Source organism: Apium graveolens, chromosome 2, assembly GCF_009905375.1.
Source record: "Apium graveolens cultivar Ventura chromosome 2, ASM990537v1, whole genome shotgun sequence".
Taxonomy (NCBI): Eukaryota; Viridiplantae; Streptophyta; class Magnoliopsida; order Apiales; family Apiaceae; genus Apium; species Apium graveolens.
This window is the reverse complement of record NC_133648.1, coordinates 274,157,109-274,229,197: the sequence shown is the minus strand read 5'-3', so window position 1 is coordinate 274,229,197 and position 72,089 is coordinate 274,157,109. Positions and strand designations below refer to the sequence as shown.

At 36.5% G+C, this 72,089-nt stretch overlaps 1 protein-coding gene across 2 annotated transcripts; it reads right to left on the bottom strand.

Moving 5' to 3' along the window:
• Positions 1-17,729: 17,729 nt before the first annotated feature.
• Positions 17,730-23,868, bottom strand: LOC141708490 (F-box/LRR-repeat protein 17). 2 transcript variants are annotated; one of them, XM_074512145.1, is made up of 11 exons: positions 23,102-23,868; positions 21,941-22,042; positions 21,093-21,237; positions 20,810-20,994; positions 20,490-20,594; positions 20,111-20,208; positions 19,813-20,033; positions 19,658-19,724; positions 19,482-19,567; positions 18,728-18,833; positions 17,730-18,061 (listed from the first exon to the last, which is right to left on the bottom strand). In XM_074512145.1, exons 1-11 carry the CDS (start codon positions 23,680-23,682, stop codon positions 18,051-18,053), a joined length of 1,707 nt encoding a protein of 568 aa, XP_074368246.1. In that variant the 5' UTR covers positions 23,683-23,868; the 3' UTR covers positions 17,730-18,050. The 2 variants fall into 2 exon arrangements, with proteins under 2 accessions (XP_074368246.1, XP_074368245.1); XM_074512144.1 differs by having other exon boundaries at positions 18,735-18,833.
• Positions 23,869-72,089: the final 48,221 nt, after the last annotated feature.

Here is a 72,089-nt window from a genome sequence, read left to right as displayed (position 1 = left end):
CCTTATCATTTTTCTCGGTATTAATCTAATATCTCTTTGTTGGCTCTCTGCCTTCATTCTTCACTTTTTCTCGCACAATATGTTCTTTTCCGATAATTCGGACTGTATTGCAATCTCAAACAGCTTTTCGGTACCGGCTCCGGTTACCTTCACTACTATTTCCAAAATCTCTTATAAACTCTCCCAAAGACATTATTATCTTGAGTCTCTCCTTTTTACTAAGGGCATCAGCCACCACATTGGCTTTCCCCGAATGATAAAGAATCTCCCAATCATTATTCTTGATTAGCTCTAACTGCCTCCTCTGGCATATGTTGAGCTCTTTCTATGTGAAAATGTACTAGAGCACTTATGGCTTAGGTAATTCTCGCACTTCTCTCCATACAAGTAGAGCCTCCAATCTTTAGGGTAAAACTATTGCCACGAGCCTAAGCTCATGGGCGGGGATATCGAATTTTATATTCCCTTAATTGTCTTGACGCGTACGCGATTACCTTACCGTGCTGCATAAGCACGCACCCTAAGCCCTTGTGCGAAGCGTCACTATACTTCACAAAATCTCCTTTTCCATCCGGCAACGCCAGCATAGGGGCCGTCACCAACCTTTGCTTCAGTTCTTGAAAGCTGTTCTCGCATTTCTCTGTCCATTCAAACTTCTCAGTCTTACGAGTAAGCCGCGTTAAAGGGGGCTACTATCTTTACAAACTTGAACGAACCTCCGGTAGTGATCGACCAATCCTACCTCTGGTAGTCGACCTAAGCATGGTCATCAATTCATCAGTGGTCCTTTATTCATTCTTGTCAGGATCCTCCATGGGATCCTCCTCAGCAACTATCCCTTCTAGGACAACATCCTCAATATCAACATCATCCGGTCCTGCGTTAGGACGCTCTATCGGATCCACAATCCGATCTCCAATTAGTAATAAAACATCATCGCGATGTTGCTCCTCAACCTCAGGGTTCGGATTCCCGCTACCATATACGATAACGAACTACGCTTCTATCACGATATTTATAAGGGTTCCCATAAGGGTTTTAACTATCAGTACTACGTTAGGTAGCCCGACTATGAACTTGGCAAGAGTTCTTATCATCTTAGTGAACTTATTATCTTAACGTCACATCATCTCTGAGGTTTATAACGCTTAGCTCTGATACCACTTCTGTAATACCCCCAGATCCGGGGTAGGGGATCCAGGTTGTCATGAGTTCCATTTCCCTTAATAACACCCAATCTTAATACACAATCAACTACTCTGTACTGTGACCCCACAATAAATACACACACCACAAGTTATAGTCTCAGAGATGAATATCCAAAAATAATCACAAGTCGTTTTATTCCACAATTATATGTCAATACACCTTAAAAAGGTTTCTGAATAGATTTACATTTCTTTGCCATTATTACAATTGATAAAGATACATAAGTCTGGTACATTATTAGTTGAAAACTTAGCCTATTGTTAATTTCTACCTCAGCTACAGCGGCCTCAACGCTTCCAGAAAGCTGCGAAACGTTTCCTATCCACTTGCGAATTGGGAGCTTGGTCCTGTTCATCTTATCTATCTGATGTTGTGTGATGAAAGAAGAAAGCAAGGGTGAGCAGCAAGCCCACCAAAATAATATGTATAATGATTAACAATATATGAGCCTACTCATAATACTCATGAAAGTCTTGGTCAAAAGAAATGAACCAAGTTGATATCTTAATGCGATGAAGTCGCAAAATATTCAGTATATATATATATACATATATACTTTTCAAAATATTGGAAGTCCTCTTCCATGCATAATATACACAAAGTCCCAGTGTATAACTGTATAAAAAAATATCGTTGCAAGGTGATCTCATATATCTAACCTTGTCTCAACGTTTTTCTGAAAATCTTTGTCATTCATAAGACAATTATTAATTAGATATAAGTTTAAAAGATGAAGTTACAAGATACCCCAATATACTTATATCTTTCCCAAATACTACTTGAACTACCACCGTTCAAGTTATAATTAGTTTCAAAAGTTCATCACATAGATGAGACTACAAGACAAGATTTGAATAGATTCAATCTTTGAATATCATTATAAATAATGAAGTTACGAGATACTTCATTAAGTCCCGACATATATATACACCTATATATATATATATACATTTCCTGAAAACCTCTGTCATGTAAAGTATGAACAGAATTGCAATATCCAATAAATTTGGAAAGGAAAGAATTTTGGCATAAACCTGATATCTTGCTGATCAGGCAAAGATACCAATAAGTAACCTTTTCTACTAGTAGATGGACGAATTCCCCACTGGTCATCACCCTGGTCTCAATAGGACCTTATGTTGGACTGCCACTCAGCCACTTATGCATTTGATGGACTCCCACTGAGCCACTTACACTATCATGGACGCCCACTGAGCCCATGTTGCTTATGCCGACTCGATAGATGGACTTACTTCCCGAACGTTGGGTAAGTAATCAATTCATTTACCAAAACTGCAACCTTGTTGCGAATATAAAATACACCACAGAGCCGGATCCCTTAGATTTTTGAGCGAGTATTCAAGTCCCCTTAAAATGGAAGATCTTGAATTTGAAAACAAGTTTTGGGATCCGCTCTACCCTTTTTAAATTCATTTTGAAGACTCGAAAACATTTTTAAGAATGTTTGGAGTAATGCTGATTTATGAAATAAATCAGTCCCAATTATGAAAGAAATATCTGAATATTATTATTTAAATAATATTCCCATAAAGAATAATGGAGGTAGAAGTTGGAAAACTTATATTCGAAATGAATAGCAAATAATCAAAGATATACTTATACGAAAGTAATATCTTTATTTGAATAATCAAAAATAAGTTTGATTATCGACACCTTATTCTTTAATAAAATAAAGAATATATTTCAGTAATAAGCGGAGTCATAATACCTCGAATGAATATTATAAATAATATTCAGTAAATAAAATAAAGGAGTCATACATCCTCAAATGAATATTCAAATAATATTCAATAATAAAATAAAGGAGTCATAAGTCCTCGGATGAATATTTGAAATAATATTCAATAATAAAATAAAGGAGTCATAAGTCCTCGGATGAATATATGAATAATATTCATTTAATAAAATAAAGAAGTCATAAACCCTCGAATGAATATTCATAATAATATTCATTAAATAAAATAAAGTTATCGAATAAACCTTATTCGATTAATAGTTTTGAAAACTATAACCATATATATATATATATAAATATATATGTATATATATACATATATACAAAATCTACTCGGGATCCTCGACTCCCGGTTTAGAAAATATTTCCACCTTTTGGGTCCCTATACTAAGGGTATATGCAAGTTACCGCTATCCTCTAGCATAGGTATTATCAACTGAATCAACAGATATATATAGCAAGAATACGAAACAGGCATGCATATATATATATCATAGCAGCATGCTTCAATATATTGCAACATTTGCTAATTAACCAACATGCATCTATCGCAAGATAATGCAAATACATATATATATCACAACAACAGTATAACGGGTAGAAAACTTGCCTGAGCAACTTGGGGTGAAAAAGGCTCGGGACGAGTCTGGTAACCTATAAACAACAAGTAAGTTGGAATTAAACCAAAGTCACTTGTAAATCTATACTCTAACCAACTCAGACTCTAACGCTCGTTTTGTGCTTACTGATTCTCTTAAGTCACTCGAGTACCCTCGGCTCCACCATTTTTTAATAATTTAACCTTTACGAGTTTTAAGGCGATTCCTTCGCGAGTGTCTTACCAACTGCCTAACACACTTACCATAAATGTTTCATACATTAATTAACCCTTTTTGTCCTTTAACCTATGTTTCAAGGTAAGGCGAGGGGAAATGTTTCGTTCGCGAAACGCCGTTACTTAAAACGGTCGTTTCTCCTAAACCGTGCATCGGAATCGAACGAACCACATATCAAAATGAAGCTCGTAACACGAGCTATCTAGACATGGCAATGGTCATAATCTAGCAGGGGGTTCTCGGGTCCTAATGTTATGCACAAAAACAGTCTAAAGAAAATCGGACGTTACGACGGCTATGTTTACGTGATTTCCCAAATTTAAACCATTCAAAACCAACCACAATTCAACCCCAAATCAATCATACAACCAACATCCATCCAAAACACACTCCAACAGCCCCATCAAATCAATGTTACCAATTCATACTTATTTCTCAATTATGAACTAAGAGTTTTACTTAAGTTCATTGACTAATTAACCAAGATTTCCAACTCCAAAAATATCACAAAATCAACCAATCTCTAAACACACAATAATCATGCCTCTCACCAACTAAAATACTCATAACAAGCTTTAACATGATTACACACCCATTACCCTAACCCTTCATCTAAACATTAGGAAATCTAAACAACAAAACTTAAAGCTAAGATCATGAAGAGTTATACCTTCCTTGAAGCTTTTAATCCATGAAAGATCCTTGGAATGCCCATGGAAGCCTTAATCTAACCTCCTACAAGCTTGTTCTTTCAAAGAAATCAAGAACACAAAAATTAATTTCAAGAAAGTACTATTCACCATCTTCTTTCTTGATTTATAGAAAAAGATTGGCCTGGAATTAGAAGCTTAAACTTATAGGAAGTATGTAACTTAACTAGGAGAAGCTAGGATAATTACCTTGCTAAATAGTAAGTGGAGGAGCTTGGACTTTCATTTTTTAAGAAAAGAGGCCGAGAGCTTGAAGAAGAAAATGGGGGTTTTGTGTTTTTTTGATGAAAATGAAATGTTTTGGCTTGGTTGGTTGCTTTTTGTCTTGTTTTTGGTTAATTACTTTTCTAGCCTTGACTTTGTGTGGTTTTAAATCAACCACATCTCCTTCCCCTTATGTCATGCTTATGTCACATTGCTATGTCATCATCCCTTCTAATCTCTTTGATTAGCTTCTAATTGTTTGCCTAATGACCGCTGATCTGTTATACGGTTCGCTTAACTTTCGTTTTCATTTATCGTTTGAGGGATCATACCCGGGATCTTATTACTTAGGTTCCCTTAACCTTTCTCAATACATTATATTCCTTTCTATGATCCTCTATTATAATCCTTTAATTTAAATCCTTTTTATCCTGTTACCTTATACTCAATTCTCTCCGTATCTAGTGTATTTCCGGGAAAAATCAAAGTGTTCGGAATTGGATTCTGACGATCTTTGCATACACTTATATACCATATAGAGTACTAATAAAACCTCAGAATATCCATATCAGAACACCTACATAGCGTGGCATGAAAAATTTTCTCAATCAGCAAAAACACTATTCATAAGGGTTTCAAAAAAAAATCCCAAAAATTGGGGTTATTACATTAGCGAAAGCTCAACAAATTTACTCTCAAGAGCAGATATCTGTTACCTCGAACCAATGATTTGTTTAATTAAATGAACGAAGCAAGGTATTTCTATAAGATTGATTTAAGACTGGGTATATTACCAGGTGAAAATTTAACTTATGGACATATCAAAGATAATTTTCAGAACTCAGTACTGTTGTTACAAAATTCTAGAAATGTTAGTTGGATGAACTGATATACCAGTGATATTTAAATTTGACAAGTAGAATCTTGAAGAAGGAATCTGGATAAGACGTACTTGTGTTACTTAAGAAGAACCATACAACCTATACAATGATAGCTGAAGAGTCAAAGAAGGAAGAAGCGATATAAAAAGTTTACCAGGTGAAAACTTTAATGGCAGGAAGTATAATTCTTAGTATAGACAGTCAGTAAGGAGGAGACAAAAAGAGGATTCAGCTGAAGAGTTTAAAGATAGTATGAATGAAGAAAGACCAGAGGTACCAATAAAAGTAAGAAGTTTTATCGTGGACCAGTTATTATCAGAGATTGTGCAAGATTCTTGAAAGTTGCAATATTTTGGATGAGGTTAACCAGGAAAAGCAAGGAAGATATATGAAATGGAGAAGGATGAAGAAAATTTTGTGGAGTTAAATGAAAGAATGATTACAACACCTATTTTATCACTTTAAAAGAATCAGGGAGATTTGATAGTTTATAGTGATACTTCTCGTAAGGGAATAGGATGTGTGTTGATGCAAAGTAATACCGTTATTGCATATGCATCCAGACAACCGAAACCTTATGACCAGAAGTACCCTACTCATAACTGGGAATTAAAAGCAACCATAATATTTGTTTTGAAAGATTGGGAAATATTATAAGTATAGAGAAAGATGAAGATATATACGGACCATAAGAATTTGAAGCATGAACTCCCGAGGAAAAGCAAATGTAGTGGCAAGAGATGGGTAAGAAAGAGGGAGAATGAACATAGCGACTATACCTGTGGAATTATCTATGGAATTCTAGCAGTTGGAATTGGAGGTCAGAGTTCATGATCTAAAAAGGAGTAAGAATGTATAAGTATAACTTTTCAATCAGAATTGTTAGAAAAGATAAAGAAGTGTCAGGAAGAGATAATGGATCAGGATATAAATCATTCAGTAGGTGAAAAAAATTGTGCACGCGAAAAGGATGATCAAGGTATTCTGAGGCTTTCTTCTAGAATTTGGATTCCATCAGTGACGGAATTGAAGGATGAAATTTTACATGCAGTTCATAATTCGAGGTATTTAATTCATTCAGGGAGTACCAAAATGTATAGAGATTTAAAGGAAATTATAGGTGGTTAGATATGAAGCGGGAAATTGCGGAATGAATTAGCAGATATTATATATGTCAACAGAGTTAAAGTAGAGCATCAGAGATCAAGTGGATTGCTACAGTCATTAGAGGTTCCAGAGTGGAAGTGGGAGCATATCACCATGAATTTCATAGTTGGGGTTACCAATCACAAAAGTTAATCATGATACCATTTGGATTATAATGGATAGATTTGTCGAGTCAGCTCATTTTCTGTCTATAAATAGGAGATTTTCACCGAACAAATCAGTACTCAAAAGAAATCGTAGTTCGTCATGGAGTTCCTGTGTCCATCGTATCCGGTCAAGATCCAAGATTTAATTCAAGATTATGGGAGAGTTTTCAAGGATGTTTGGGAACGAGACAGAATATGAGTACGGCTTACCAACCGGCCGTACCAACCGCAGACGGACGACCAGAGTGAAAGAACGATCCAGATAATCGAGGACATGTTGCACGTGTGTACTATTGATGTTAGAAGAAGTTGGGATGAGCATTTACCTCTGGTAGAATTTGCTTACAGCAGCAATTATCCCGCCAGTGTTGGGATGCCACTCCATGAAGCCCTTTAAGGACGCAAATACGGATCTCCAGTGTATTGGGATGAAGTTAGAGAACGCAAAGTACTTGGACCTAAATTAGTGCAGCAGACAAAGGAAGCTATTAAAGTTATCTAGAAAAGATTGATAGCAGCACAAGATAGTCAAAGGAAATATGCAGATTAATCAAGAAAAGATATGGAATTCAAAGAAGGGGATTTGATATTACTAAAAGTATCATCGTGGAAGGGATTAACGAGGTTTGGAAAGAAAGGAAAACCAAGCCCAAGATATGACGGACCTTTTGACATTTTAAAGCTCGTTGGTAAAGTAGTTTACGAGTTGTCATTACCTCCGCACATGGAGCAAATTCACAATGTTTTTTACGTACTTGATGCTTAAGAGGTATAATCCAGACTCCAAGCATGCAATAAAGTAGGAGCCAATAAAGCTCCAGGCAGATTTGTCATATGTAAAGAGTCCAATAGAGATTCTAGAGGAAAGAGAGAAAGTATTGAGGAATAAAGTAATAAAGTTAGTAAGAGTATTGTGAAAAACCCAAAGGTTGAAGAGTCAACCTGGGAGTTAGAAAAAGATATGAAAGAAAGGTACCCTCATTTATTTTCTTAGGAGATTCTGAGGACAGAATCCTTTTAAGGGGGGAAGGATGTAATATCTGGGATATATCGTGTAATTATTTTTTCTATTAAATATTTATTATATGTGTTCAGTATCTATTCTGTGAATTATTTGTTAAGTGTTAAATGTGTTTGGATGTTTAAAAATATTATTAATTGAGCATTTTAATTTTTATATGTCCAAAATAAAATATAGATAATTGTCATATCTTCCTATTTATTTTTATGTTGATTTATGAATTTATAGGAATTATATGAATGTTATAAAATCTTTTTCCGGGTATTTAAAATCTATTTTATAAAAACGGGAACCAACCACCGTTATCCGTTTTTACGTTTTTAGAACCCGAAACTCTTCCGAGAACTCTTTCCTAACCTAATTGCAATATTCCGAGCATTTTCCATGTTTCGACTTTTTTGATCCGGCGTACGGTTTGTCCTGTGCGGGTCCCGGCGCAACATTTTCGATACAATATTCGTTTCGGTAAATCAATAAAACTCGTATTTTGATAAACGGAAGTTTTTTTATTAAACTATCACAATTATCACTTGGTAATACGTGTAACCAGGCGCTGAGACCAAGACCGCAGTACAAATTGTACTGATTTGGATAATTATCTCGAAAATCGGTACCGTTTGGATCAGCTTTTATAAATAAACGTACCGTTTTATATCCGGAATGATCCAACGGGATACTAATTTTCCGTAATTATAAATAGCCTCTACCGTATTTTATTTTATACCAGAAATCATTTGCAAACAGTATTTACAGAGTTTTTACAGAGAAAATACTATAATTATATTATGTTCTTCATAATCAAACACAAATTCGGAGGCGTTATCGATATTCGATTTTGGCATACATATACTCAAAACGAAGCCACTGAAATCTAGAATCCAAATCTTCCATCAATTTCAACCCAGAAACATCAGGTGATTTTCTATTTAATTATTTATATTCGAATTTCTTGGTATTTAAACTATGAATTTTTGTACGGATGGTTGTTTGAATGATTTGTTGATTGTATGTTGGAGAGCTTGTTTTCCTGATCATTTTGGTATATTATACTTTGAATTTGGAGTTCAATAACATGTTCAAATTAGGGTTTGATTCTCGAATTGTATAATTAGGGTTTATATTCGTTTGAATGTTCTTGATTAAAATTGGGGGTTTCTTATTTAGGGATTATCAGAAGTTCTAAAGGGGTGGGTTTTGTTCCCCTTAAAATTTGCAATCTAATCATATATAGCATGTTATCAGACGATTTCTAGATTGAACGGAGTTGTTGTGTGAAGTTCTCGCCGGAGTTCTTCGTGTTTTGGCCGGAAAATTGATTAAATGATTGTTGTGGACAGATTGTCGAATGGTTAGGCTTCTGGAAGTGCTTAGACTGATTTTGCATTGAAAAATAGATCAAACGAGGTTGTTTTCGACCCCGATTGAGGTCACCGGAATCCGTAAAGGGTCACCGGATTCTGGGTTCGTCCGGCGGTTCATCCCGACCCGGCGACCCGGTTCCTGACCCGTTTCTTTTTATTAAAAACCCGGTTTTGATCCAGATTATCCCTAAATCAAAGTTGTTTTTGGCGTTTTTACAAGTTAGTACCTGAAGTTTCCAGAATTTTACAAATTCTGGATTCCTGTTTTGAATTCTTTTAATATTTGGATTTCTTTTTATAAATTATTTTCAAAATTGTTTTTAATTTCAGAAAAATCCGAAAATGATTATTTTAATTTCAAAAATCATTATTTTAATTCCAAAAAAATTATTTTTAATTCAAAAATAAATCTGAATTAATTATTTAATTAATTTTAGTTAATTTTTAATTGATTAATTAGTCAATTAATTCAAAAATTATTTGATAATTGATTTAATTAATTATTAATTGATTTTAATTAATTATTTAATTAGATTTAATTATTTAAAAATGATTTAAAAATTCTGAAAAATAGTTTCGAGCTTTAAAATATTATTGTAAAGTATTTTTAAGGCTCGAAAATTATTATAAAATTGTTTCAAAGCCAGATGTGGCCTACCGAACCTTGTTTATTACTCTGAAATTTATCCAACGACCCGTTTTAATCCCGAAAAATGTTTTAAAAATCATTTTTATTACCTAAAAGCCTGTTTATGACCTAAGACTTCTTTATAAGTGATATATCATTGATTATATGACGTGCTATGTGTTATATGTGACTTATTGGTTAATTATCAGTCTATATATTCGGTGATTACTTGTTTATAACATAACTTTCAATCCGTTAATCGGATTTGGGTGAAACGAAGGGTAGATAGAAGTGTATGTCGAATAGAATCGTATGAGTTAAATATTGATAGATATTTATAATGTCTAGCAGAATAAGCAAGGCGTAAGAAAGGGAAGCAGGTGATCAGAAAATAGAATTGTCATGTAGAAAATACAGCAAGTAATCAGAGAATAGAAGCGAGGCATAAGAAAAGCAGTCGAGTGATTGTTGAATGGAGTCAGTAGATAAGTACCAGTGAAGTTGAAATCGATTATGATAAGGCAAGTACTTTTAAACCTTTCTTGAGATATATTGCAAATATTTCTAAATTCTCTTGTGATATATTGTTAATACTCAAAATAGCTCTGTTTTATATTGGAAATATTTTGAATCCTTCAACCTTGAACCTGAGCCACATCATTTGATCTTGAGCTGTAAGCCTTATTCTTTGTGAACCGTTTCTTGTTGATTTACCAAATATTAAACCACATAAATACGATACTACTCCACAAATATATAACCATCACATACCAAACACTGGAACAAAATTGTTTTAAACATACGGAAACTTTTATACTTAACCATACCTTGTGACATCAAAGTATTAAAACCCTGTAAAAACATTATTCATCTAATACCCGATTGTCCTGCAGGCTGGAGGCCACTTCTTTCATGTACTTTGACATACCCTTTCAGTAACCATGAATTTTTACCATGCTTTTATACAAAAATTTTATTGTTATTGATTATGATCAGGTTTTATTGAATTCTGTTGTTTTTCATATTGAACTGCTTTAGAATTGGATAGTTTTCTTTGTGTAGACCAGATTCGTGGTCAGACCATATCAATGGTCAAGTTAGGCCAATGTGTGCCTTGGATCCAGTAGTTAGAGCAATGCTGTGTGCTATGCTCGGGGTTAGTGCATGACTGATCAGCAGCCTAACCTTGGTTTTAAAGACTTAAAATGAATATCCAATTCTATTAGTTGTTTAACAAGAAACTTGATTCCTTTGAATCATCTCGTTTATTATTATTTAACCTCAGTTATTGATAATATGACTTGCTGAGCTAGTTAGCTCACTCTTGCGAATCTTTTTATGTATTCAACAGTTAAGAAGGATACGGTTGATAGCAAGGTTTCCCAGTTCAATGTTCGAGCTAGGATTCCAGATTATGATTGATCGAGCTAGTAGGAGCTTATTGCAGTAGTGAGATAGTAAGGTTGTAAGAATAATTTCATATCAGTTGTAAATCAAATTAGTTGGGATTTGGTACGTTGTAATAAAAGTTAAGGTTGTGGCTTGTTTTCATACTTTAACCTGTTGCGATCCGTGGTTATGTAAAGCAGGGTCATTGCAAATAATATTTTATATACCAGTTTATATATTGAGTATGTGTTGTGGACCCCAAACCTCTGACCCGGGTTTGGAGGGCGCCACAGGTATAAAGCTTCTAAACCTTTAGTACTAAGTTTGATTGTTTTATTTTTAAGATGGTTTGGATGGATGAGTAGTAGTTTGAATGTTTAAGCATGATTTGAGCTTTGATTGTTAAGTAGTTTAGTTGATTATGGAGATGGTATAATATTAGATTGGATTAAGATTTTTGAGCTCATTTTGACTGAAATCAGTAGCATAGATATGGATCTTGGGTTTTTGTTGAGTTTTAGTTAGTTTGGTATGTTTTGGTACGGAAAAATTTGGGAATCGCTAAAAGTATAGTTGTCGTAATGCCCGTTTTTCTAGAAACTGTTTTTGTGCTTAATTTTTGACCCGAAAGCCCGCTGCTAAGAACTCAACATTGCCATGCTTATATAGGTTATGTTTCAATCTTCGTTTTGATATGTGGATCATTTTAATCCGATTTACGGTTTAGGAGAAATGACCGTTTTAAGTAACGGAGTTTCGCGAGCGAACTCCCACCCCTCGAGTAACTTTGAGACCATGTTTAAGGCCCCTAAAAGACTAATCGGAACACGAAACATTTATTTAAGGTTGATTAAGCAGTTGGTAAAGTCCTCAGGAAGGATTTGCCTTAAAATATTTAACGGTAATTTTATAAAAATGGTGGAGTCGAGGGTACTCGAGCGACTAATGTAAATCCTTAAGCGTAGAAGCGAGCGTTAGGGTACGTATGAGTAAAGTTTAGTTTCTTAAGTGACCGATGACTAATTCCGTCTTATATTGTTTTTCATGGGTTACCGGACCTACTCTAAGCTTAATTTTACCCCAGAACACTTAGGCAAGTTTTCTTCCCGTATTACTGTTGTTGTGATAATATATATATATACGTTATCTTGAGATAATTGCATGAGTATTGTTAGCAAAATCTTGTGATTTATATGTGCGTGTATGTTTTGGGAAGCATGTTGATACAATATATATATGCATATTTTGAAATGAGATATTTCATTGTAAAATACAATTGCTTTAAGGGAGAGCTTACGAGCTACATAATACATATGCTAGTGATAAGCAGCATTTAGCGTATACCCTTTGGAACCCAAAGTTGAACATTTTTTCTAAACCGGGAGGCGATGTTCCCAATTATATTACATATATATATATAGTTTTCAATAACTATTAATCGAATAAGGTTTATTCGATAGTTTTGAATAATAATCAAACATTATTTTCGATTATTGAAATAAAGATTTTACTTTCGTAGAAGTATATCTTTTGTTAATTATTATTCATTTCAAGTATTAGTTTCAAAACTTTTACTTCATTTATTTTTATAAAAGCTATTCTTTATTGGAATATTATTTAAAGAATAATATTCAGATATTCTTCTAATATTTTGGAACTGATTTATTTTATTAAATAATCATTACCTCAAAAGTTTTTAAAAATATTTTCAAGTCTTTAAAATGATTTTAAAAATTAGAGCGGATCCCAAAACTCGTTTTCAAATTTAAGATCTTCCTTTCGAAAGGGATTTAAATACTCGCTCAAAAATCTGAGGGATCCGGCCCCGTGATAAATTTTTATATTCATAACGAGGTTGCTGATTTTATAAAAGAGTCTTTGATTACTTGCCCAACATTCGGGAAGTAAGCCCATCAAAATGAATCGGCATAAGTGTAAGGAGATGGGGGACAGTCCATCAACGCGTAAGAGGCCGGGTGACGGTCCAGCATAAGGTCCTAATGCGACCAGGGTGATGACTAACGAGGAATTCGTCCTTCTACTAGTAGAATAGTAACATGATTGATATCTTTGCCTGATCAGCCAGGTATCGTGGTTTATGCCAAGGTTTTCCTCCTTCCAAAATTATTAGGTAATACAACTCTGTTTATACTTTTCATAATAGCGGTTTTCAAGGAGTGTATGAAAGAGACACACACACACACACACACATATATATATATGGACATAATGAAGTATCTCGTAACTTAATTTTTTTAAAATGATATTTCAAAGATTGTTATTATACAAGTTGTATCTTGTAGCTTCATCTATGTGATGAAATTTTGAAACTAATTACACTTTGAACAGTGGAAGTTCAAGTAGTATTCGGAAAATATATAAGTATATTGGAGTATGTTGCAACTTCATCCTTTTAAGCTTATATCTAGTAAATGATTATCTTATGCATGACTAAGATTTTTCAGAAAGATACTTTGCACTACTGAACAAACTATATATATATATTGAAAGTATATATATTGAATATTTTGTGACTTCGTCGCGTTAAGATATCAAACTTGGTTCATTTTATCTTGACCAAGATTTTCATAAAAAAATATTAAAAATTACATATATTATTGAACAATTATATGCTATTTTGGGGGGCTGTGTTGCTCTCCCTTGCTTATTTTTATTTATCACAACAATAGATATGTGAGATAGACAGGATCAAGCTCCCAATTCGTGAACGGATAGGAAATGTTTCGCAGTTTCCTGTAGGCGTTGATGCCGCTATGACCGAGGTAGGAACTACCAATAGGCTAGACTTTCAACTTTTGATGTACCAGACTTATGTATATCTATGAATTGTTATAATGGCAAGGAACATGTAAATTTATTCAGAAATCCTTTTGAGGTGTAATAACTTTTAATTTGTGGATCATGATTTGTATTATTTTGGATTTCATCTATGAGACTATAATGTGTTGTGGAGTGAGTATTATTGTAGGGTCATAGTATGCAGTTGTTTATTTAATTAAAGTAAAGTGTTATGAATGAAAATAAAGAACGTGACAACCCGGATCCCCGACCCCGGATTTGGGGATGTTAGAGCAATTCCAATGGTAGATGCAAAATAGCTATTGTTATAATATAACATCAAAAAGTGCATTTTGGTTCTAAAATAAAACTTGCTCTCCAATGCTAGTTGTATAAGTAGTTTCAAATTTCCATAAATCTTTTAACTTTTACTTAATTTAATATTATTTTGATACACTAAGATGTACAAGACAATAAATATTTAACTTTTCCCCTCCATTTTTAGTAATAGATGATGTGGTAAGGATGCATATATGCATCCTTGGTTTCAAATATAGAACCAAGGATGCATATATGCATATTTGCATCTAAGTATGGCACCCCTTTGGAGTTGAGTTTTTTTGCATTTGGTGCAATAATATAGCAATAGCACCAAAAATAGCATTGCATTGGACTTGCTCTTACATATACTCTCCATTTTCCTTCGAATATTTTTTCCCTCACATAGATATCATTACGGGACTTGGGGGGGGAATCATAAAGAGAGGAGTGAAGCTTTTTACCTTTATAGGGGTCCAGCCCCGCCGTGAGAAAACCCATAGCTTTAACCTTGTCCAAGTTGGTGACCATCTCAGCTTCTTCCTTGAACCAAGCCAGATAATCTCCAAGTTTTTCGTTCGGCCTTTGTCTGCAATGGACCGGGGCTTCAATATCTTTGGCTTTTCGGCACGAATGGGAGTAGTATTTCAAAAACTTTCTCTTTAGCTATTCGTATGAACTGATGGATCTTGGCTTAAGGGACTTGTATCACATTGAGGTTGTTCTCTTCAGGTATGTTTTGAACATCTTACATAACATGATGTCGTTGTGACCCATTCCCATCATCAATAGTTCATACTTATCACAGTGATCTTCGGGGTCGTCGTTCTCACTAAATTCATTTATCTTTGGGAACTGCCACTCGTCGCCCGGCAAAGGTCGGTATTGTTCAATTTCCTCTGTCACAATTGGCTCTCGATCGACTCTTCTATCACCGAACATAGCTTTCTCCAGCCTACTCAACCTGATTTGGTACCCATCAGGTTCTTCGTCCGAGTCCGAAGAATAATAGGTCTTTGAATATTTCCTTTTGGAGTTTGAATCAGAGTCAGACTCATATTCTTTGTTATACCCCCTTCGGTCTTTCTTTGGCTTGGTGGTTACCATTGTTCGGTCAGCCTTCGGAGCCTCGTGAACTGCTTTCTCATGTAGCTCGATTTCTTCTCTCTGGAGCTGTAGAGCTTTCAGCCGTAGTGCATCGGCCTCCCTTTGTTTCGCCCTGGGTTCAGCTTCCTTCTCTGCTTGTTTGTTATGTTTCTTTTTGCCTTTCTCTGCGGCTAATTTTTCAGCCCTGATTTTAGGCAGCAAAGCTTCTTCTTCGGGGGCCAGTTTGAGTACTCCGTTAGCGTCAATCAACGATTATTTCGATATTTATCCTCCTCACGTGTTGTGCCACGTGAGGAGGGAAACCGGGTGTTGTCCCATTATTGATTGTGTTCGTCATTCTCTAAGTAACTCGTAACAATTCTCGTAATTCCCACAGACGGCGCCAAATGTTACGCCCAGATTTCTGTGGATGCAGGAATACTCTTCAGTCTTCCAAGAACTTCCTTCAGGATTAACGTGAAAGGGAAGAAAATGAGAGAAATTGTCCCCCGATTCACCCCTGGTGTGAGAATCAGTATACTGGGTGTAAGATAGGTTTGAGCATAAAAGAAAGTAGTAGAGTGTTTTAGAGAGTTGTCCTTGTTTCTTACATTCTTAAGGGTATTTATATCCAAAACTTAGCATTAATTGTTCGTCCGTTATGCTGAAAAGGCGGACGAGCGTTTGGAGGTTAATAATGGGATGACGTTACCCTTTTGTAGCCATTACCAACGGTTAACTGAAGGATTGGGTCTTCGGGCTTTTGGCTTTATGGGCCTTCGACCAAGAACCTCGATCTGTTCATGGGCTTTTAATCGTTGGGTTTGAACTGGATCTACAGTTAACGGTAAGCAAGTGGACAACCAATTCTCTCTCTGAAAATGGATCTCCCCTGTATGAGTTTATATATAAGCAAGTGGGCAGATTTAACCAATTCTCTGAAAATTTACGAACAAGGGTCTGATAACAATAGGGCCGATCATCTCGCCCCATGTTTAATATTTAACAGAATTCACACAATTTAAAATCAAGTTTATCCATGTCTCTGGAAAGCCAATTTTCCTCCTTCTAGACATTCTAACATGTCATATACTACCTCCGTCCAAACGAATTGTATACATGTATTGTTTTTACGTATTTCGAAACTTCTATAAAATATAGTTTTTTTAAAAAAAAATAAATAAATAATTAAACATAAAATTTTTATTCAGAAAAAAAAATTAAAAAAAATACTGTGCAGTTATATTTTAAACGAATATTGAAAAACGTGTCAAAAAATGACGTATAGAATTCAATGAATGAGATAGAGGGAGTAGTATTTTACTCGCATCCAGCTTAAGACCCACATTATATTACCTCAAGTCCCCTGCTGCTTTCTTCTCTTGACTCAAGGGTTATGAAGAATTTCGAATGAAACCATCACGTTACTAAGTAACCTGAGACCACTGTGGCCAACAAATTTTTCAGTATGCATCAGAATTGGATTCTTCGACTTTGGAATAAGAACCAAGTTAGCTTAATTCAATTTGTTAGGAAGCAACCGCTGAGAGAATACATTTAACTTATATCAAATCATATTTTAATTTTACTTTTGTATAAATATCAATGTGAAACAATACTTAAATTGGTCATACGTATTTTTTATTCAAAATATTACTTATTTTCTGCGGAGATCTCGTAAGGCTAGAGACCGTGGATGGGTGTGTAAATGAATTCGAAAGAGGATCTGGATTCAAATATGAAAAATCTAAGATCTAACTCTCAAAGCGGCAAGACTATCATAATTACAAATAATTTCACAAATTTCGGGATTCTTGCGGTAAAATATCAAATAGTCAAGCAAATATTTAGTTTATGTTAAATATATTAAGTTCTATCTAGTAAAACTACGAATCTAGAAATGTAGTCCGCTTAATCTTAGCCTGCCATCTGATCATAAAGTTCAGAAGAGAGGGAATGGTTGATATATTCATATTTCTTTGTGGCTAGTCAGACCGGAAGATAGTGCATAACTATTAATGTTCATGGGCAAAAGAAACCCAGGGAACAATTTAACAACTACAGCAAAAACGAAATATAGATCTGACTTCTCAATATCATTCCTGAGCCTACAATAGTAATCATGATTACATGTATAGCTATAGAATCGGAAGCAATTGCTAAACAAATTATGCTAATGGCCAAATAACAACAATTTTCAAAGAAACAAGACAGAATCTAAACAGTTTGCAGTTTGCATTTTTATTATGGTGTAGGGGTTAGAAACAAGAACATTTTTTCACTTAATGTTTCTCATCCCCAGATTCATATCTAAATTGTAAATAATGTACGGGTCTATAAAAGAATTTATAGATAAGGACATCTGGCACAAGAAGTCCTGGCAATATAGAGGCACTAAACACTACAGGCCTCGCCTTCTAAATTTAAGATGAAAACAGGGTTGAACAACAATTAGGGTACAATGTCCATAGATTGAAGCATTGTATATTAATCCACCAGCAAAGTGCACCTCCGTTTACTAGGCCGTTCACCATTCTTGTCATGGCATGCCTACACAAAATTTAGAAACATTAAAAAAAAGTTTGCTCTGCAAGGAGCCTAAGTAAACAGTTATATGATCCATCTAGAGTTATAAACTATGACAATGAAAGAATAGCGAAAAGTAAGTCACTTTAAACAATTGAAATGGAGAACATCCTCCTCTAATAACACTCGTACTATGACAAATATATACAGGACAAATCATTTCTAAAATGAAAGATATCAATTTGTTTATCTCTGCAGTACAGGAGAATGTAGTTTCCCGGTTTAACCACACTATATTGCAACAATTCAAAATGTTTTGTTAATTATAACCCATCACATCTACTTGTAAAAGTTATTTATTGTTCCTGTTAATTTCTAACAACTCATTTAAATTGTTATGAACAGTATGAGACAATTATGTGCATTTTAACATTGTGCTCAAAAAACTTTAGCGGGGTGCAGGTGCACAACGCAACAGCCACCATCTTCCAACTCATGTGACTTTACAGATGTTTTGTAATTTCTTAAAAAGTTGAATTTGTCTTTTTAGTAAAGAATCTTTCACATGAAGAGCCCTACAAATGTGCTAGTTGCATACAGTACATTCTGTTGACCATGGTAGTTTAGTAAAACAGTTCAAGATGTAAAAGGAACCTTTTGTTAAAAAAAAAAAATATAAAGGAACCTCACAAGTCACCTGCTGATCAAGGAAATGAGGGACTTGGACTCTCTTGGAGCCATCAGCTAAACGTTTGAAAGGTAGTCTGTTTTGTGAAGCACTCATATCACTGCATAACTGCAAGAATACCAACAAAACAACATTATAAAACTACAACACGCTGATAGTTTATCAACTTTGGGCTGCAAAGAAATTGGCATGACTTGACGATTCTATAGATAAAACCGAACACCGTGTCTGATTCATCATATCTGGGATTAAAATTCTTGGGCTATTAGCTAACTTATTTTAAATTTTCTTTGACATTTCATTGAGAAGCTACCCATAGTCCACGGTCTATTTTCATGGGATTAAAATACCGAGTGAAAGGGGTGGATTAAATAATCCTACAAATGAACAAGCACGTGACCGAAACATATTCATGGGATCATCTTCAGGAATTAAGAATGAAAAGCAAAGGGATAATAGTCCTTGCAAACAACAATTGCAAGGGTTAGTGCTTATACAGAGAAAATGATTCTCAACTAAGGAAAAATAAATCAGTAGGAAAAGATTATTACGTAGTAGAAAAGCTAGGTACTTGCAGCAAATGGCATGTGTTAGCTCTTACATAATAGAGAGTTGTTGTAAAGCCTATGTGAAGTTCTCAGTAGCAAAACCCAGATAATACATGTAAGATTGGACCTATTAAAACTTGAGGGAACGAAAGGCAATAATAATATACATGTGTACATAAAACTAAAGAATGTAGGGCTCAAAAAATACCTGATCTTGAATGGTTTTAATTAACATGTTTTGGCAGCCTGATGCATACACATTTTCCAAATTGGGACACTGAATTAGCATGCTCTCTGGATAGAAAGTAACACCAAAAGTTAACAAGAAATATAGTAGTCAATCGTATAAGTAGGTAATCAGCCAAACAAAGAACAAATACATACCAGGGTGCAAATTTTTACATGAGTTTAGGTTGAGATCATTGAGTTCCGGACAGTTTAAATATAAAGCCTGCATCAAATATAAAACATTTTAGAACTAGGACAGGAAATAACCACTTAGCCAACATTCTTCATGTTACCGACTAAAAAAAACTCACATCTAAGCCGGAACAACCCCACAAACTTAATCTCTTCAACCGACCATGCTTGATTATCAGCTTTTGGTACATGAGATGTAGTTTGCTGTTTGACGGTTTCTGTAAATCAGTACTAGTATCTTCTTCAGAAGCAAGATCTTGTTCATACAAATCACAGATGGTCATTCCACAATCCATAAGTTCTAGAAGCGGCAACTGTGCAGTTGCAAATTGTATGCCACCTGTAACAAAAGAGAGTGAGATCCTAAGTTCATGAAAAAGATGTAGAAAAATACAGACAGGGGCTCATTGAGATTACTTGAAGTGATATTTGGACAAAGAGCAAGAAGAAGTTTGGATAAAGTGTTCGGGAATGCGTTGCAAATCATTCCTATTCCACTGTCACTGATACTAGACCTGAAAGCATAATTACAGTTAACAATGTAATCATGAAAAGTTTACAACACACAGAAACACTGTACCATAACAAGTTGAAGCAATTAAGTAAAATTTAACTTCAGTAAATGTGCACGTCTTTTGAATAAGAAAATCAACAACGAAAGTTCTGTGACATTTCTTTAATTTTCTTGAAGGAGGTTTATAGTTCTAGTGTCATATTGTCTATCAAGGACAAGCCCTGGTTGCTCTTTTTTAACCAAAAATTTAGGATATATAGACGAAGTGAAACTGCAACATACCCACTCAGATCAAGCAATTCCAGATTTTTGTAACTTGATGCAATTGCTGCAACAGATGCATCAGTAATTTCAGTTCCGAGGACAAGAGAGAGCATTCGCAAACCCCTGAAGAATGAAGCAAACATCAAACTTCTGTATATTTCTAATCTTCTATAAGTGCAGACTAAATAAAACAGAATAAATCACATGGAACTTGTAAAAGTAGATACATATTACGAAGAATTTTATCATTTAACATATTGATTATTACAACCTTAGCAGTAGAGTAATTAAATAACAGTATATGAAACATCAAACAACAAAAGAAGAACTGGACAAACCTCAAGTTTGCAGCTGTAAGAGAAAGCACAACAGCATGTGAAAGTCGAATAGATATAATGCGTATGTTTTGTAATCTCGGGCAGCTTCTTCCCAGACCATCTACCGTGGTAGTAAGATCAGTACATTCGTTCTCTTGGCGAGAAAAATCTAGGGAGATTTCCTTTAAATTTGGGCAGTTAAAAACCTATATAGACAATAAAAACCCAATTTCAAAACACCAAAATACAGATAGCATAATACAAATATTAGACATTATAGGACCAAGGGTTGCAGAATATTCACCATCTTGGTCAGGGAATGAAGACTGGAAAGCCAAAGTGTGGATAGACTTGACGAACAAATAGTAAGACCGCCAAGGTTACTACACCCTTCCATTCTAAGACTTGATAGACAGCGTTTATCAGCTACAAAGCGACCCAATTCATCCCTGCACCCAAAAAAACATTAACCCAAATTCTCTGCTACAACTTACAACATACACAATTTACTAGGATAGGATGAAAACTAGCACCAAGTAAGAAGTTGAGAATTCACTTTGCATGAAAGGTATAATACAATAAGAATATGACGCAGAAATGTAAACAATATAAAAACTTCATGTATAGATCTTGTAGATGACATTGATGAGTAAACTAAAACAAGATACAAATTTCTGGAAAACGTGGATGAAATTGCTCATTTAATTTGAACTGAATAATCAGTTCAAGAGGAAAAATAGATACTAGATGAAGTGACTGCCAGAGAAGGGAAAAGTCAAAGTAAGTCCTGCACATCATGTAGTATTTTATAAGTATTGCATATGAGTATTCAAGCAAGGCAATGTCAAGCGACATGCAGGACACAAGTACAAACTAACTCAGCTTCTTAATATGTGGAAGAATGCTTAAACATGATTTGGTAAATAAAGTGAATGACTTGAGTCAAAACATGTGAACTGTGATAGCTTGAATATGATTGATTGCTAAACCAGATTCTAATAAATGTCAAATGAATAAGTCTGGTTCCACTATAAAAGCTAGTGAGCATCTTCCATTGCATCCAGTACAATACAGGCACACACACACACACCTGTCTGTTTAAACTGAATACACAATAGATATTTAGCAAGAAAACAAAGGTTCTAATTTTACCCAGTAATCCGATTAACTGAGCTATCAGAAGTGAAAATCTCCAAAGATTGCAAATTAGAGCAAGAAAACGCAATGCAAGCCAACATCGTTGCATCCACATCACTGCAAATCCAAAACTCAAGCAGATGAATACCTCAGCTATAGAAAAATTATTTCAATCACATCATTTCAATATAGATTACTCTGAGAAACCATCCTTATATATTCACTTTTTATTAACTCAAGTAACACAACAAATCCATTAAGCATCATTACAGATCCATCTTCCAATTCATCAGCACCAGTCTCAATTTATTGCACCATTTCTATCAAATTCATTTTGATCATTAATTAACACAAATAAGATGCAACAAATCTAATAAGTAGAGACTGGTTGATCAGTTTGATCAGCAATAGTCTCCAGCAATTGCACAATTTCGATCAGATTCATTTTACAGTAATTCAATTAATAAAAACACATACATTGCAATAAATCCGACAAGTATCGACGATACCGAACCAAGTTCAAATCGATCAGCACTAGTCTCTATGGTTTGCACGATTTCTATCAAATTCAATTAACATTAATTCAGATAATAACACACATACATTGCAATAAATCCGATAAGTATCAACGATACCGATCCAAGTTCAAATCGATCAGCACTAACCTCTATAGATCGCATAATTTCTATCAAATTTATTTATCAATTAATAAACACACATACATTGCAATAAATCCAATACGTATCCAATTTCAAATTCATCAACACCAGTCTATATATCGCACAATTTCTATCAAATTCATTTATCGATTAATAAACACACATACATTGCAATAAATTCAATATGTATCGATACGTATCCAATTTCAAATTCATCAACACCAGTCTATATATCACACAATTTCTATCAAATTCATTTAATACACACACATACATTGCAATTAATCCAATTAGTATCGATACAGCTTCTATCAAATTCATTTCAAATAACTTCAATTAATTAACACAGATACAATACTATCAAGTTCATTTCAATTATCTTCAATTAATAAACACACATACTATACAATAAATTCGACAAGTATCGATCAAATTCATCAGCACCAGCATACATACATAAACAATCACACAAACATACAATTAACACAATTGTGATTAGATCTGGAGGAATTAAAACCTTTCCATACGAAGCGAAAGTCGAAGAAGTCCGGGACATTTTTGAACAACAGATCCAGCAAATCCAAGCTGAGACCTCACAGGAACGCTAAGCCTCAATTCCTCAGCCGCCTTCCAAATCCTCCTAGAAGTATCTCTCCATCCTTTACACACTTTCGCCGCAATCAACAACTCCATCGGCGCTAATCTCCTCATCACCTCATACAAACAAATCCCTCTCAACTCCCCTGACATCATTTCCACGTCATCGCTCTCCTTAGCCACCTCAAGATCATTATTATTCTCCTCGTTCTCGTTCTCCGACTCCGCCGCCTCTTCGAAGGACAGAGCGCGGCGGAGGCGAGTGTAGGGCTGACGTGGCGGCCGGGAGACCGAGATCGGCGTCGCCGCCGATGAGGTCGAGTCGGTCGGCGTGACGGCGGATGAAGAAGATGGAGGAAGGTGACAGATATGGCCTTTCTTCGGTTGACCGCACCTGCCGCAATTGTAACTCCCGCGCTTTTTTCCGTTGTTTGGCCGGAACGCGGCGGCGAAGTCCGCCGCGCCGCCCGGAGTTGCCGGATGCGGCTGGTGCCCTTGCATCTATCTCTCTCTCTCTCTCTATAATTATATAAATTTATCTTAAATATTAAACAAAGTGAAGACTGATATCTGGTAATTAAATCTGTGTGTATAGGTTGTAAGTATAGATCGAGAAATCTCTCTCGAGAGGAGAGAGAGTGAGAGTGTGGGGAGAGAGATATAAGGGAGAGGGGCGAGGAGGCTGGTCTGAAAGGCGCGGGAAGATAGGATTCTTTGGCGCCCTCATTTCGAAATTTATTTATTACCCCCCTTTTTTTATTTTTCTCCATTCTCTTTTTTTCTTATTTTGTGTCATCAATGTAGATTTCCTATTTAATACCTTGCTAAAACGTGAGTGATAATATGCAACGTTATAAACGCTAAATTATTTTCCTTTTTAACCAAATAAAAAAGCTAAATTTCAGGTGGTGATTCCCTTATAATCTTCGGATACTCCTTGGATTTTTTAAATAATTCGTATTTGGCAGATAATGCTATATTTATTAGATTTGGATATTTTAGATTTTCAGAGATTGATATGTTGAGACTCTGCGATTTTCCTTTTTTATATATAATTATTATTGGTTGTGTAGGTAAGCATCAGATCAGACGTGTACAAGCCACATGCCGGCAAGGAAATGCTTAAATTGTGACTCTTTTTTTTTAGTTTCCCAAGATAAAATTAAAATTAAAGTATTATTATATCAAATTTGAGACAGTAAAATTATTTCAAGAAATGATTTAATTTAAATTTATAATTTTATTTGATGAAAATTTAGTAGAAGAATTCATATTATAATTTATTAACAATAAAATTATTTAAAGAGATTAACTTTAAGTTATAAGATTTGTTTTTTTTTCAAGATATTTAAGTAATTAATATTTTTATAAAATTTACGTATATGAACTCTAAAATTGTGACTCGCCTATTATTACGTGAGCTAGTCAACACTTTTTAATAAATAATATTTGACATCAATTTCAATCAAAAAAATTAGATATTGAAAGTTAAGTGTAGTATATAGGTTGTACACGGATTAAGAAGAATTTATCAATCCAACTCAATTAATTCGGATTTTCAAAATTTCAATACAAACCGAACCATTTAAATTTGTAAACCAAACCATTTTATTATAATTCGGTTTGAATTGGTTTGATCGGTTTAGTAAATATTCAAAACTAATATTAATAATTACCAAAATAAAGCAAAAAGTCTCAAAATCTAAAACACTTGAAAATAGTTCAATAAAAAATTATAATAATTCATGTCAGATATAACTTAAACATCCAAAAGAGAGTGATAATACAATATTTAGTCTTTAAACATTATTTAAATATTCTTTAAACATTAAACTCGATAAACGAAAACACTGGCATGTTCTTTAAATATTGAGGATTGATGTTATAAGTTACAAATAAATGAGCTTATCTATTAGGCCTGAACATATTCCAGTTATAAAATTAATAAATTAACGTGCAAGTATATTTTTAATCGGGTTGGATTGGATCGGTTTAAAAATATCGAAACCCATATCGAAATCAATTAAATCGGGTTGACATTTTTTTAACCCAAATATGTATCGGGTTGAAAAAGATCGATTTGGATCGGCCGAAATAAGATCGGTTCGGATCGATTTGGTCAGTTTGTATACACCCCTAATAGTATATATGAATATGTGGCTCTAGTAATGTTAAATGAATATTATAAATAAGAAGTTCATACCTTTTTTGGCATTCAAAATTGGAAAAATAGTTTACATCAAATAAAATCAAATAAAATGGCGAGGGTATTTTATTCCCATCAAGAGAATAAAAATCGAGTCATATTGATATTATTAGGTCCGACTCAAATTAACAATTGTTCATTTACTGGTTGTTTGAATTTGAACTAAACTCTTAACTTTTTTCTTAAATTCGATTGAATTCGTGTATTTATTCTTGTGTTACTATTTACTTATTATGTACATTTTCAAACACGTATACATGATTTGCTTGCCAAAACACAAACATATATAAACATATATGAGTTTGTATGTTTGTATGAATGTATATTTTATTTATTATTTATTTACTTTTACTTCATTTATGTTCATTTAGCCGAAGATTGTTAAAAAATTTATGGATGAATATAATTTCACACAGATAAATCGTGTCATATTGATATGAATGTTAGGTCACACAACACTGTAGAAGAGGGTTGAATACAGTGTAGAATACAATCAAATCGATTTATAACACAAGTAACAGAAGACAGATATATTCGATATAATAAACTCAGTTACAATGGAACTGTCCTCTCTCAGTGATGAACAAATATCATGAGAGCTGCTAGGTTACAATGTATGATCTTCTCGATGATCGTAACACATATAGTGTAAACCTATGTCTGTGATTATATAGACACACAGTTATAAGATAACTTCTAATTGATATGGAATATAATTCTGTCTCCTAAAATATATCAATCAGATATCTTATATAATTCTTTTAGTCCGCTAACTCTTTCCATGCATATCTTCTTCTGTATTAGTCTCGATCTTTTTTCCTGTAAATCAGCTTCCTTCCTTAACTATTAGTCCTCCAGTACTTAAGTTCTGATATCCATCTTCTGATATTATCTTCTGATAATCTAAGTCCTGATATCCTTAAGTCCTGACTTCCAGTAAGTTCTGATTCCCGTAAGAACTGATATTTCCTGTTTACTAAGATCTAAAAACTAAACATGAAACATATTATACATGACATCTCAAATATATCCAACAATCTCCCCCAACTTGTAAATTATGCAAGAATGTACAAGTTAATAGATTTGATGATGTCAAAAATATTTAAGTTCAAATACAATAAGAGTTTAATAAGACTATTAATTACAACTTACAAAACATCCAGCTTTACCAACATCACTGAATCAATCTGAATCCATAATGATTCTTAACAAAATCATTTATCAGATTATCTTCATCTTTCCTCATAACTTCAGCTAACTGTGCTTTGACCTGCATCAGTTCTTCTTCTTTACTATCACCAATTTGATAAATGGTTGTTCTGAGAGCTTGAATGGATGTTATTTCAAGTCCATCACCAAGTCTGATAACCTTAGGATGTGAAGAGTTTTCATTATAACATAAGCATCTTTCTTTCAGAATAACTTCCATCTTAGCAGAATTCTTCAGCATAGGAATTTCTTTTCCATCACCTTCAGTAATCATCGGACTGTAATGAGAAGTCTTTGTACCCAAGATTCTGAATAGATCTCTTATAGCCTTCAAAATGTATTCTGGCCATCTTCTTGTAACATCATATTTTACTTCCAGAAGATAGTGAATATGTTGAAGCTCTCTGACAGACTTCTTTAGTACATCTGTATCATCTGGTCTATAAGTCCTTTCATCATTGAGAAATAAGATCAATTTCTCTTTTAGATTCTCTTTGTCATGAGCATCTATCATAATTTGAGCAGACAACACCTTGTCAAGGTGCCTTTGTTTAATTTGTTCATATGGTTTGTCTCTCAACATGAAAGGATCTCTTAGAGTAACCTCTACTCTTGTTTGAATCTTCACTTCGTCAGAACCTAATCCATCTCTATCTCTAGATTGCTTGGCTCTCAACTCAAATGTAGCGAGTTGATTAATCATGAGATTGGATTTTGGTTCAACTGGAGTAGCTTTCTTCCATAACAGCTTCTTCTTATCAGCAATTGTCATTTTCTTCAAATCAACTTGAGCATTGTCAGTAGTTGATGTCTTGATAGCTTGATCAGAATTTGTTGTCTCTTCTGTACCTTTCCATCCTTTATTCTGAACAACAACTTGAGAAGTATTAGAGGTTATTTTAGATTCTTCAATTATCTTTCTTCTTTTCAGAATTTGAACAGTTTCATCTTCAACAAGATTATCATCAGTTACTTGAACTATTTTGCACACTGGTTTCAACAGATCTTGAGAAGTTTTCAAGTCTAGTGGTTTGGTTGGTTCATCAACTTTTCCTTTCCCTTTGTCTTTGGGATCACTCTCAGTCTGTGATCTAGTCTTGAACTTTGAAGTTTCAGAATTTGACTTTTCCTTGATCACAATACCTTTTCCTTAGGCCTTGGAGGTTTCTTTGCATCAGAAGTTTTAGACTTAAGATTTGTCTTCTCAACAAATTTAGCTTCTTCCTCCTTGAGAGTTTCTAAATCCATTCCTGGATTGTGTTTCATAAATAATCTTCTAGCTATCTCCTCATCAAGTGTCTGAATTTTAGGATTTTTGTAATAAACAGTAGTCTGCTTCCCCTTTAACTTCAGAGTTTGCAAAAACTTTTGAGAGTCTTCAGATCCTGACTGAATCAGAATATCAGAACTTAACATCAGACTTTGTTTATCAGCACTTAACTTCAGTCTTTGAGCATTCACAGCATCAGAACTTGACTTGTTCTGAATAGAAGATTTTCCTTGAACTTTTCTTTGACCTCTGCTCTTTTCAGAGTTTCCCTGGTCATCACCTTTATCATCCTTTTTCGTCAGTTCATAAGTAGGTGAGCATTTGGACTTAACTATCTTCTCCCCCTTTTTGGCATCATCAGGAAGTAAGAGAGAAATAAGAAGTTCAACTGAAGATTGGATTTCATCCAATTGAGCTTTCTGAGAAGTTTGATTAGCTAGGACCTCAGTAATTTGGGCCTGTTGCTCCTCTTGAGTTTTCTCAATGGCTTCAACTTTTTCAGAAATAGGTCTGATATACCCGTTCTTATCAAGCTTGAGTTGTAGATCGAGCTTATCAGCTTTTTCTCTGAGTGTATCAACCTTTTCATGAGTAGAAGTATGTAGACCTTGAAGATGTTTTGTAGACAGAGCTGTGATCTTGATTTGTGTCTTAAAATCAGTATTTGTGAGCAACTCATCAGCTTTTGCAATATGCTATGTCAGAACTTTAGAACATGGAATAAAATCTGATTCATTCCATTTCTTGGTCCACTCAACACCTCTATGAGTATCCTCCCAAGGAATAGATGCTTCCTTTTCAACAAATTTTTTCACCAATTCTTCCTTGCCCAGATTATGAACTGGATGCTCAGAAGAAACACTGTCATCAGAACTTGAGGAAGACTCATGTTGTTCTGATAGCTCAACAGTGTGTGAAGCAACTGGAGATTCAGGAATAACATCATCTAAATTCTGAGGATCATAATTTATCTCCAGAGCTGATGTCTTTGATGTAGATAGAGCTTCCAGATAAAGAACTTCAGGTATACTCAAATTATGAATATCTATTTCAGAATTTTCACTTTGTTCTTTAGCATCATCTGTAGCTTTAATAGGAGAGACAGGAGGGGTAACAACTGTATCATTAGCAGTATCTTTGGCTTGAGCTGGAAGGGCTTCAATGATAACTGGTTCTTATGAGATCAGAGATTCCTGTTCCCCTTCCTCAGCTTCTTCAGTATCTTCTGATGGAGCCTTAGCCAAATACCTCCTTGCCTTCATTTTCTTCAATCTCCTTGCCAATGAAGGAGTTGCTTCAGTAGCAACAGAACTTACAGATTTCTTTCTTTTCAAAGTATCAGTACTTTGAGCTGTTGTTTCTTTCTGAGAAGTAACATTCTCAGCTACATTTGTCACAGGTTCAGATGCATGAACCCGTGCTTCAATTATTTCCTCTTCACTCTCAGACTCATCTCTGAGAATCATCTTCCTTCTCTTTTGTGGAGGTTGAGGAACAGACTTTGTCCTCTTAGAAGGTTTGGAAGATGAAGGTCTGGTTGTTTGTGCTGATGGTTGAGAAGTTTGAGGTTTTTGTGTAGAGGTGGTAGGTGCTGACGGTTGAGGTTCTGATGATTGGACATCAGGATATAGTGCAGTGTATTTAACTGGATCATAGATTATTAAGGCCTGTTTGACAGATAAAGGAACTCGGAGATGTCTTAACACAGCCTTCTTATTATCAGTAGATAATAAGTTATTAAAAGCTCTTTTAGCTAGTCTGAATGATGGAATTAATTCACTAACTGATTGGGGCTTATCATCACAACAAAAACTATAAATACACTGACAGAATCTAGCAAAATAGACAGTATTCCTATCTTCTGCCATCCTATCCCCAATGAAACCTAAAACAACACTTGCATAATCAAAATCAGTTTGATTAATGAGAGCATACCCGATTTGTTGACTGAATATAGGGATTGCATCGAAGTTAGAACATTTGTTAGCAAAAGCCTTGGTGATGCAGTCAAAGAAGAAACTCCATTCCCTCCATATGTAAGGTCTCTTCAATTGACCTAGCTTTGCCAATGTCTTTTCATACCCCAGAATGGCCATCATATTTTGAAGAATGGGCTCTTCAACAGTTGTATAGGCTCTATTTTCAGGCAACTGAAGTGCTTGGCGTACTGTAGCCAAGGTTACGACATGCTCATCCTCCCCTGTTGTAAAGATTATACTTGGGGACCCTTGACCACCACCATCATCATATACTCCACTTCTCTAGAACTCCAGAACTTGAGTTCCAGAGACTGCATCAGGTTGGGTCAGAGCAAACCCAATATCAGAATTAGCGAGAAAATCCTGAATGAAGTGAAGTTCCGATGGAGCTTCAGCCTTACTAAGAATGGTGGAGTAGTTGTGAGGAACAAACTTAGCTCCATTGAAAATCACGTCTTTTGGTGCCATCTCTGTAAGAAATTAAGTGAGAAAGAGGATGTTTAGAAAGTGTTTGTTAAAAGTCCTGAAAGAAAACGCTTCAAAGAATATTAGAAGAGAGAGAATAAAAGAGATAAGAATAGAAAAGTAAGTAAAAGATTAGAAAATCTTGTAACTCACATATATATACTCTCTCCACTTAACAGTTATATTTTTGAAACATGGGATACACTTTACACCTGGCAACGTGTGAACAGTCAATAAACGGTTAGAACATGAGTTAATGGGCACGTAAAATAGGCAATAATAATCGTGCACATGCAGGTTTTCAAGACATACACGTTTACCACTAACCCAAAAATGATTATGACTGTTTTTTATCTTACCCAAATATATTCTGATTTAAATATGACTGTTTCAGATTTTACCACAAATAAGTCAAGTAAAGAATAATGTCACGTAAGCATCAAGGATTCCATCAGGATTTAATATCAGAACTTAACTTATATCAGATGTTAACAGTCATCAGAACATGGCTTCTGTACTCAAAAAGTGAATATCTTGTTCTGTAATTCTTCATACAAATACTGACTTGTTTTCTTCAGAGTTTAATCATCAGAACTTCCATCAGAACTTGGCCTCAAAATTTATGCAAATGACACTTAACTGTTTGTCCACAACAACTTAATCACCACAGTAATTTTCATCATTCATATGGAGTGAAAGTGTGTGTGCATTCAGCAAAATATCAGATAAAGATTAAAGTCTGATAAACTTCAGTACATCTTAGAAATAAGGCATAACTGAGAAAAATGCTTAAAATCTGTCATCAGTCATGACGTCTACTATAGAACACATTTATGCAAGAGTCCACCTCAACTGTTTGTGCTCATTTTATGCATCTTTTGAAATTCCTTTTTACAGTGGCTTCTCAGTGTAAGTGAGTCACGACTGCTTATTAGAATTTATGCTGTTATCAGAGTATTTCTCCAGTAATCATAGAGTGTGAAAAGTCACCAAGAAATTTTTTTGCTTTTCTAATGCATATTACTTAATACCAGCAATACACTTGGGTCTTCCCTTCCACATATTTACTCTAGATCTCAAAGGAGTACCTGACTTTTATTCTTTTCTTTTCTTTTTTTTTGATAAGTGAGGCTTATCAGCACTTAGTTCATTCTTAAGATTTACTGACATCAAAATTTGGCAGATAAAAAACAAGAATCTAGTTTGTGACTTAGTAATAAGATACACAAAGTAAACTTGACTAAGCTCAATATCAGAATCTGCTTGTGTTAATGAGTTTCCACATAAACAATTAATTCAAACATGAGATTTCTAGTATGTTAAAGACTACTAGGTCAGTATCTAGCACACAGTTATCCTCATTGGATTGAATAGTCACAGAACATTCAAAATACTTATCAGAGTATATAGATCCACATCAGATAACAATAAGCATTTAATGAATTTTCAAATTAAGCACATATTACATATAGATAATACAATATGTAAATACTGATCATAAAGTCTGATGCATAAGAACAAAAACTAAGCAGATTTAGAGAAAGAACCTAAAACCATTCCAAGTTCATTTACCAATCTTATAAAAGTAGCTTCACATAGGGGTTTTGTGAAGATATCTGCTAGTTGTTGATCTGTTGGAACAAAATGCAATTCCACTGTACCTTCATCCGCATGTTCCCTTATGAAATGACACCTAATGTTGATGTGCTTTGTCATTGAGTGTTGAACTGGATTACCTGTCATAGCAATTGCACTTTGATTATCACAGTAAATAGGGATTTTAGCAAATTCTAACCCATAATCCAAAAGCTGATCTAGGATTGTGGTATCCTAGGAAATCAGATTTTAAGCTAATTGGTTACTCATATGCAGATTTTGCAGGATGTAAAATAGACAGGAAAAGCACTAGTGGAAGCTGCCAATTTCTTTAAGGCAGATTGGTTTCTTGGTTTAGCAAGAAACGGAAGTCAATTTCCACATCAACTGCAGAAACTGAATATATTGCTGCAGAAAGCTGTTGTGCACAGATTCTTTGGATGAAGAATCAGCCCATAATCTAGTAACTGATTCTTTATCCAAAGAATCTGTGCACAACAGCTTCCTGCAGCAATATATTCTGCTTCTGCAGTTGATGTGGAAATTGACTTCTGTTTCTTGCTAAACCAAGAAACCAATCTGCCTCCAAGAAATTGGCAGCTTCCACTAGTGCTTTTCCTATCTATTTTACATCCTGCAAAATCTGCATCTGAGTAACCAATTAGCTTAAAATCTGATTCCCTAGGATACCACAATCCTAGATCAGCTGTACCCTTAAGGTACTTGAAAATTCTTTTTACAACTATTAAGTGAGGTTCTCTGGGATCAGCCTGAAATCTTGCACAAAGATAAGTAGCATACATGATATCAGGTCTACTTGCAGTTAAATAGAGTAAGGAGCCAATCATACCTCTCTAGTTAGTAATATCTATTGATTTATCAGTATCCTTATTTAACTTGCTTGCAGTGGCCATGGGAGTGGATGCAGTTGAACAATCTTGCATTCCAAATTTCTTCAGTAAATTTCTGGTGTACTTGGATTGACAGATAAAAGTGCCTTCATCATTTTGCTTGACTTGAAGGCCCGGAAAATAGCTGAGTTCTCCCATCATACTCATTTGATATCTTGACTGCATTAGCTTTGCAAATTTCTCACAAAGTTTGGAATTTGTAGAACCAAATATGATATCATCAACATATATGTGTAACAAAAGTAAGTCCTTTCCATGGTTGAGGTAGAATAAAGTCTTGTCAATTGTGCCTCTGTGAAATCCACTTTTTAGAAGGAATTGAGCTAAAGTCTCATACCATGCTCTTGGAGCTTGCTTAAGGTCATAAAGTGCTTTGTCAAGCCTGTAGACATGATTGGGAAATTTAGGATCTACAAAGCCTGGAGGTTGTTCAACATATACCTCTTCTTCCAATTCTCCATTGATAAAAGCACTTTTCACATCCATTTGAAAGACTTTAAACTTCTTGTGAGCAGCATAAGCCAAAAAGATCCTTATGGCTTCTAATCTAGCAACTGGTGCAAATGTTTCATCATAATCAATACCCTCCTGTTGAGAGTAGCCTTTAGCAACAAGTCTTGCTTTATTTCTTGTAATTATGCCATCACTGTCAGTTTTATTTTTGAACACCCATTTTGTGCCTACAACAGATCTGTTCTTTGGTCTTGGCACTAGGGTCCGGACTTTATTTCTTTCAAATTCATTTAACTCTTCCTGCATTGCTTGCACCCAATCAACATCTTGAAAAGCTTCTTCCACTTTCTTTGGTTCAGTCTGAGATAGAAAGGAATTATAGAGACATTCATTTAAAGTTGCAGTTCTAGTTCTGACACCTGCTTCGGGATCTCCAATGATTAAATCATGTGTGTGTGCTTTAGTCCATTTCCTTGCAGATGGAAGTTGATCTATAGAACTGGATCCTCCCCCATGATCCATGTTGTCTCCATTAGCATTTTCTGATGCTCCCCCTGTAGTTATACTCTCTGAGACTTCAAAATTTGATTTCTCAGGGGTTGAAAAATCAGAGCTTCCACAATTATCAGTACTTGGCTCATCAGAACTAGATGAATCAGAACTTGAAGAGTCAGTGACAGGTTCTGATGCTTCTCGAGAGTCTTGAGATATGTTAGAATCTTCAGCTTGCTCCCCCTGGACAGGTGCATTTTCCTTTGGAGTTGTTACCACAGTTTCAATGACATCAGAACTTAATCCAGTAGAACTTACAGGATCAGGATTTAAGTCATCAGAATTTCCAGAATCAGAATTTAAATCTTCATTCTCAAATCTCAGCTGATCATGATCATCGAAATCTTCAAGTTCATTAATATTCTTATCATCAAAAGAGACATTGATAGATTCCATTACAACCCTTGTTCTTAAATTGAAGACTCTGAAGGCTTTTGTGGAAAGTGGATATCCAATAAAGATTCCTTCATCAGCTTTTAGATCAAATTTTGACAGCTGTTCAGGATGAGTCTTAAGAACAAAATACTTGCAACCAAATATATGAAAGTATTTCAGATTTGGCTTCTTTTTCTTCACCATCTCATATGGTGTTTTTCTATGCTTGTTTATGAGTGTAGCATTTTGAGTAAAACAAGCAGTCTGCACAGCTTCAGCCCATAAATAGGTTGGCAACTTTGCTTCTTCAAGCATAGTTCATGCAGCTTCAATCAGAGTCCTGTTCTTTCTTTCTACAACTCCATTTTGCTGTGGAGTTCTAGGTGCAGAAAATTCCTGCTTGATTCCATACTCTTTGCAGAACTCTTCCATAATCGAATTCTTGAACTCAGTGCCATTATCACTCCTTATTATTTTAACAGAATCTTTGACCAACTTATCTAGCTGTCTGACATGATCAGTTAAAGTAAATACAGTTTCATTCTTCTTGTGCAAGAAGTACACCCAAGTGTACCTTGTGAACTCATCCACTATAACCATATCATATTTCTTCTTTGCAATAGACATGACATTGACTAGACCAAATAGATCAACATGCAGTAGGTGATATGGCTCAAGAATTGATGACTCAGTTTTGCTCTTGAAAGAAGATTTTCTTTGTTTTGCCTTCTGACATGAATCACAAAGGCCATCAGGAGCAAATATTATTTTTGGAAGTCCTCTCACAAGATCTTTCTTTACAAGCTCATTTATATTATTAAAATTTAAATGAGAGAGTTTCTTGTGCCAATTCCAGCTTTCTTCAATTGATGCTCTACTTAATATAAAGATAGCAGAACCTTCAGTACTTGTTGAAAGTCTGGCTTCATAAATGTTACCATGCCTGTAACCTTTCAGAACCACTTTTCCTATAGAATTACTTATAACTTCACAGTGTTCTTCAAAGAAATCCACATGATAACCTCTGTCACAGATTTGACATATACTCAACAGATTGTGTTTAAGTCCTGGGACTAGAGCTACTGATTCAATGATGACAGTCCCAAGATTGATCTTGCCATATCCCATAGTTTTTCCAATGTTGCCATCTCCATAAGAAATTCCTGGGCCAGCTTTCTCCACAAAGTCTGATAGCAGGGCTTTATTTCCAGTCATATGTCCTGAACATCCACTATCTATAACTAGGATGTTCTTCATGTTGCCCTGCAATCACAAAGACCACTAATGGTTAGTTTTAAGGACCCAGACTTGCTTGGATCCTTTGGCCTTATTAAGTTTGTTAACATTTGCAGCGGATTTAACATCAGAGTTTATGCTAACATTTTTCTTATCAGATTTTATAGTATCAGACTTTGCATCATACTTTACACTAGAAGTAGTTAAGATAACTTTCTTCAAAGAAGGTTTTATCTGATAATAATCATAGTACAAACTATGATATTCCTTTAAAGTATAAATGGAATGCCATATACTACCACAATGAAAACAAGGATTTTATGGCTTAAACCTAACATACTGACTCTTAACTCCTGACTTACGAGGTAAATAGTTTATATTCTTATTCTTCCTGCAAAAAGAAGCAAGATGGTTAGAGTTTCCACAGTTATAGCATTTCTTTGTAGGAGCATTATGAACAAGCATATAATTGTTGCTTTTATTCACACCTTCCTTTTCATTCCTATTTTTCCTACCTTCTTTTACCTTGTTCACACTGGTAATTTCTTTAAGCTTATGTTTAAGCTGCTTCTTTGTCATTAAGCCTATGTTAACTTCAGTTGGTCTATCATGTTCTAATTTGTCAGAAGTTGACTCTGCTATCACTTCTGTCTCAATTTCTTCCATATTTTCAGAATCAGACTTAACAGTTTTAGCTACAAATTTAACAGGATTTACCTTTGGCCTAGTAGTCTGTTTAACAATAATTGGCTTAACTTGTTCAGTTCCTTTTTCACTTTTATCATCTCCATAACCTAAGCCCTCTTTCCAGTTTCCACTACTTAGTATATCCTGAGTTGCTCTACCAGAGTTAGTCCAAATCCTGATAATCTTTCTCTCCTTTTCTAACTCAGTTTTTAGAAATTTATTCATTTTTAGCAATTCATCTCTAACATAAAAGGCATCATCTCTTTCTTTCTAAGTTTGATGAAACATGACTAACTCTTTTTCTAAATAATCATTCCTATTTTTAAAAGCAAGATTTTCAGAAGTTAATCTTTCACATGTTAAAGTTTGATCTCTGTAACTAATAAACATGGTTTTAAGATATAATCTCAACTCAGTAATATCATCAGTATGAAAGGCATAAGTTGTTTGAGGTACCTTTAACTCAGCAGCATCAGATTTGCTATCAGCATTTGCCATCAAGGCATAGTTTTCCTCATCTTCAGAATCTGAAGTGTCTGTCCAGCTTTTCTTCTTTGTGACATGTTGTGGATATGTTGTGAACTTGATGATTTCATTAACAAAACACCTTGGTAGATTTTACTTAGTGAAAACTGTAGCACTCGACGGATAAGGATTATAGTCCCTACGGATGACTCAATATAGTCCCGACGGATGATGATTTATTATCCATCGAGTGAGTAGCTTGTGTAACAATAAGTCTGTAGCACATTTCTGCATACACATTGTTTAGATTCTATAGTAGTAATAAAGTCATGTTGACTTTAACTAGATATGCAGAATAGGTTGATTAATTGTACATAGATGATGTCTTGTAATTCTCCATAAATGAAATGAAGTCAAGTGCCAGATAGCTACCCGACGGATAAACAACAATGCCACTCGACGGATGATCAACAAGGCAACCCGACGGATGATCATGAACCCGATTGTTAGGTCCCAATGTGTTTGTAGAAGGGGGGGTTGAATACAAACAGTACCGAATAATCGAATTAAATGCGGAATAAAAAATGTGAAACAAAATTCAAGTTAAATAAAAATATTATTAAACTTGAAAGGTGTTACAACAACTGTATCGATTACAAGGTATTAATCTCAAACCAATTATCACAAATCTAGAATAAATTCGACATGAACTTTTTCTATTTTTGCAATAATTAGAATCAAATGCTAAACGCGATTTGAGATTAAGTTCTAGGGATTTTAATCCGCTAGATTGATATACAAGAACAAGATAAAGATTTCTAGTGGATTAGATTTAACATTACAATCTAGAAATTATGATCTTGAATAAAGCAGATGAAGGATGTTATATTTTTCAGAGGCGGCTGCTCTTTGTTCTTGTCTTCTCTATTTGTTAAAAATGACTTCTGCTTCTATTTATCAACAGCTGAGTTAATTGAATTGGAATGACAATCCTTTAAGCTTGTATGACTTTCGGTAGGACAATTGAATGAACTAGCAAGACAATCTGAATGAACTAGCAAGACAATCAGAATGAACTAGCAAGACAATTACCCTCCTGATGTAACTTTCGGTGTAACAATTGAATTTGGCCTAGCATGACAATCGGTATGACAATCCTGATTGTCATGCTAGTTCATTTTCAATTGTCTTGCTGATTTAAAGCTTTGAATTTAATCCAATTAAACTTCTGAAAATTCCTAAAATTCCTAGAATTAAATCAGAATTAATTAATCAATTAATTCAATTAATAAATAAATTATTCTTCACAGATATAATTTATTTTCTTAATTAAATTAGATGAATTAATTAATTAATAGAGAATTAATTCTAGTCTTGAGCAGCAACCATTCTTCTGCAAATCTTCTGAAAATCACTGAAAATTATGAATCAATTCCACCACTTCAACGTTGACACTCGATGTACTGTCTGGTTCATGAGTGACTAACTTCCGTGACGTTTCTTCATGTCTTGACTCTGACACTTTGATTTTCTTCAGATTAAATCCTTGTAATTTATTGATACCCTGACGAGATCTCTGTCACTTGATTAAATCCACGATCTTGATTTATATCACTGAGGCATGATCAACTTCTTGAACTTCTTCCAGTGAATTAACTCCTCAAGTCTGTAGATGAACATTGTCTCTGAATCCTTTGACAGATATTACTTTGCGAGATCTCTCTGACGGTAGATCCACTATTTACTTATTACATTCTTATTTGAGTTGAGTTGAATCCTCGAATATACAAATAGGTCTATGACATATGACTTACAATCTCCCCCTATTTGTTTGTTAGACAATAACACACAAATACCTAGAGGATAACTCAACTAACAAATAAGAAAAAGATATAAACATACATGCAAAGTAAATAGGAGAAAAGTTCTGGATGACATTTAACATTTTCCAGATTCCAAGTAGATGTTCCTCTAGACTGAACATATCTTCAAGTAGTTTCATCTTCATTTGTACAACCACATTTCCTGTTGAGAAGCCCATATCTCTTGCTTCTCCCCCTATGAGAATCAACTGATTAAAGAAGATCACCTTCGTTTTACCACCTCTCCCGTACAATAGGATCCGCAGATAAAAACCAATGGTACTCCCCTAACAGCTTCTTCCCTTACTAGGAAATCACCTTGTGTTTACCACCTCTCCCGTACAATAGGATCCGTAGTTACAAACAACAATGGTGTGGTGTAGTGTACATGTAGGATCTTTTTCTTCCTCCCTGCTATTTCTCCCCCTTAGTTGAGGAATCCTCCAAACTATTACTTAAGCTTTTATCTCCCCCTTAAAGAAGGAATTTATGCCGTCGTCTGAAGGAGTTCTCATATTTCACTTGGATGGAAAAGAAATAACAAGTAGTTTCTCTTTCTTCCTCACTGTGAGTGTGTGATTGTGTTTTAGTGTACCTCACATGTGTTTCACTCTTCTCTCCACTCGTGTTTACACTCATTCTCACAAGTGTATCACTCCTCTCATAGCTCCAAAAATCAGCTGTACCTGCAAGGAAAATCACCTTAGCCATCCTTAAGGAGGTCACAGGTGGTGCAATGGGAGTTCACAAATCCCCATCCTTGTTAAACTCGTCAGATGAATCTGAGTCATAATCTACAAGTTGCTAGTTTCCCTTTTAGGGTTCCAGATTTGAATTCTGGGAAGGTAAACAATGATCCAAAGAATTTAGCATAAAGATCAAAGTTCCCTTCTAATGTCTGTGAAGACATTTCCTTGTGACTTATCAGGTAATATCTGAATCATTGTCAACAAGTTGCCGATCTGCACCTATGTCAGATCCACTATCCGCAGATGCATCCAGGGGATTTAAGCCTGGGGAGGTAGACACTGACCACTGACATATGGCTTTTGGATCAGTATCCTCTCCTAACACCTGTAAAGGCAATTGGTCCACTAACGAACCTTGAACAATCGAATCTGACCTTAAAATGGTCGAAACTCTTGTTTCCGTCAACTCATCCTTTGTGTGTGTAACCTCTCCTTGTGCATCAAGAATTGATTATATTTGAAGTGGTGACACTACATCGGATACCTTGGCCGACAGGCAAAATTCAATAGACTCACCCTGTTGAGAGAATGAATCTAGTAACTGTTTTTGTGCCTTTTCAGCCATTACATCTTTTTGAGAAGATGTATGGGGGCTAGCAGTTGTCTCGGTTTAAATACTACTCATCTATGTATGAGACAGAGCTACTGGGTTGACTACAGAACCTTCCTTATGTGGTGCACTAAGGCACTATCTCCCTCACGCTCATTCATACTACATTTAGTGGTAAGAGAGTGTTGGTTGGTTCTGTTTTTGTGTTTGTCTTTACAGTCTGGGATAGATGTTGTGGGTTTTCAACCTCATGACTGTCAATGAAAGAAAGTCATTGGAGACTGAACCTGTAACACAGAACATATGGTAATAGAGAGAAAATGATTTACAATAGTGATTTCAAAAGATTTTACATGACATAAAAAATCACTAATGTAGAAAGAAGTTTGATTTTGTTTTTCAATATGAATGAGTTTTTGATAAAACATTGATCACTTAGGGTAAAGTCTAAGTAATTCTCATTCATGTCAAAAGCTTACAAATATCTGCAACATAATGTTAACAACATATCATTGACCGATACTTGTCAAGTACTTTAGATACTAATTGTTATGTTGCATTACCAATATACCACTACACATATAAAACAATATGATTGTGCCTAGTGATAAAATAGTTATAAATATGACGACTCTACTAGTTCATATAAAATTATAACTTCTGTTAGAGTGCCATACCATGTCGTTGACGATTGCTTGAGCAGTATACTAGTTCATACCAACCTGAATTGAGATTGTGAAGAAGAGATTGCATAGTCCAATAGATCTACAACTGCAAAGTCCATGAATTATGGTACACTGACTTCCTCTTTTAACTCACCAACCAGGAGTACACTTGTACACATCTTACTAGAGTACAATTCCAAGTGTAATGTGCAGCTGGTGTCTGATATGTCGTAATATTCTCAAGTCTCGTCACTGGTGCTATATGTTAGATACTGCTTCCTGATAATAACCTAGCACAATATACAAAAATTACAATGATAACATTCCCAGCTTGCAAACAGCCATATCCCTCAGATAAACCTTTGCTGTTATCTCCAAAGGTAACCATGGGGCCAGCTTTCTCAATCCACATTTGATAGCAGGGCTCTATCTCCGGTCATATGTCTTGATGATCCACTGTCAAGAATCCACACTACCGGTTACACCTGTTTAATGCCCTGCACTACAAATGGATTAGACCTTCTTCGGAACCCAAACTTGGTTGGGCCCGGCATACTTGTAGAACTGTCCTTTGTCAGGCAAAACAACATTTTTAATTTTAATTGCCTCAACTTTCTCAATGACTGAACATTTGACCTTGTAAACAGCGTTAACAAATTTCTGTTTAAGCTTAGGCACAAATGTCTCCTTTCTAGCCTTAGAAGGACTAGCAGTCTTAGACCTATCATGCTTCTTGTTATTCACATGCTGATGAGGAGTAGTCTTATCATTAGACACATGCTTACCATTAAAATAAGCATACATCATATTAAAAGCACAAGACATACAATTAGCAATACCACATGCTTTATGAGAGTGATTAACAGCAGGCAATTTATGCATGGTAGACATGGCATTATTGTTATCCAACTCATGTGTGTCTGAGTTAGTCTCAGTTGCTTTCACAACTTTGACTGGAACTTTCGACTCACTTGACTTGGAAACAATCTTCTCATAAGCATGATCTTCAGCACGTATTTCTTCTTGAATAACAGAAGAGGTCGCATCAAATGGTTCAGCAATTGATGCTTTATAGAGGGGTTCATCAACACCCTTAAGCACATGTGGTACTTCCCTCCCTTTAGCACATACATGAGGAGGGGAGTTTATGCCTAATTCTCCAATAGCAGCATTGTAATCATAACCTATTCCAGATGTTTGATTAACAGCTTGCTTACTGTAGAACTCTTTAGCCTTCGAACAAGAATTGAAGTAGGCTCTAACCTTAGTCTCAAGACCGGTGATCTTGTCTTTGAGAATAGTTTCGAGTTTTCTATAACAGTCAACTCTATTCTCTAGAAAGGATACCTGTTCTTTTAATTTGTCTTGATTAATATGCACAAGTCTTAATTCATTGACCTCTTTCTCAAGGTCTGTGATCTTTAAACTTAACAGTTCATTATCACGACGTGCACAATCTAAGTTACCTCTTAGATGATAAACCATTTCAGCATCAGAAAGTTTTACCTCTATTCTTGACGATGAAGCTTTTCCATCAATAGCCATAAGAGCAAGATTTCCTTCATCTTCATCTTCACTGTCAGTATCATCCCAGCTTCTTCCCTTTGCCAGATAAGCCCTTTCAGAGTTCTTTCTTACTTGCTTTGGCTTCCTACATTCTGTGGCAAAGTGTCCCAACTCATTACAGTTATAGCATCTAATGGTGCTTCGATCAACCATCCCTGTTTTGTACCCACCACTGCTGGTGTTAGAGGATGAAGATCCACCTTTCTGGAATTTGTTGTAGTTGGACTTGTACTTAAGCTTGGGATTCCTCCTGAATCTGACATGGGAGAATCTCTTGACAATTTGGGCCATTGATTCATCTTCCAATTGCTCCAGCTCTTCCAAGGAATAAAAATCATCACTTGATTGATTTGTAGTAGGAGGATCATATTCTGCTACTAACTCATTTTCCTCACCCTTGGAAAACTGTACCATTCTTTCTAACTGTTGAGATTGTTGTTGTTGTTGACCTTCAGCTACAAGTGCAGTAGATGTGCTGACCATTCTATCCTTCCCGTAGACTTCCTTCTGTTGAATCTGCTCCAACTCATAGGTTTTTAACACTCCATAGAGCCTGTCCAAAGAAATCTCACTCAGATCTCTAGCTTCTCTAATGGCAGTGATTCTATGTTCAAGATGAGCTGGCAGTGTTAAAAGGAACTTTTTGTTGACCTCCCTGATTGAATAATACTTTCCATTGATGTTCAGGTTGTTGATCAACGCATTGTACCTCTCAAACACTTCAGTAATTCCTTCTCCTGGATTTGATTTGAAATGTTCATATTCAGAGGTTAGGATTTCCAACTTGTTCTCCCTAACTTCCTCTGTGCCTTCATTAATCACCTCAATAGTTTCCCACATGTGTTTGGAATTTTTACAGTTCATCACATGTCTGTTCATCAAGGGATCAAGGGAATCAATTAATATTAATTGAAGACTGGCATCCAAGGAGGCTTCTTCCTTCTCAGCAGGAGTAAAATCTTCAGGATCTTTTGGATAGGTTCTAGCTTCAGTAGTCACCACACCATCTATTATTACCTCCGGTTCAATAACCATCGGAGTTTTTATACCCTTCTTTAACAAGTTTGAATATTTGGGATTTGCAACTTGTAAAAATAATAGCATCTTCTTCTTCCACATGATATAATTCTCTTTATCAAATTGTGGAATTTTAACGGTTCCAACTTTATGTGAAGTCATTATGAATTTTTGAATAAATAAAAATTCAAGGAGTTGAAAAATCACAAAAGTCTAGGATCTTGATTTGTTCGTTAATCAGAAGGCTCTGATACCAATTGTTAGGTCCCAATGTGTTTGTAGAAGGGGGGGTTGAATACAAACAGTACCGAATAATCGAATTAAATGCGGAATAAAAAATGTGAAACAAAATTCAAGTTAAATAAAAATATTATTAAACTTGAAAGGTGTTACAACAACTGTATCGATTACAAGGTATTAATCTCAAACCAATTATCACAAATCTAGAATAAATTCGACATGAACTTTTTCTATTTTTGCAATAATTAGAATCAAATGCTAAACGCGATTTGAGATTAAGTTCTAGGGATTTTAATCCGCTAGATTGATATACAAGAACAAGATAAAGATTTCTAGTGGATTAGATTTAACATTACAATCTAGAAATTATGATCTTGAATAAAGCAGATGAAGGATGTTATATTTTTCAGAGGCGGCTGCTCTTTGTTCTTGTCTTCTCTATTTGTTAAAAATGACTTCTGCTTCTATTTATCAACAGCTGAGTTAATTGAATTGGAATGACAATCCTTTAAGCTTGTATGACTTTCGGTAGGACAATTGAATGAACTAGCAAGACAATCTGAATGAACTAGCAAGACAATCAGAATGAACTAGCAAGACAATTACCCTCCTGATGTAACTTTCGGTGTAACAATTGAATTTGGCCTAGCATGACAATCGGTATGACAATCCTGATTGTCATGCTAGTTCATTTTCAATTGTCTTGCTGATTTAAAGCTTTGAATTTAATCCAATTAAACTTCTGAAAATTCCTAAAATTCCTAGAATTAAATCAGAATTAATTAATCAATTAATTCAATTAATAAATAAATTATTCTTCACAGATATAATTTATTTTCTTAATTAAATTAGATGAATTAATTAATTAATAGAGAATTAATTCTAGTCTTGAGCAGCAACCATTCTTCTGCAAATCTTCTGAAAATCACTGAAAATTATGAATCAATTCCACCACTTCAACGTTGACACTCGATGTACTGTCTGGTTCATGAGTGACTAACTTCCGTGACGTTTCTTCATGTCTTGACTCTGACACTTTGATTTTCTTCAGATTAAATCCTTGTAATTTATTGATACCCTGACGAGATCTCTGTCACTTGATTAAATCCACGATCTTGATTTATATCACTGAGGCATGATCAACTTCTTGAACTTCTTCCAGTGAATTAACTCCTCAAGTCTGTAGATGAACATTGTCTCTGAATCCTTTGACAGATATTACTTTGCGAGATCTCTCTGACGGTAGATCCACTATTTACTTATTACATTCTTATTTGAGTTGAGTTGAATCCTCGAATATACAAATAGGTCTATGACATATGACTTACACCGATGGATAAAGAATTCAAACATCTGTTGACAGTGACAACACAGTCACATGCGTCGAGTGTATGTAAATGGAATGTGGAAGCCTATTCAACTGGGTTTTAGAAAACAAAGAAGCATTGCCATTTCCATGCTATTATGAAGATATTCAAAGATGCTGGAATAGAGTAATGAAGCAGCATAGTATTAGACTTGATAGGTTTTGTTTTATTATCTTGTCTTATTACTTTGTAATCTTGGTGATATATAAACCAAGAAGTAGGAAATAGAACAACAAGAACACTAAGCAAGAAAATTCTCAGAGAAACATTTATAAGTTGTATTCTTAGCATTTCTCTGAAAACTTAATTGTTCATATTTGTAAGCAGCTGTGAGAAAATCTTGCTACACAGAGTTCTCTTAATATATTATATATCTTTGGTGGATACATTCAAATCCACCAAAAAGTTTTTAAAGACTTGTGTTTTTAGTTACTTGTGTTTTGATTCATTCCAATTTATTATTCCGCACTTTGCAAATCAATTCACACAGATATATATTTTAAGTTAGAACACTTTTAAACCAAGAAAAAGTTTCAAGAATTCCATTCAACCCCCCTTCTGTAATTCTTGTTGCGTTGATAGGGACTAACAATTGGTATCATAGCAAGATCTTGATAAACAAAGAGTTTAAAGATCACAACAAAACAGCAAGATGAACAAGAAGGATGTTGGAGTCAAGATTCCTTTTCTGGAAAAAGATAATTACCATCACTGGAAGGTAAAGATGCATCTTCATTTACTTTCTCAAGATGAGGCATATGTAGATTGCATAGAGAGAGGCCCTCATGTACCAATGAGAGCTGCAACTAGAAATGAGCCATCAGTCCCCAAGCCAAGGCATGAATGGTCTGATCCTGATATTGAACAAGTCAGAAAAGATAAGATGGCCATGAATATCCTTTTCAATGGAGTTGATGGTGACATGTTTGACAACATCATCAATTGCAAAACTGCCAAGGAAGTTTGGGATACTATACAGATTATCTGTGATGGCATTGAGCAAGTAAGGGAAAATAAGATGCAGTTACTCATTTAGCAATATGAGCATTTTCATAGTGAAGAAAGTGAGTCTCTTACTGACATCTTTAGTAGGTTTCAAAAACTACTAAATGCTCAGAAGTTACATGGAAGGGTCTATCAGACAAAAGACTCCAATCTTAAGTTCCTTAGATCTCTTCCAAAGGAATGGAAACCTATGACAGTCTCATTGAGAAACTCTCAAGATTACAAGGAGTTTACTTTGGAGAGACTGTATGGCATCCTGAAAACTTATGAGCTTGAAATAGAGCAAGATGAGAGGATGGAGAGAGGAAAGAAGAAAGGAGGATCCATTGCACTAGTTGTTGAGTTAGAGAAAGAGAAGGAGATGAAGATGGAAGTTGTTGAATCAACTTCAAAGGTCTGTGAAAATAAGGGCAAGGGGCTGGCAGTAGAAAATGAAGATTCATTGAGCCAAGATGACATGGAAGATATTGATGAACATCTAGCATTTCTTTCCAGAAGATTTGCCAAGCTCAAGTTCAAGAAGAACTTTGGAGTAGCTAAGCCAAATAGAAACATGGTGGATAAATCTAAATTCAAATGTTTCAAATGTGGCTTGGCAGGGCACTTTGCCAGTCAGTGTAGAAAGTCAGATTCCAACAAAAAGAAGTTTGAGCCTGTAGATTATAAACAAAAATACTTTGAATTGCTCAAACAAAAGGAAAGGGCTTTCATTACACAAGAAAATGACTGAGCAGCAGATGGTCTGGATGAGGATGAGGATGTCAGCTATGTCAATCTAGCCCTAATGGCCAAGTATGATGAAATAGAGACAAGTTCTTCAAGTAATCAGGTAATCACCACTAACCTTCCACATTTATCTAAAGCTGAGTGTAATGATGCAATAAATGACATGCTACAGAACTATATCATTTGCGTGTTACACTTAAGTCTCTTACTAAAGAAAATGCTAAAGTCAAAGAAAATAATTTGTTTTTAAGTGAGAGGAATAATGTGCTAAAGTCTCAGTTCATTGAATTTGAAAAATTAAAAATTGAGTGTAAAATTGCTAAGGATGAATTAACTGAGTCCTTGAAGAAAGAAGAGATCTTGAAGAAGCAGCTTGAACGAGAACAGGAGGTGATTAAGGCATGGAAAACATCTAGAGATGTTCATGCTCAAATCACCAAAATTCAAGGTATTGAGTCCTTTTGTGATGCATCCTGGAAGAAGAATAAGGAGAAGCTGGAATCCAATTTGGTTGAAGGATTGCTAACAGATGTAGACTCGACGGATGACGAGGGTCATCTGTCGGATAACAAAAAAGGTTATCCGTCGAGTGATATAAATCCTCATCCGTCGACTGTGAGCAAGCCTGTGAGTAAAGCCAAACTTGTCAAGTTAAATGAGAAATATGGATCAGTTTCCAAGAATTTTGTTCCAGGAGAATCCAGTCAAGTGAAGAAGGAGAAAAAGGCTAATATTGGTCATATGACTGTCAAGCAATTGAGTGACAGACTGGAAAAGATTGAGGTTAAAACAGAGGCTAAAAAGAAAAACAATAGAAATGGTAAAGTAGGAATTAACAAGCACAACAACTTCACACCTGATAAATATGCTCCTAGAAAAATCTGTGTCAAGTGTGGTAGTGTAAATCATTTGTCTGTTAATTGCAAAACTACCATGCCTACTTCCACATCTGTGCCACCTCATTTTCCCAACATGAATGTCATGCCTTCTATGCCTATGAATGCTATGTCTACACAGAATATGAATGCACAGTTTGCTAATATGCCATTTGCACCTAATCCCTATTATGTTGCATTTAGTATACCACAAATGCCATTTAGCATGCCTTACCGGAATAACATGTTTACAAATACCATGCCATTTCCTGTTAATCAAAATATGCATGATAATTCCATTGTAATGAATGGTTTTAAAGGTTCAACTCAAATGACTAAGGATGAATCTGATATCCCTAAGTCAAATGAGATAAAGCCTAAGAAATAGAAAAAGAAAGCTAACAAGGCAGGACCCAAGGAAACTTGGGTACCAAAATTAACTTGATTTGATTTTGATGTGTGCAGGGAAACAGAAAGAATCTATGGTACTTGGATAGTGGTTGTTCAAGACACATGACTGGTGATTCTACCCTGCTCACAGAGTTCAAGGAGAGAGCTGGCCCAAGTATTACTTTTGGAGATGACGTCAAGGGTTATACTGTGGGATATGGCTTGATTTCTAAAGACAATGTCATCATTGAGGAGGTTGCCTTAGTGGATGGTCTCAAGCACAATTTGTTAAGTATCAGCCAGCTTTGTGATAAAGACAATTCAGTATCCTTCAACTCAGAAGCCTGTGTTGTGACTAACAAGAGGAGCAACAAGGTGGTTCTCACTGGTGTGAGAAAAGGAAATGTGTACCTAGATGACTTCAACTCATCAAATGCAGAATCTGTTACTTGTCTTCTCAGCAAAGCAAGTCAGGATGAAAGTTGGTTATGGCACAAGAAGCTATCCCATCTAAACTTCAAAACCATGAATGAACTAGTAAAGAAAGAACTGGTTAGAGGCATTCCTCAAGTGGAGTTTTCTAAGGATGGATTGTGTGATGCCTGCCAAAAAGGAAAGCAGATCAAAGCATCATTCATAAAGAAGCTTGATTCAACAATTGAAGAACCTTTGCAACTGCTACACATGGATCTGTTTGGACCAGTCAATGTGTTGTCCATCTCAAGGAAAAGATTTTGCCTAGTAATTATAGATGATTTCTCAAAGTTCTCTTGGACATATTTCCCAAAGTCTAAAGATGAGGCTAGTGAAATCATCATCAATTACATAAGGCAAGTCAATAATCATCCTGATTTCAAAGTTAGAAGAATCAAGAGTGACAATGGAACTGAGTTCAAGAATTCTGTCATGAGAGCATTTTGGGTGAAGAAAATGGGATTTTGCATGAGTTTTTAGCAGCAAGAACTCCACAACAAAATGAAGTAGTAGAAAGGAAGAACATATCACTTATTGAAGCTGCAAGGACAATGCTTGAAGAGTTTAAGTTACCAACATATTTATGGGCTGAAGCTGTAAATACTGCATGCTACACTCAGAATATTTCTCTGGTTAATCAAGCAAAATGCATGACTCCCTATCAATTGTTCAAGAACAAGAAGCCAACTCTAAATTTTCTTCGTGTCTTTGGCTACAAATGCTACATCTTGAGAAATCAAACTGATCAGAATATGAATTTTTTTGATGCTAAAGCAGATGAAGGAATTTTTGTTAGATATGTTGTTGGTGAAGCATATAGAGTCTACAATCTGAGAACTAATATTGTTGTGGAATCAATACATGTTGTGTTTGATGATAAAAAGATTAAAGGACTGCAAGATGGAGATTACCATGAGAGCCTCAAATTTGACAATATGGAGATGGTTAGTGATGACAGTGATGATGAAAGTGATCAAGAAACTGTATCAAAGGACAATGCAGAAAAATCTACTACCAATGAAGCAAAAAATTCAACATATGTCGAGTTGCATAATGCTTCATCCGTCGGGAGACAATCTGCCTTATCCGTCGGGAGACAACCAGCTTCATCCGTCGGTACTCAAAATTCACCATCCGTCGGGTCATCAAAAGAAGCTGGAAGTCAGAATAGATCACTTACAGAAAGCTCCCCTTTATCAAATCCAAGACCCATTAACTCAGGGGGAGTTTATAACAATCAAAACTCAATCACACATCAAGACAACAATGAGGCTTCTTTATCTAGAGCTAATCTACCTCAACAGAGGAAATGGACAAAGGATCACCCCTTTGAGCTCATCATTGGTGATATATCTTCTAGAGTTCAAACAAGGAGAGCAACTCAAGAAGAATGTCTATATAGCAGCTTTCTTTCCAAGAAAGAACCAAAGAAGGTAGAAGAAGCTTTGTTGGATCCTGATTGGATTTTAGCTATGCAGGAGGAGCTAAACCAATTTGAAAGGAATAAAGTATGGAAGCTGGTGACCCAGCCTAAAGGAAATAATCCAATAGACACCAAATGGGTATTCAGAAATAAGATGGATGAAAATGGCATAGTGGTCAGGAACAAAGCTAGATTGGTTGCTAAGGGCTATTGTCAACAAGAAGGAATATATTTTGATGAAACATTTGCTACTGTTGCAAGACTTGAAGCCATCAGAATTTTCTTAGCCTATGCAGCCCATGCCAATTTCAAAGTCTATCAAATGGATGTTAAAAGTACCTTTCTGAATGGAGATTTGGAGGAGGAAGTCTATGTGAGTCAGCCTCCTGATTTTAAAGATCCATATTTTCCAGAATATATTTACTATCTTTTGAAAGCACTTTATGGACTGAAGCAAGCACCTAGAGCCTGGTATGACACCATGTCAAAGTTTCTTTTAGAGAATCACTTCACTAGAGGTACTGTAGACAAAACTCTTTTATTTAGAAATGTTAATGGCTCTAGTATACTTGTTTAAATTTATGTAGATGACATTATTTTTGGCTCTACAGATGAAAAACTTTGCAAAAAGTTTGCCAAATTGATGCAAAGTAAGTATGAAATGAGTATGATGGGAGAATTAACTTACTTTCTTGGTCTGCAAGTTAAGCAAGTTAGTGATGGAATATTCATTAGTCAAACTAAATACATTTATGATCTTTTAAAGAAGTTTGATCTAATGGATTGCACATCTGCAAAAACTCCCATGACCACTGCAACTAAGCTTGAATTAAACACTACTGAAAAGTCTGTAGATATTTCAAGCTATAGGGGCATGGTTGGCTCACTTCTGTACTTAACAGCTAGTAGACCAGATATAATGTTTGCTACATGTTTGTGTGCTAGATTTCAGGCTGATCCTAGAGAATCTCACTTAGTAGCTATTAAGAGAATTTTCAGATATCTCAAGGGAACACCAAAACTTAGCATTTGGTACCCTAGAGATTCTGGTTTTGATCTAACTGGTTATTCAGATGCAGATTATGCAGGTTGTAGAATTGATAGAAAAAGTACAACATGAACCTGTCAATTTCTAGGAAACAAGCTTGTGTCCCGGTTTAGTAAAAAGTAAAATTCAGTTTCTACCTCTACAGCAGAAGCTGAATATATTGTTGTTGGCAGTTGTTGTGCACATATTTTGTGGATGAAGAACCAATTGCTAGACTATGGTCTGCAAGTGGAAAGAATTCCCATTTCTGTGATAACACAAGTGTAAGTCATATGTCAAAGCCTATTTGTATATTCGAGGATTCAACTCAACTCAAATAAGAATGTAATAAGTAAATAGTGGATCTACCGTCAGAGAGATCTCGCAAAGTAACATCTGTCAGAGGATTCAGAAACAAGGTTCATCTACAGACTTGAGGAGTTAATTTACTGGAAGAAGTTCAAGAAATTGATCATGCCTCAGTGATATAAATCAAGATTGTGGATTTAATCAAGTGACAGAGATCTCGTCAGGGTATCAATTAATTACAAGGATTTAGTCTGAAGAAAATCAAGAATATCAAGGTCAAGGCTTGAAGAAACGTCACGGAAGTTAGTCACTCATGAACTAGACAGTACATCGAGTGTCAACATTGAAGTGGTGGAATTGATTCATAATTGACAGTGATTTTCAGAAGATTTTCAGAAGAATGGTTGCTGCTCAAGATTAGTATTAATTCTTTATTAATTAATTAAGTCATATAATTTAATTAAGAAAATAAATTATATCTGCAAAGATTAATTTATTGATTAATTGAATCAATTGATTAATTAATTCTGAATTAATATTAAGGTTTTTCAGAATTTTAATTAGATTAAAATCTGCATTAAATCAGCAAGACAATTGAAAATGAACTAGCATGACAATCAGGATTGTCATACCGATTGTCATGCCAGGCCATTTTCAATAGTCTCACAGAAAGTTACACTGGGAGGAGGATTGTCTTGCTAGTTCATTCTGATAGTCTTGCTAGTTCATTTGATTGTCATACCGAAAGTCTTGCTAGCTGTTGAGATTGTCTTGCTAGTTCAAAGGATAGTCTCACCGAAAGTCCTACCAGCTATGGGATTGTCATTCTAGTTCATTCCATTCTGTTGATTGATTAAAAAGACAGAAGCAGCCATTCAACAATAATATACAGAACACAGAAGTCAAGAACAAAGCAGAAAAGAAAAACAAGAAGAAATATTTCATCTTTTCATCTGCATACTTCAAGATTAAATTTCTAGATTGTAAAGTTAAATCCAATCCACTAGAAATCTTTATCTTGCTCTTGTGTAACAATCTAGCGGATCAAAATCCCTAGAACTTAATCTCAAATCGCGTTTAGCATTTGATTCTAATTATTGCAAAAATAGAAAAAAAGTTCATGTCGAATTTATTCTAAATTTGTGATAATTAATTTGAGATTAATTCCTTGTAATCGATACAGTTGTTGTAACACCTTTCAAGTTTAATAATATTCTTATTTAACTTGAATTTTGTTTCATATTTTTTATTCCGCATTTAATTCGATTATTCGGTACTGTTTGTATTCAACCCCCCCTTCTACAAACACATTGGGACCTAACAATTGGTATCAGAGCCTTCTGATTAACGAACAAATCAAGATCCTAGACTTTTGTGATTTTTCAACTCCTTGAATTTTTATTTATTCAAAAATTCATAATGACTTCACAAAAAGTTGGAACCGTTAAAATTCCACTATTTGATAAAGAAAATTATATCATGTGGAAGAAGAAGATGCTATTATTTTTACAAGTTGCAAATCCCAAATATCTGAACTTGTTAAAGAATGGTCTAAAAACTCCGATGGTTATTGAACCAGAGGTGATAGTAGATGATGTTGTGATTACCAAAGCTAGAACATATCCAAAAGAGCCTGAAGATTTTACTCCTGCTGAGAAGGAAGAAGCCTCCTTGGATGCCAGCCTTCAATTAATATTAATTGATTCCCTTGATCCCTTGATGAACAGACATGTGATGAACTGTAAAAATTCCAAACACATGTGGGAAACTATTGAGGTGATCAATGAAGGCACAGAGGAAGTTAGGGAGAACAAGTTGGAGATCCTAACCTCTGAGTATGAATATTTTAAATCAAATCCAGGAGAAGGAATTACTGAAGTGTTTGAGAGGTACAATGAGTTGATCAACAACCTGAACATAAATGGGAAATATTATTCAATCAGGGAGGTCAACAAAAAGTTCCTTTTAACACTGCAACCTCATCTTGAACATAGAATCACTGCCATTAGAGAAGCTAGAGATCTGAGTGAGATTTCTTTGGACAGGCTCTATGGAGTGTTAAAAACCTATGAGTTGGAGCAGATTCAACAGAAGGAAGTCTACGGGAAGGATAGAATGGTCAGCACATCTACTGCACTTGTAGCTGAAGGTCAACAACAACAGCAATCTCAATAATTGGAGAGAATGGTACAGTGTTCCAAGGCTGAGGAAAATATGTTAGTAGCAGAATATGATCCTCCTACTACAAATCAATCAAGTGATGATTTTTATTCCTTGGAAGAGCTGGAGCAATTGGAAGACGAGTCAATGGCCCAAATTGTCAAGAGATTCTCCCGTGTTAGATTCAAGAGGAATCCCAAGCTTAAGTACAAGTCCAACTACAACAAATTCCAGAAAGGTGGATCTTCATCCTCTAACACCAGCAGTGGTGGATACAAAACATGGATGGTTGATCGGAGCACCATTAGATGCTATAACTGCAATGAGTTGGGACACTTTGCCACAGAATGTAGGAAGCCAAAGCAAGTAAGAAAGAACTCTGAAAAGGCTTATCTGGCAAAGGGAAGAAGCTGGGATGATACTGACAGTGAAGATGAAGATGAAGGAAATCTTGCTCTTATGGCTATTGATGGAAAAGCTTCATCGTCAAGAATAGAGGTAAAACTTTCTGATGCTGAAATGGTTTATCATCTAAGAGGTAACTTAGATTGTGCACGTCGTGATAATGAACTATTAATTTTACAGATCACAGACCTTGAGAAAGAGGTCAATGAATTAAGACTTGTGCACATTAATCAAGAAAAATTAAAAGAACAAGTATCTTTTCTAGAGAATAGAGTTGACTGTTATAGAAAACTCAAAATTATTCTCAAAGACAAGATCACCGGTCTTGAGACTAAGGTTAGAGCCTACTTCAATTCTTGTTCGAAGGCTAAAGAGTTCTACAGTAAGCAATCTGTTAATCAAACATCTGGAATAGGTTATGATTACAATGTTGCTATTGGAGAATTAGGCATAAACTCCCCTCCTCGTGTCTGTGCTAAAGGGAGGGAAGTACCACATGTGCTTAAGGGTGTTGATGAACCCCTCTATAAACCATCAATTGCTGAACCATTTGATGCGACCTCTTCTGTTATTCAGGAAGAAATACGTGCTGAAGATCATGCTAATGAGAAGGTTGTTTCCAAGTCAAGTGTGTCGAAAGTTTCAGTCAAAGTTGTGAAAGCAACTGAGACTAACTCAGACACACATGAGTTGGATAACAAAAATGCCATGTCTGCCATGCATAAATTGCCTACTATTAATCACTCTCATAAAGCATGTGGTGTTTCTAATTGTATGTCTTGTGCTTTTAATATGATGTATGCTTATTTTAATGGTAAGCATATTTCTAATGATAAGACTACTCCTCGTCAGTATGTGAATAATAAGAAGAATGATAGGTCTAAGACTGCTAGTCCTTCTAAGGCTAGAAAGGAGACATTTGTGCCTAAGCTTAAACAAAAATTTGTTAAGGCTGTTTACAAGGTCAAATGTTCAGTCATTGAGAAAGTTGAGACCATTAAAATTAAAAATGTTGTTTTGCCTGACAAAGGACAATTCTACAAGTATGTCGGGCCCAACCAAGTTTGGGTTCCGAAGAAGGTCTAATCCATTTGTAGTGCAGGGTATTAAACAGGTGTAACCGATAGTGTGGATTCTTGACAGTGGATCATCAAGACATATGACCGGAGATAGAGCCCTGCTATCAAATGTGGTTGAGGAAGCTGGCCCCCTGGTTACCTTTGGAGATAACAGCAAAGGTTTATCTGAGGGATATGGCTGTTTGCAAGCTGGATATGTTATCAGTGAAATTTTGTATATTGTGCTAGGTTATTATCTGGAAGCAGTATCTAACATATAGCACCAGTGACGAGACTTGAGAATATTACGACATATCAGGCACCTGCTGCACATTACACTTAGAATTGGACTCTAGTAAGATGTGTACAAGTGTACTCCTGGTTGGTGAGTCAAAAGAGGAAGTCAGTGCACCACAGTTCATGGACTTTGCAGCTGCAGATCTATTGGACTATGCAATCTCTTCTTCACAGTCTCACTTCAGGTTGGTATGAACTAGTGTACTACTCAAGCAATCGTCAAGGACATGGTATGGCACTCTAACAGAAGTTATAATTTTATATGAACTAGTAGAGTCGTCATATTTATAACTCTCTTATCACTAGGCACAATCATATTGTTTTATATGTGCAGTGATATATTGATAATGCTATCATTGAACTTAAACTTCTTTATACATTAGTGATTTCTTATGTCATGTAAAATCTTTTGAAATCACTATTGTAAATCATTTTCTCTCTATTACCATATGTTCTATGATACAGGTCCAGTCTCCAATGACTTTCTTTCATTGATAGTCATGAGGTTGAAAACCCACAACATCTATCCCAGATTGTAAAAGACAAACACAGAAACAGAACCAACCAACACTCTCTTACCACTAAATGTAGTATGAATGAGCGTGAGGGAGATAGTGCCTTAGTGTACCACATAAGGAAGGTTCTGTAGTCAACCCAGTAGCTCTGTCTCCTACATAGATGAGTAGTATTTAAACCGAGACAACTGCTAGCCCCCATACATCTTCTCAAAAAGATGTAATGGCTGAAAAGGCACAAAAACAGTTACTAGATTCATTCTCTCAACAGGGTGCGTCTATTGAAATTTTCCTGTCGGCCAGGGTATCCGATGTAGTGTCACCACTTCAAATATAAACAATTCTTGATGCACAAGGAAAGGTCACACACACAAAGGATGAGTTGACGGAAACAAGAGTTTCGACCATTTTAAGGTCAGATTCGATTGTTCAAGGTTCGTTAATGGACCAATTGCCTTTACAGGTGTCAGGAGAGGATATTGATCCAAAAGCCATATGTCAGTGGTCAGTGTCTAACTCCCCAGGCTTAAATCCCCTGGATGCATCTGCGGATAGTGGATCTGACATAGGCGCAGATCGGCAACTTGTTGACAATGATTCAGATATTACCTGATGAGTCACAAGGAAATGTCTTCACATACATTAGAAGGGAACTTTGATCTTTATGCTAAATTCGTTGGATCATTGTTTACCTTCCCAGAATTCAAGTCTGGAACCCTAAAAGGGAAACTAGCAACTTGTAGATTATGACTCAGATTCATCTGACGAGTTTAACAAGGATGGGGATTTGCGAACTCCCATTGCACCACCTGTGACCTCCTTAAGGATGGCTAAGGTGATTTTCCTTGCAGGTACAGCTGGAATATGGAGCTATGAGAGGAGTGATACACTTGTGAGAAAGAGTGTAAACACGAGTGAAGAGAAGAGTGAAACACATGTGAGGTACACTAAACAGAATCACACACTCACAGTGAGGAAGAAAGAGAAACTACTTGTTATTTCTTTTCCAACCAAGTGAAATATGAGAACTCCTTCAGACGACGGCATACATTCCTTCTTTAAGGGGGAGATAAAAGCTTAAGTAATAGTTTGGAGGATTCCTCAACTAAGGGGGAGAAATAGCAGGGAGTAAGAAAAAGATCCTACACATGTACACTACACCACACCATTGTTGTTTGTAACTGCGGATCCTATTGTACGGGAGAGGTGGTAAACACAAGGTGATTTTCTAGTAAGGGAAGAAGCTGTTAGGGGAGTACCATTGGTTTTTATCTGCGGATCCTATTATACGGGAGAGGTGGTAAACGAAGCTGATCTTCTTTAATCAGTTGATTCTCATAGGGGGAGAAGCAAGAGAGATATGGGCTTCTCAACAGGAAATGTGGTTGTACAAATGAAGATGAAACTACTTGAAGATATGTTCAGTCTAGAGGAACATCTATTTGGAATCTGGAAAATGTTAAATCTAGTCCAGAACTTTTCTACTATTTACTTTGTATTTCTTTTTATATCTTTTTCTTATTTGTTAGTTGAGTTATCCTCTAGGTATTTGTGTGTTATTGTCTAACAAACAAATAGGGGGAGATTGTAAGTCATATGTCAAAGCCTATTTGTATATTCGAGGATTCAACTCAACTCAAATAAGAATGTAATAAGTAAATAGTGGATCTACCGTCAGAGAGATCTCGCAAAGTAACATCTGTCAGAGGATTCAGAAACAAGGTTCATCTACAGACTTGAGGAGCTAATTTACTGGAAGAAGTTCAAGAAATTGATCATGCCTCAGTGATATAAATCAAGATTGTGGATTTAATCAAGTGACAGAGATCTCGTCAGGGTATCAATTAATTACAAGGATTTAGTCTGAAGAAAATCAAGAGTATCAAGGTCAAGGCTTGAAGAAACGTCACGGAAATTAGTCACTCATGTTTTTGTATCCATTTTTGCATGCATGAGTTAACAACTTTTTAACTAGGCGTGCCTTACTATAGGACGCACCCCTGGTTTTAGGTATTTTCCCAGAGAGCAGATTTTAAAGCTTCTGGCTTAGGAATCATGTCTTCTAGTACAATAATGGAGTTTTGCTAGCATACCATATCATGGATATCTTTTGTATCATAAATAACTTGATAGACTTTGTTATCAGGGCGCGCCCTGAATGTTTCTTTTAATTTGTATGCCAAGCAACCAAAACAATTTTGAATCAACTTTTCTTTTTATTGATAATGCGCTCTAGTGCGAAAATTACACCAGTCACATGGCTACTATACTCCGTGGGGAAATTATTTGAAAATTTTATCCTTCTGCTAATTCGAAGGTCTGCAGTCACGTATACTACCCCCCTAGGCTAGGAGGAATTTATTTTCTACTAGTCCATTACATAGGAATTAATCACAGAAATGAGGGGGCCAGAGCCACACCCTACTGATAATACTTCCGTGGATGCTTCACATTCCAAGCTCGGGGAATAAGCTTGCCATCCAAATCTTCCAAGCAATAGGTTCCCTTCCAAAGTATAGCTTTGACATTGTATGGTCCCTTCCAGTTAGCTCCAAGCACTCAATGTATTTTGGTGTTTGGCATGACCTTCCGTAACACAAGATCCCCCACCTCGAATGGCACAGACTTTACTTTCTTATTAAAATACCTCGCGACTCTCTGCTGATATGCAACAAGATTTAATTGAGAGTTCATTTAGGCTTCATCTAGCAAATCCAAGTTGAGCCTTTGGTTAACTTCTGTGTCTTCTTCAACAAACAAGTCTCTTCGTAGGGATCCGACACCTACCTCCACGGGAACCATAGCCTCATACCCATAAGTCAGCAGAAATGGGGTCTCTCCTGTGGTTGATCTAGGAGTTGTGTTGTAAGAAAAAAGGACCATGTGCATCTCCCCTGGCCAATCTCCCTTCTTTTCTCATATATAACTCTGTCCGTGGTCCCCGGGCTTGGAAACCTCCGTTGACTTGGTTTACAACTAACTGAGAGTCACTTCGAGCAATCAAATTCACATCCCAAACTTCCAGAGCTATTTTCAGACCATTGATCAAAGCTTCATACACAGCATCATCGTTGGTGACATAAAATTTGAAGTGGATGGCACTCATCAAATGATGCCCTTCCGGGGTGACTAAGACATCTCGACGCCCACTCTGTTATTATTTACAGCCCCATCAACATGCAAGATCCACCAAGGGTGTGGGAACTCCTCCCTCTCATCAGTAGGAGGATTTCCTTGTGGGGGAGGTTCTGCCAACACTATGGCCTTGTTGTCTACTTCAGAATCAAACTCAAGTATAAAATCAGCCAACGCCTGTCCCTTGATTGCCGTGCAAGGACAATATTCCAAATCGAATTGTCCCAGCTCTATCGCCCACTTTAACATTCTTCCTGACGATTCTGGTTTATGCAGAATATGCCGGAGTGGATAGGTGGTGCGAACCTCTATTCGGTGAGCTTGGAAATATGGTCTCAATTTTCGCGCCCAAGAATATGAGTGTATACCAATTTCTCCATGCTGGTATATCTGGTTTCTGCCTCCAGCAGCCTTTTGCTCACATAGTACACGGTCCATTGGTGGCTTTTTTCCTCCTTTACTAACACCGCGCTAACGGAGTATTCTGAAACTGCCAAGTAAAGAATCAATGTTTCTCCCTCTTCTGGCTTGGCTAACATAGGAGGATTTCCCAACTGCTCTTTGATTTTTAGAAAAGCCTCTTCACATTCTGAGGTCCACGCAAAATCCTTCCCCATTCCTTCGATTGCCTTGAAAAATTCTTTGCACCTATCCGATGCTTTTGAGAGAAATCGATTTAAAGCTGCAATCCTTCCCGTCAGACTCTGCACTTGCTTGACGCTGGTGGGAGATTTCATGTCCAACAGAGCCTTGATTTTTTCCGGGTTCGCCTCAATTCCTCGGTGGTTAACCATGAATCCCAAGAATTTTCCTGATTCCATGCCGAATACACACTTCTGAGGGTTCAGCTTCATCCTATATTTTATCAGAATATGGAACATATCAACTAAGTCTGCGATGTGATCTTCCGCCCTCTTAGATTTTACAAGCATATCATCCACGTATACTTCCATCGTCTTCCCAATCTGCCTCTTAAACATTTTGTTTACCAATCTTTGATAAGTGGCCCCAGCATTGATCAGTCCAAATGGCATCCCAATATAGCAATAGAGTCTTCTATCAGCGATAAAAGAGGTGTGCTCCAGGTCAGGCCCATACCTGGGAATTTGATTATACCCGGAGTATGCATCCATGAAACTGAGCAAGGCATGTCCTGCCGTGGTGTCGACCAACTGGTCAATTCTTTGCAAAGGGAAGCTATCCTTTGGGCACGCCTTATTCAGATCGGTGAAATCCACACATGTTCTCCACTTGCCGTTAGGTTTTCTCACTAACACCGTTTTTGCCAGCTAATCTGAGTAGAAAGATTCCCTGATTAGTTCGACATCCAAGAGTCTATCCACTTCTTCTGCTAAGGCTAATGCCCTTTCGCCACTCACGACCCTCCGCTTTTGCCTAACCCCTTTATGCTTGGGATCAATGTTCAAACGGTGGCACATCACTTCTAGGTCAATTCCCACCATATCAGAATGGTTCCACGCAAATACATCAAGGTTTGCCAAGAGAAATATTGAAAGCCCTTCATTCAATCTTGGCGCCAACTGAGATCCAATTCTCAAAACCTTACTTGGATCTTTTTCATCTACAGGGATTTCAATTGTGTCTTCTGTTGGCCCCATCTTTTCCGATGGCATTGATATTCGTGGATCTAGGTCGGGCAGATCACGATTCTCATAATTTTGCGGAGAAGGCGCATCCCCTTGAAGGGGAGCATCAACTTCTTTAGAAGGCGCGCCCTGTACCACAGGGGCATCAACTTCTTTAAATTTTCCGAAGATAAGGGCGCGTCCTTAGGGAGAGGGGCATCTACCTTATGCCCATCATGGCCAAGACTTTGCAAGACATCAAATCTTCCTTCGAGCCGTTCTCCATCGAAATCTGCTTGGACTATGACATTTGGGGGTTCCTCTTCTTCCAATATTTCAATTCTGATTGTGTCTTCTAAAACAACATTACCGGAGGTAGCTCAGAGGGGCGCTCGTCTTCTTGCTCGACATAGTAAAATGGACTTGGATTTCCTCGATCAGCTGTTCGATGCTCCTTTCTTGATCATCATCTGATACATCTTCGCTGTGGGAGTCCTTCCTAAATCCCCTCATAGCTTGCCTGTAGCATTCCTGAGATTCATACTGAGAGCCTTTTATACTTCCCACACCATTTGGGGTTGAAATCTTGATGATAAGGTGGTGGATCGAAGTAATGACCCTCATCTCCTGAAGAAAAGGCCGCCCCAACAACACGTTGTGGGATGACTCTTGATTTGGAACCATGAACTAGAGCATCTTTTTCATGGACAACGGACTTTCCCCCAAGGTACATGGCAACCAAATTGATCCTATAACTCTAACTCCCGTACCAGAGAAATCATAGACCCACGAATCTTCCCCCGACATATCCCGATTAGGTAGCCCCATCTTTTTAAAGGTGCTGTAGTAGAGGATGTTTGTCGAGCTTCCATTGTCTACAAAGGCCCTATGGATATTTTTGGTCCCGATCTGGATGGAAATGACCAGTGCGTCATTGTGGGGGTGATGTACCCACTGGGCATCTGCTTCTCTGAAGGTGATATCCATGGACTCGCCCTTAAATACTTTGGGTGGTCGAGTCTCCACCCTATGGATGTCTGTGATAGGTCTAAACCGGGCTTCCCTAGCATATCTTGCCAAGGCTCTGTTGCTGCATTCCATCCCAGGATCTCCCCCGTAGATTGTTCGGATGCTGCCTTCCCTGACGAATTTATTTTCTTCTAGAGTTTCATTGTTCTACCCCCGTGGGGTTCGCCCTCCTTCTTCCTTTACTCTGTCAGTGCTATCCTTGTGCCTCCTTACTTCCTTAACCACCCATTCACCAAGATATCCTTCCTTGATAAGTGCTTCGATCTCATCCTTTAGTTGCCGACACTCATGTATGTTATGTCCGACGACTCATGGTATTCGCAATACTTCTTCTTGTCTTTACGTTACCAGGATGATAGAGCCTCAGGTTTTTTAAATAGCCCTATATTTTTGTTCACCTCAAAGATATGCTCAATAGACGCAGCCAAAGGCGTATATCGGCTTGCTCTTTAGTCATAGCTTGAGGGAGGACTCCATTCCCTCCTCGTGGTCGTGGCATTCACCTGGTTTGGGCTTCGACTACTTCTTCTATACCTTGGGCTTGGAGATCTGTCTCTCTTCCTTACCTTGTTTCTCTGACTTGCTTGCGCCGTCGATTGTACCTATGCTAGAGACTGCTCTATGGTTTTAAATGATTCTGCCAAAGTAAAGACATCCGCCAGAGTGGCTGGGACTTTTCCTTGTAAGTGCTTCCAGAAATCCGAACCGACCCTTAGCCCTGCTATCAAAAAGCTTTTCAAAGCTTCATCTGAAGCCCCTCTTACGCTGGTAGATTCAGCGTTGAACCTTTTAAAGTACGACGTCAAGCTTTCATTCTCCCTTTTCCTGACGTTGGCGAGAGTTGTAACAGAGGGAGCATATCTCACGGCAGCTTGGAACTTGGTCAAGAACAGAGTCTTCATATGGTCCCAGGAAGTGATTACTCCCGGCCCAAGCTTTTGAAACCATTGTTGGGCGCTTTCTCTAAAAGTCACTGCCAAGAGCCGAAATCGAGCCAAGTCTGGGACTTGATATATGTCCATCTCTATATTAAATCGGCCCAGGAATTCCTCAGGGTCTGAACTTTCGTGAAAATAGAGATCGCTAGTAGTGTTGTGATATCCGGCTGGCAACTGCGCCTCTCTTACGGCCACCAAGAACGGAGAAGGGATTTCGGCTGTGGCCGTTACTCTGCCTTCCAAATGGTTAAGTAGCCTTTTTAGATCGTCCACATTGAAAGTTCCCACACCTGGGATAGTTTACATGTGAGGCTGCGAACCTTAGGGCTGCGGTGGAGGTACTTCTGTCTGGTTCCCACCTGGAGGAGCTTGTTGTTGGTTGGTGTTCTGGGCATCTTTTGGTATCACGATCACTTCTTTGTTTTGACCTTGATCTTCCCCCAGATTTTCTCCTTGACCTCGACCGTGGCCTCGAGCCACCTCGCGATCATAATTTGCCACATCTCTATGATCATCATACTCCGCATAGTTATCGCTGTCTGCTCGATTGTACCAGCGGGCATCAATGCTATCACGGTAGTTGCCACGACAATATCCATCTAAGTACCTACCTCGACCTCCGCCTCTTCCCCTCCATTGGGGTCTTCTCCAACGGTCGCTTCCATATCCTCGACCATCCCGGTCCAGTGATCTGCGGGGAGGAGCTCTCTCATGATCACGGTGCCGCTCCTGATTCCCATGAGAATTTAGGGGCACACGCGTTGTTGCATGAGGCATCACATCTCCACAATCAGCTTCCTTTTTCCATTTAAGTAATAACATTCTTAGATCATCGTTGCCTAAGCGGATCCCCAAATGATCCTTTAAAGCCGCGAAGCCTCGTCGCTCATTCTCTGGCATGGACTCCGCCTATCGGCGTTCCTCAAGACTACGCCCAGACCGATATGGATGGGCAACCCCCCGGTTATCCGTCCGTAGTATTTCTCGACCATCAACATCTTCTTCCACAAGCTCGATGATTGGAGATGCATCGTTGGAATAGTTCAGACGTCACGGGGTTATCGGCACACGTCCTCCTCCAGTTTGACCGTGACCGGCCGAGGCATCTTTATCAGTCATATGTGCTTTACCAGGTGCATGAGTAGCACGGTTGTGGCGAAGGCCCCTTCTGGTCTTGCGTCGCTCCACGGTGCTCAGCCTTGAGTCGAAACCGTTCAGAGCATCTCCCATGCGATACAGTTGTTCCAGCAAGTCAGCGTTGCTCATAAGCACAGGCGGTTGTCCCCCAACATCTGGAGTGGGGCGATCAGTCATGGGTGGAATGTAAGGTTCATGGCATTCATAGCCATGATCAGATTCTTCTTCAGAGCCAATTTGTTGACAGAGGAATTTGGGAGCAACAAAGTCTGAGGTTTATAGCCGGAAACAAGATCTGTGATGGTGGTTCTTCGTCGGAAATGTGAACAATAATCGGTGGATCCGATGAACAGTATTCGTCGGAAAAGATGAACGGTGTTTGGTGGTGGTGGTTATTGGTGGCTGAGATTGCTTAAGGTTAGTCGTGGCTCCTTTGCGCTCTCGCTTCTGACCCCTTGCAATTTGCCTTTGTATCCCTATTTATAGGGAATCAAACCAACGTAATTCTTGGGGAACAAGAAACCTAATGGGCTTAGATCTCTTGTCCCGAGGCCCAGTAGGAAACCCACCGGAAATCGTCTTCTACTAGCTTTAGGAATGTCCGCCGATGAGGCCCAACCACAAAGGCCCAAGGCTCGTCCACGGCTTCGAGACTTCACGGATAAGGCATCTCCCTGGCCAAGGATAACCCTTCGCTACCAGCTGTTTCTCTAGTCCGTGGACGCAGGTATAGTCGTGGTTCACCCCAAATGTTTGATGCATCCTTACTTCCTGATAAGGAGCCCCTACCAGATTATATGACAAGTGATCCCAAGCTTTTGGGTGCAAAGTGCAAGATACTCCGAAGTCTCCCAATGAGGACACCCGTTGACTACAGAGATAGAGCTCCCAAAGCACACCCCAGAATTTACTCCACATCCCCAATGAGGATACTCGTTGACTATAGGAGGAGGTCTTCCATCCAGGCTTACCCCTGGAGGTCTCTAACCACGGACACCGCCTTCCTGTAGATGTGCTACAAAAAGGAGTTCTTCAATAGAGTACTTGCATCAAATATGTGAGTAATAATAATCTCCATCTTCCTCGAATCCTCCAAAGAGTTCATCCAAGCACCCATGTTAAAAGTCTTCCCAAGATAATCTATTTACTTAGGGTGCGCCCTAAAGTCTATCATTAGTGGACATCCACCAGAGGTTTTCCCACCTTCCTACCAAGTAACTGGGTGCGCCTCCTCCCTATATTACGGGCGCGCCTCCCCATACATGGGGTGCATCTACAGTAACTTTTTCATCAGCCATCTACAAGATAAGGCGCGTCCTGCCTACACATAGGGCGCGCCTACTTTCCTTTCATAAGGAGGATGATCTTATATGTTCCTTAATATTTAGGCATTTCTTCCTCAATTTTGACTATTTTATCAATCTCAATTTGAATATTATTTATACCAATTTTTGGGCATAACAGAACACAAGATGATTTTATGGGGCAAGATCTAAAATTATTTTATTCATCATTTCTCATGGTAATTTACTATATTTATTTTATTCTTGCTCAGATTCTTTATCCATTCTTGATTAAGTTTAATTTATAACTGAATACTTCAAACAATCATTGTTTATCCTTATTATAAGAAATATGTTGATTACTCTCTCGAACTGGGTGCGTATTCGGATCTTGTGGGAACAGAGTTTGTAATCTCTTATTTGATACTTTAAATTAGTTTTGTTAAAGAATAATTACAAATTATTCAGTCATTTATAATTCTTGACAAATTGTGTTATTGATTGTATTAGTATAATTTTGTTACTCACAACAATCAGGGTCTTTAATCTATCGATGATCTTTTGTTACTCACACGCTTCTAATTGTTTTTTCAATTGTGAGAACACGGAGATCTGCCGAGGTAGCAACTGTTGTGTCTAAACAATTATCAAACACCATCTTCAGGTAGGTGATGTATCTGTATAGGTAGCTTCTCGAATATATCATGCATGATTCTCTCTTCTGTTGACTTTTGCCAAGAATTCTGCCAAAAGAGGTTGATTTTTTAGTGTTTATTGGTATTTGATTGGTTAGTATTTCTTTGCGTAATTAATCGCTGATCAATGGGAAAATAACCCTTCTTAAATGTCTTATTGAACCTCGAAGAACTATAAAATATACCATGTTGCAGTTCTTTAGTGTTAATATATATAAATAAATTATAAAAAACTTTATGAATTTGACCGGTGGTATACATTTTGCCTAGCGCATGACTTTTGTTCACAAAAGGTTATTTCATTTTTCATTTTCATATGATAATCTGCAAAAAAAGGTAAAAGTGCTTCTCCTTTAATGTTAGAGATGTCATTTCAGAAACAAATTGATTTAGCACACCAATGATCCAAATGTTTACTGCAAATACACTACGTATCGTATGTCGCACGTAGTAGATATTCTATCTTTGAAGAGTATGATATTTGTTTATATTTCAAAATGATCGTGTACATAATGTTGCAGAGATGTGTTATTGAACTGTAGTGACCATGTAAATAAATTAGAAAGATCTTTATTTATTAGTGTTGAACATAGAATATTGTCCAGCTAAAGAACTGTTTTCATGTATATTTAATTCCACAAGTCGATTTTAAAACTCATCCAAAATATTGATATAAATCGATGCTATGCTGCTATCATGATGCAAGAAGACAAGAGATTTGTACCTGGGTGCAAGATGAAATCCCACTATTGAAGACAAAGATGGCAGGATAGTCATATGATAAATCTGTGAATACAATCTGCGATTAATACATATAAATCAAATAAGTGTGTGCGTGAGTAAACGAAATCAAACAGAGAAAGAAAGGATATAAACAAAGGGAGATCCTCGAGTCCAGTTGAAATTGTCTCCTTAAAGCTATTTCGCCTCTCACCGTATGTGTGAGTCGATAGCCTCCCAGGATAAAACGAGGCAGCGGTGGCATTACGGATAACGAGCACCTTTAGCGAGCTTGAACGGGTACGAAACTATCACCGAGAGAGAGAGGTAGGGTTTGTGTTTAGGAGGACGGCTGTGTATTCTGAGTGAGTAAACCCTAATCCCTATAGTGAAAATATACAGTCTTAGAGAAACGTGTGCACTACTTCTCTTATTTAATTAAACCCGTTAATTAAATTTAATTCAACAGTCAATTATTATCCATAATTGAATCGAATTATAACTGTCAAATCAATTCATATTCGTATTTATAAAATAAATACCGAATAATGAATATTTATTTAAGAGCCCAAGCCCAGTGGAAATTAAATTAGTAAAACTAGTCCGTGATTATTCGGGCCAAATTTTCTGCTACATTCGTGTCCGCACGTCTCACATGCGGGCAAGCCTGAAGGCTTCGCAAGCCTCGGATTACCCCTCGAAATCCCACAATTTGCACCCCCCTGCTCGCGCACGTAGGAGATGGAGCAATACCTTACTAACACTTTTAAAACTACTAAAGTGTTGTGCTATATAAAGCAATGGAAACCCCTTTTCCATTTCAATATGGGATACAAGTTTTCACATCTACAATTCCACCTTCAAGGGACCAACTTTGAATAATCGTATGTCATTCATCCCTGAACCATTTTGAGTGTTTCAAAGTGCCTCGGAAAGCTCTCACGGAGGAGAACATACTCCAAGCGACACCCACTCAAGAACGGCTCAAAATGACTTGATAATGTGGAGCTCAATACCCACATTTTCCAACAATCCCCCACATGGATGAGATTGATACTTCAGTACCACACACCAGACAGACAGACACGGAGTTTGACTTGGTGATAGTTTCTTCGATCGAATATAGCATACGATGGGTAGAGAATGCTCCTTGAACCCTCGCTCGACTAAGCATACCGACTTTATTGGTAGACAGTAGACGTGCTTGTCTTTGAAATGTTTGACCATTTGTGTAAACGATGATATACTTATTACTATATCATTTTTGACTCGTTTAGCTCTCATGAGTATGTCCATTTTTTCTATGGAACATCGTCCTGGTTCTGCAGGAGTTTCTAAAGAATTGTGCCTCACAATTCTCCTTTGAAGCGGCCTCACTTCTCTCCCACTTAGGTGATCTTTATCTTATAGAGTAACCCGCGTTTACTCAACTGAATTCCATGCGTTCACTCCTGAACTCCATGTATTCATCAAAGATCATTAAAAGCTCAAAGCTCAACCTCGTTCCTTACGGGTCTCACTATTTCCTCATCATAGGAACAGGCCAGGGGTTACCCCCACAGTGATTTGGTCATCATGATTTAGTTGTCCCATTGAACCAAGTTCTTGGGATCTCCAGTCAACAATGGTTGGGTGTCCACCATGATGGCGTTAAGCAATAGGCTTAAGGCCCATCCCTCTCGATGATTTCTCAACCACTTCTCTTGATAACCCTTTGGTTAGTGGATCCGCGATATTATCTTTTGACGGTATATAGTCAATAGTGATAATTGCGGTTGAGATTAATTGTCTAATGGAACTGTATTGTCGTCGTATATGACGAGACTTTCTATTATACATCATGCTCTGTGCTCTGCCTATTGCAGTTATAGGCTTTGGCCATCTTGGAAAATCCTCCAGAAACTGACGTAGATATTCAGCCTCTTCGGCGCATTTATCTAGTGCCACAAACTCAGCTTCAATCGTGGAATGAGTTATCACCGTTTGTTTTGAGGATTTCCATGATATTGTCGCTCCAGCTAATGTAAACACATAGCCACTCGTAGACTTAAGGTTTTCTTGCTAGATATCCAATTTGCGTCAGTATATCCTTCTAATACTGCTGGGTATCTTCCATAGTAAAGTCCATAGTCTCGAGTTCCCCTCAAGTACCTTAGTACCCTTATGATCGCTTTCCAGCGATCAGCTCCCGGATTACTCATAAACCTACTCAACTCGCTAATTGAGTATGCAATGTCTGGTCTTGTACAGCTCATGAGGTACATCAGACTACCAATTATCCTCGAGTATTCCAATTGGGAAACAGCTACACCTTTGTTCTTGGATAGGTGCAAAGTCATATCCATAGGTGTCCTAGCTTTCTCAAAGTCATCCTTAAGAAAATTCTCAAGGATCTTGTCAACATAATGTGGTTGACTTAATGCGAGACCCTCTGATGTTCTAGAAATTTGAATTCCCATAATTACGTTTGCTAGTCCCATGTCTTTCATACGAATCTTGATTTTAACATGTCCTTGGTATATTTGATCACTTTATCATTGCTTCCGGCAATAAGTAGATCATCTACATATAGTGTCATCATGACATAGCCACTCTCGTTATCCTTGTAATAGGCACATCTATCACATGCATTAATTTTGAAGCCATTGGCCAGCACGACCTCATCATTTTTTTTATGCCATTTCATAGGCGCTTGCTTCAAACCATAAAATGATTTCACCAATCTACAAACTTTTATTTCTTGTCTTGGGATAACAAACCCTTCGGGTTGTTCCATATAGATTTCTTCATCTATGTCTCCATTTAGGAAAGCCGTTTTCACATCCATTTGATGTACAGTTAGATTACGCATTGCAGCAATAGCAAACATCATCCTTATGGAAGTTATTCTCGTTACAGGATAATATGTATCAAAGTAATCAAGGCCTTTTTATTGCTTGTATCCTTTAATCACAAGTCTGGCCTTATACTTATCAATAGTGCCATCAGTTTTCAACTTCTTCTTGAAAACCCACTTGCTACCTAATGGTTTACAACCAGTTGGAAAGTCCACTAATTCCCAAGTATGATTCTGCATAATTGAATCAACTTCATTCTTGATGGCCTCTTTCCACATAGGTCCATCAGGTGAGGTAACCGCCTCCTTATAGGTTTTTGGGTCACCTTCTTCGAACAAATAAGTCATAAAATCAGACCCATAGGATTTCTTCGTTTGTTATCTTTTGCTCCTTCTCACTACCCCCACATTTTCGTCTTCACTTTCGTTACTCTCATTATCGTCATCTACAGACTCATGAGATCGTTTAGACGTTGTAGGTTGTTGGTTTCCTGGATTACAGGGAAACATCGTCTCAAAGAATGAGGCATTCCTTGATTCCATAATGGTATTCTTTTGAATATCAGGAATCTTGGATTCATGAACAAGAAAATGATATGCAGTACTGTGTGGAGGATATCCGATGAAGATACAATCCACAGTCTTAGGACCTATCTTCACCTTCTTCGGTGTAGGAATCAGTACCTTTGCAAGGCACCCCCACACTTTCAGGTGTTGGTAACTTGGTTTCTTTTTCTTCCACATTTTATAAGGACTTACATCCTTATTCTTGCGCATCCTAATATTTAAAATATTATTTGCGCTTAAGATGGCTTCTCCCCACATCGATTGTGGAAGCCCAGAGCTTAACAACATCGCATTCATCATCTCTTTCGGAGTGTGATTCTTCCTTTCAGCCACACCATTTGACTGAGGGGAGTATGGTGCAGTGACCTTGTGGCGCCCTCTAAACCCGGGTCAGAAGTTTGGGGTCCACAACACATACACAATATATAAACCTGTATATGAAATAATACAATGACCCTGCTGTACATAACCATGGATCGCAACAGGTTAAAGTATGAAAACAAGCCACAACCTTAACTTTTATTACAACGTACCGAATCCCAACTAATTTAGCTTACAACTGATAATGAAAATATTCTTACTATCTCACTACCACAATAAGCTCCTGCTAGCTCAATCCAACACAATCTGGAATTTTAGCTCGTACATTGAACTGGGAAAACCTTGTTATCAACCATATCCTTCTTAACTGTAGAATACATAAAAAGATTCACAAGAGTGAGCTAACTAGCTCAACAAGTCACAATCATAATAATTGAGGATAATCAATGATCAAACAAAATGGTTCAGAGGAATCAAGTTTATTGCTAAACAATCATTAGAATTGGATATTCAGTTTTAAGTTTTAAAATCAAGGTTAGGCTGCTGATCAGTCACGCACTAACCCCGAGCAAAGCACACAGCACTACTCTAATTACTGGATCCAAGGCACACATTTGCCTAACTTGACCATTGATATGGTCTGACCACAAATCTGGTCCACATAAAGAAAACTATCCAATTATAAAGCAGTTCAATATAATAAACATTATAATTCAATAAAACCGGATCATAATCAACAACAATAAAACAACTGCATAAGAGCATGGTGAAAATTCATGGGTACCACAAGGGTATGTCAGAGTATATGAAGGAAATGGCCTCCATCCTGTAGGAGAATCGGGTATTAGATGAACAATGTTTTTACAAGGTTTTAGTTCTTTAATGTCACAAGGTATGGTTGAGTATAAAAGTTTCTGTATATTTAAACAATTCTGTTCTAGTGTTTGGTATATGATGGGTATATATTTGTGGAGTAGTATCATATTTGTGTGGTTTAGTATCTGGTAAATCAACAAGAAATGGTTCATAAAGAATAAGGCTTACGGTTCAAAGTTCAAATTATGTGGCTCAGGTTCAAGGCTGAAGGATTCAAAACATTTACAATATAAAACAGAGCTATTTTGAATACTTAACAATATGTTACGAGAAAATTTAGAAATATTTGCATTATATCTCGAGAAAGGTTTAGAAGTACTTGCCTTATCACAATCAATTCCAATTTCACTTGTACTCGTCAAATGACTCTCTTCAACAACCACTCGTCTACTTTTCCTATGTCTCGATTCTATTTTCTGATCACTTGCTGTATTTTCTACATGTCAATTCCATTTTCTGATCACCTGCTTCCCTTTCCTACGCATTGCTTACTCTGCTAGGCATCATATGTATCTATCAATATTCATCTCACATTATTCTAATCGTCTCATGGACGTCATAAGGTTTCATCTACCCTTCGTTTTACCCAAATCCGATTTACGGATTAAAAGTTATACTAACACAAGCAAACACTGATCACATAGACCGACAGTCAAACAAATAAGTCACATATAGCACAGAGCACGTCAAACAATCAATGAAATTTCATTTATAAGGAAGTCTCGGGCCATAAACAGTCTTTCAGGTATTTAATATGATTTTTAAAATATTTTTCAGAATTAAAACGGGACTCCGAATCAATTTATAATTAAATAATAGGGTTCGAATACCCGATTCTGACTTTAAAATAATTTTATAAGAATTATCGAGCCTTGAAAATAATTTAAAATAATATTTTAAAGCTCGAAACTATTTTTCGGAATTTTTAAATAATTTAAAATAATTAAATCCAATTAAATAATCAATTAAAATCAATTAATAAATAATTAAACTAATTAATCAATTAATATTTAAATTAATTGATCAATTAATTAATTATTAATTAAAATTAATTAATTAAGTAATTTAGATTTATTTTAAATAAAAGACGAATTTTAGAAATAAAATAAATGATTTTCGGAATTAAAATAAATAAATAAAACAATTTTTAAAAACTAGAAATTTCAGGGGGTAAAGTGTAAAGTTTTGAAACTTTATCCGCAAGGTGCAAACTGTAAAAATTGTAAAAGTTCAGGAAATAATTAAAAGTTTTAGAAAATCAGGGGATTAAACGGCAAAACCGCCGTCTTCTCCGCCTGCCACCGGCGGCAACTTCATCGGCCAATCTTTACGGGCCCAGAAATGCACAGAAATGTATAGAACGGTACTTCTCAGTGCCAGGAACTAATATCTACAACCGGTTTTTACCATTGATCAGCAGAGCGGCCGGAAAACTTGCCCGAAAAACCGCCGCCGCCGTCGAGTTCAAGAACTCCGGTGATGCGGTTTCGGCCTCTCCCGAATTCGTTCGATACTCTCAGATATACTATTCAATTGCAAAGTGAAAAAGGAACATAATCCAACTAACAGAATCAGATAATAATCCTTAATCAAGAATTACCTAAAAATCAATCAAGAATATTCAAACTAATCATAAACCCTAATTTACAATTTCGAAAATCAATCCCGATTTTCAGCATGTTATTGAACTCCAAATCAAAC

Excerpts from the sequence above, each read along its gene's own strand:
- LOC141708490 (XM_074512144.1), bottom strand. The coding sequence starts at position 23,682 with ATGCAAGGGCACCAGCCGCATCCGGCAACTCCGGGCGGCGCGGCGGAC. Across the intron at positions 19,725-19,812 it reads GGGGTTGTTCCGGCTTAGAT|GCTTTATATTTAAACTGTCC; the intron begins GTGAGTTTTTTT and ends TATTTGATGCAG. Across the intron at positions 19,568-19,657 it reads ATGTAAAAATTTGCACCCTG|AGAGCATGCTAATTCAGTGT; the intron begins GTATGTATTTGT and ends CTTTCTATCCAG.